This window comes from Zophobas morio, unplaced genomic scaffold, assembly GCF_036711695.1.
Source record: "Zophobas morio isolate AGI-343-1 ecotype UQ-CSIRO unplaced genomic scaffold, CSIRO_AGI_Zmor_V1 ptg000030l, whole genome shotgun sequence".
Lineage (NCBI taxonomy): Eukaryota > Metazoa > Arthropoda > Insecta > Coleoptera > Tenebrionidae > Zophobas > Zophobas morio.
This window is the reverse complement of record NW_026972135.1, coordinates 14,627,766-14,699,854: the sequence shown is the minus strand read 5'-3', so window position 1 is coordinate 14,699,854 and position 72,089 is coordinate 14,627,766. Positions and strand designations below refer to the sequence as shown.

Genomic DNA, 72,089 nt, shown 5'->3' with positions numbered 1-72,089 from the left:
TATAAAGGTTACATTGTCCGAGCATTGACTGTAATACTGTTACTTTAGACGAGCATTGATTTATTCTGTTTCATACCAAATTGTCAATTAAAAGAAAACTATTAGTTCGGTTTTTATGACGTTAGTTATGTTAAATTTCCAATACTGTTAAAGTTTTAATTTATGGTATCCGTTTCGTGATTAAACGGTTACTTTACGAGAGTGGCGATTAATTGAACTTTTTCTGAAGACATGAATTAGTAATTGGGGGTAATGATATAACATGTAATTTAAATGGGTCTTGTTTTTTTAAGTACAATGATAATTTAATTTTAGTTTGATCAAATTGACACCCCGTATGCTCGACTAATAAACAAATTACCGTTAGTTTGCGCGAGCATTGATCATATTAAGGTTACCTTGTGCGAGCATTGACTGTAATACTGTTACTTTAGATGAGCATTGATTTATTCTGTTTCATACCAAATTGTCAATTAAAAGAAAACTATTAGTTCGGTTTTTATGACGTTAGTTGTGTGAAATTTCCAATACTGTTAAAGTTTTCATTTATGGTATCCGTTTCGTGATTAAACGGTTACTTTACGAGAGTGCCGATTAATTGAACTTTTTCTGAAGACATGAATTAGTAATTGGGGGTAATGATATAACATGTAATTTAAATGGGTCTTTTTTTTTTTAAGTACAATGATAATTTAATTTTAGTTTGATCAAATTGACACCCCGTATGCTCGACTAATAAACAAATTACCGTTAGTTTGCGCGAGCATTGATCATATTAAGGTTACCTTGTGCGAGCATTGACTGTAATACTATTACTTTAGATGAGCATTGATTTATTCTGTTTCATACCAAATTGTCAATTAAAAGAAAACTATTAGTTCGGTTTTTGTGACGTTAGTTGTGTGAAATTTAATTTATGATATCCGTTTCGTGATTAAACGGTTACTTTACGTGAGTGCCGATTAACTAAACTTTTTCTGAAGACATGAATTAGTAATTGGGGGTAATGAATATAACATGTAATTTAAATGCGTCTTGTATTTTTAAGTAGAATGATAATTTAATTTTAGTCCGATCAAATTGACACCCACGTATGCTCACCTTAAAAACAAATTACCATTAGTTTCGCGAGCATTGACCATATCAAGGTTACCGTGTGCGAGCATTGACTGTAATACTGTTACTTTAGACGAGCATTGATTTATTCTGTTTCATACCAAATTGTCAATTAAAGAAAACTATTAGTTCGGTTTTTGTGACGTTAGTTGTGTGAAATTTAATTTATGATATCCGTTTCGTGATTAAACGGTTACTTTACGTGAGTGCCGATTAATTAAACTTTTTCTGAAGACATGAATTAGTAATTGGGGGTAATGATATAACATGTAATTTAAATGGGTCTTGTATTTTTAAGTAAAATGATAATTTAATTTTAGTCCGATCAAATTGACACCCACGTATGCTCACCTTATAAACAAATTACCGTTAGTTTCGCGAGCATTGACCATATTAAGGTTACCGTGTGCGAGCATTGACTGTAATACTATTACTTTGGACGAGCATTGATTTATTCTGTTTCATACCAAATTGTCAATTAAAAGAAAACTATTAGTTCGGTTTATGTGACGTTAGTTTTGTGAAATTTCCAATAATGTTAAAGTTTTAATTTATGATATCCGTTTCGTGATTAAACGGTTACTTTACTAGAGTGCCGATTAATTAAACTTTTTCTGAAGACATGAATTATTAATTGGGGGTAATGATATAACATGTAATTTAAATGGGTCTTGTTTTTTTAAGTAGAATGATAATTTAATTTTAGTTTGATCAAATTGACACCCCGTATGCTCGACTAATAAACAAATTACCGTTAGTTTGCGCGAGCATTGATCATATTAAGGTTACCTTGTGCGAGCATTGACTGTAATACTGTTACTTTAGAGGAGCATTGATTTATTCTGTTTCATACCAAATTGTCAATTAAAAGAAAACTATTAGTTCGGTTTTTATGACGTTAGTTATGTTAAATTTCCAATTCTGTTAAAGTTTTAATTCATGGTATCCGTTTCGTGATTAAAAGGTTACTTTACGAGAGTGCTGATTAATTGAACTTTTTCTGAAGACATGAATTAGTAATTGGGGGTAATGATATAACATGTAATTTAAATGGGTCTTGTTACTTCCCGAGCGTAAGCAAAGGAAGTATTGTAATCGAGTCCGTCGGCCGACTCTCTACTTTTACATTTTCTCGATCTTTCATGACCCCTAGAAGACGAAGAAATAGGTCTCCCATTTCCGTCTGTCTGTCCGTCCGTCTGTCCGTCTGCCCTCCCGGATTTTTATTAGACAGATAATCTCCGAAAGTACTCGACCGATTGTCGTGAAATTTTGTACTTATATTAAGAATATCATGTAGATGGTAAAACGCTAACCAAAATTTGTCTAATCATCCCCACCACTAATGCGATGACGTCACTTCAAAATTGTACATAGTAAATGGGTTTTCAATTGTATAAAATAACATAGTCCTACACATGTAGTTTACAACTCCGAATCGACTTTTCACCCGAAACGTCCAGATTTTTGGAAAAAAAATAAAAATTATAAAACAACATTTTGAAATTTAATTTTTAATCTGCTAACCAGAATGCTTTGAAATGTTGCAGATGTTTTAAGGCTATAAAGAGCATCATAAATCTTTAGTCAAAAAATATTTGCTTATCCCCTCCAAAAACTTGATGATGTCAGCTCAAAAATTTGTGTAATAAATCATATCTAAAATGTACAAAATATGATGAGTCTGTACTTGTGATCTATCACTCCATTCATATTTTTTGGATTTGCATATACAGGGTGACTCAAAAAAAATAATTAATGCGTAAATTTATTTTACTGATTTACTCAGAAACTACAAAACCGAATGCTTTGAAATCTTGGAGATGTTTTAAGGTTATAAAGAGCATAATAAATGTTTAGTCAAAATATATTTGCTTATCCCCTCTAAAAAATTGATGACGTCAGCTCAAAAGTTTGCCGAATAAATCCCCTCTAGAATATACAAAATATGATGAGTCTGTACTTGTAATTTGTCATTCCATTCATATTTTTTACATATACCGGGTGACTCAGAAAAAGTAATGAAATCTACTGCGAAAAAAAACATAATAGACATGCAGTCGTCACGTTTCCGACAGCGAGGGAAGTACTGTCTAAACTCTTTAGACCAATTTTTTTTTTAAGTAAAATGATAATTTAATTTTAATTTGATCAAATTGACACCCCGTATGCTCTCGACTAATAAACAAATTACCGTTAGTTTGCGCGAGCATTGATCATATTAAGGTTACATTGTGCGAGCATTGACTGCAATACTGTTACTTTAGACGAGCATTGCTTTATTCTGTTTCATACCAAATTGTCAATTAAAAGAAAACTATTACTATTACTAAAGTTTTAATTTATGGTATCCGTTTCGTGATTAAACGGTTACTTTACGAGAGTGCAGATTAATAAATCGTTTTGTTAAGACATGACCCCCTAACTGGCGGAATGAAAATAACATGTGATTTAAATGGGTGTTTTTTTTAAGCAGATGATATCGTCAGCGTGGTTAAATTCGAAATATTATCCATTTCAAATCACTAGAAACAACTATAAGTCTAGTCTCTATACTTTTTGAGCTACGTAATTATGGACATCATTTTTCCAATTTAAAATCGGCTTAGAAGGTCAAGCCGAATGATTAATTCTCCATAAAATGTCAGTAGTGTCAGTGTAAATAAATTAACCTAATTCGTCCACAAACTCAAATTCTGATTCATCCGAATCTGATTCCGCCAAATTTATAACCACGGGTGGAATATTGTTCACATGTGAGGTTCCCATTAACTTCTCCGAGTCCTCGTGAATTAGTTTTTCAGAGTGCAAAACATTTTTTATCGAAATGCTTCAAGTGCACGGCAGTATGGCCTCATGTAAAGCGAATCGGTTCATATCACTTAAACTTTAAATAATGTGACAAAAATTTTTGTTATTTTAAAAATTTCGCGCCACCTCTTAAAAGGCCGCTAACCGTTAAGTTTTAGTGATTACAAGATTGTATCTGCGTGACAAAAAATTACTGTTAGTCATTTCTAGTGATCTGAAATGGATAATACTGTAATAAGTTTTTTGGCCTCGATAACTTTAAAACTGAGATTGACGTATCGTAGATAGCCATGGTATTTTGAATTTTACACATTGAACTGTCATTTTTAGCAAATTAAGTGCGGTAATAGACACACAAATTTTCTGAACCCCTTAAAAAAATTGACACGTCATCATTAACAAAGCTTGTGTTCACCAAAATAAGATACCGCATAAATGCATCTGTTAAATGTTTTAAAATAATAACAATTGATTTTTTTTATTCAGTTTGGAGAGCCCTATCTGGTGGCATAGGCAGCAGTCATATCGTACTATCTGTCACGATTTTAATTTTATCTGACGTTTGACGCAGGCAAAGCCTACTTACAAATTCCACACAACTTTAAAAAATGTAAAAATTGATTTTTTTTATTCAGTTTGGAGAGCGCTATCTGGTGGCATAGGCAGCAGTCATATCGAACTATCTGTCACGATTTTAATTTTATCTGACGTTTGACGCAGGCAAAGCCTACTTACAAATTCCACGCATCTTTAAAAAATGTAAAAATTGACGAAAACAAGCACCACTAAGTCATCGGCCAAAAAGTTGCATACATTATACATTCGGTAGGCATTTTACAACGCTCAGATTTATTAAAACACTCGGCTTCGCCTCGTGTTTCAATATTAAATATTCGCGTTGTAAAATGTAACCTACCGCATTTATAATGTAAATAACTATTTTCTACTTTGCGTCGCTAAGGAACTCTTTTCGAAACCCATTTGGGTATCGAAACTGATCTCATTATGAAACGCGATTTTTTATTTTACTAGGTTGGTGTAGAGATCCTAAATAAGAGAGTCTGGATAAAGCCGCCATTTTATATCACAATCAAGCGCGCCTTTTTTAAAATTTGGCGTCACGTGTGTAATAACCAAAAAAGTAGCAGAAATTCGGTAACAAAACATTAAATAAATTGAAGGAAAAAATTACTGAATTACCAAAAATTTATTTAATTATCAAAAACAAAGGTGGTCATCAACGAACAAAATATGTAAATACAATTATATACAGCGTGTTATTGAAAGGTACGTACAAAATAAAATCGACAATTGGTCTCGAAGTATGGGTGCTAAAAGTAAAAAAAGTTCAGGTAAAAGTGTTCTCCTTTTAGAGTTAAAAATTATTAAAATTTATGTCCAAATTTGTTGTACGCTTCTGATAAAAAGATCATCTTTCGTTTCTATAGCAACATTTAGTCTTGACAAAAGTTTTATTGTTACAGTTACTAGGATTAACTAAAATAAATTAATCTTACCTATTTTTCCTTCAGTAGCGTCTAAAAAGTTTAGATACGGGTTAATTTTCCCCTTATAATTTTGATAACACAAAATAAGTTTTTCAGACTTCTTAGACTTCGCGAAGAACTGTCAATTTATAAATAACTATAAACTACTAGACGGCTTAAAAATTCGTACATGTTATGAAGCAATATAAAAAAATCTTCTTAAGCGGAAATAAGACAAAAAAGTCAATCAACATAAATTTATTCTAGTTTACACCATGATGCATTGCCATACTTTTGCCACAGTATTTTGCTGTCACGGTGTAATTTACACGGTGGCAGTTGTTTCGTATACAATATAAAATCACAACAACGCAATAAATGTCACCGTAGTCACAGCTGACAGTTTTAAGCGTATCTGCAACCAGACATACCGTTTTCAATACGTTTTCAAACAGAATGTGATATAAGATGGCCGCACCAATGAAAACCAAGCGACGCTTTGGCCAGACCACGGTGGTATAAGTAAGGTGTTTCAACTACATTCATAAATTTTCATAAAACGGGCGCTTAAAAACTGGTATCGTAGTAGGTTGTGGGAGCTTAAGATGACCGCCACCATGTGGTAGTTACTTGTACTATTTGCGCTATCGACTGACGTTTTACATGACACATTGATTAAATACATATAGATAGACCCATGCTATTGTTTGGAGCGAACAGGCCAACGGCCGGCGAACAAGAGATGGCGCACCAACGGTCGGCCGTCAAACGCCGGCGAAAAGCTTGGACACCAATCACGCGCATAGGTAACACAAATCACACTAATAATATATTTAATAAATCTACCACTCGATAGAGGGCGACGAAAAAGTGTGTAAAAATCTCATAGTTAGCATTTAAATAATTTGCAACGTTGCCAGATGAGCCTAACACAAATTTGCCGTTATTTCTAGCCAAGTAGGATTTATTTCGTTTAAAAGTTTCTGATAAAGAAATGGGATTATTATAATGAATAAAAATAAATAAAACAAACAAATTATTAAGTACTTGTTATTTTAAATACTTGTTAGTGCTAACATTATTATAAATACGGTCCGGTAACTCAAATTTTATAGAAAGAGTGAGATGTTTCAGGACGAGGCGACCGTAGGGAGCCGAGTTTTTAATTTCGAAACGAGTTCTGCGAAAAGAGTTATCGGAGGTATGTCATTATGGATTTTATTTCATACTGTCAACATATTTTTTTTGTTCGATAAAATAATTACTATTTTGGAAAAAGTTCAAATCAAGTCACTTTTTCTGACATCGTTAGCAACCGCTGTTTGGCTAATGTTTTAATTTGTTTATTCGTGCAAATCAGCATCAAATGTTTAAACTAAAATTTATTAGTCTAGAGACGGACAGATATATACTAAAGACAAAACATATCCATTCATATATGTCTTAAAAAACGGGTAACATATGCCGCATAAACTAAAAAATAAGACATTTTCTTTCACATTTTATATTGTAAATGCAATTAAGTATATCGATAACTCGCTACTGAAAATTTATTGAAATATAATTTCTGCAAAAAAAAGATTGTTGTGGTTTTATGGTTTATTGACATAGTTTACTTATTTAAAATGAATATTTTTCATACATAGCACAAGTTCTTGATATTATTTATTTTAATTTCAAATAATAATTGTGTTTCCTTTAATTTTAACCAAGAAAATTTTTCGGTTATTATCCAACATACTTTTGTACATTAAGAAACTCCATTCCACGTCGCGGGACGTTACAGAACAATATTTAAGTAAATAAGCTTCTCCAAAAAGAAGTCGTTTTTATGTGTTTTAAAACTCACTCTTTTATCTCCGGACTTTCGGCTTTTTAGTGTTTCACTTCGACACAAGAATATAAACAGTGGAAAAATGGAACAGTTTTAAAAACTATTCATCTATTTGTTCTGTCTTGCAGCGAGAAAGGAATATAGCATATTGTACCCACATTTCATAGTAAAAATATGGATCCGGTTTAAAATTTTACCTACCTACTTAATTACGTTAACAAACTAAAATTTTCATTGAAGAGACAGGCTGTTCTAGGAAACTTTATTACAAATCTCTTCATTTACGAGCTGCTGAAGGACCGCCGGTCTCATTGATAATTCTTACCTACTTCAGTTCTTACCTGGCTTGTACTTAAGAATGAAGCGAAAAATGTTCCAACAATAAAAACCAAAATGTACAGACTGGAAATATAGTAAATGGGGTAGTACCTACATACAAACGTATGCGTAATAGTTCGTTAGACATTAGGTATTTATCAAAATTAACCAAATCTCTTAGTTTACGCACTATTGGACGAGCACTCCTTAAAACGGTCAGAATACTTAATCGCATTATTCCATTCACACCTACCTTAAACTTTGCCAGATGAACCTAACACAAATTTGCGGATATTTCTCGTCAACCTGGTAATATTTGATTTTGAAGTTTCTAGAAGTATCTCAATGGGAATATTATAATGGACAAATAAAACAAACAAATTATTGTTATTATTATTTGTTGTTTTAATCCATTAGACGCTTATAGGCTATCGCATACTTTTCTTGAAAAATCGGTAATAAATTCAGTGAAGCATCTTTGCCCCTTAATTCCTATGGGTAAATTGGGATTTTGAATAGAGATCGCAGAAACATTTTTTATGGTTTTATGGTTTATTTACATAATTTACTTATTTACAATGAATGTTTTTAATATATAATACAAGTTCTTGATATTATTTATTTTTATTACAATTAATAATCTTGTGTTATTTTTCATTTTCAACAAGAAAATTTTGTCGCTTATTATCTAACATATTTTTATACAATGAGAAACACCATATGTTTCACATCACAGGACGTTGTAGGAAAATACTTAAGTAAATAAGCTTTTGTTATTTCACTTCGACGCAAGAACCGTTTCAAAGAAAACAAACAGTGAAAAAGCGGGACAGATTCACAAAGTTTTCTGTTCTTTTTTTCTTCGGTTTTGCAGTGGGTGGGAAATATGGTGTATTGTACATTTTACAATAAAAATATCGATTTCAGGCAAATTTCCGCACCACCAATGAGGTATTGCCACGGCGCGTTTTTTTTTTTTGTTTTAGCAGTGCTATCCCCAATAGGCCTAATGCACTACTTGCCGATATTGATTCAGATAATTATCCGCTGAATTAAGACATGATACTGGAAAACTGACACAAATAAACCACTCAATTTACAAAAACTGCAGCTTAAAATATCCTGATTTTTTTACATGCATTAGGCCTATTGGGGATAGCACTGCTAAAACAAAAAAAAAAACGCGCCGTGGCAATACCTCATTGGTGGTGCGGAAATTTGCCTGAAATCGATATTTTTATTGTAAAATGTACAATACACCATATTTCCCACCCACTGCAAAACCGAAGAAAAAAAGAACAGAAAACTTTGTGAATCTGTCCCGCTTTTTCACTGTTTGTTTTCTTTGAAACGGTTCTTGCGTCGAAGTGAAATAACAAAAGCTTATTTACTTAAGTATTTTCCTACAACGTCCTGTGATGTGAAACATATGGTGTTTCTCATTGTATAAAAATATGTTAGATAATAAGCGACAAAATTTTCTTGTTGAAAATGAAAAATAACACAAGATTATTAATTGTAATAAAAATAAATAATATCAAGAACTTGTATTATATATTAAAAACATTCATTGTAAATAGGTAAATTATGTAAATAAACCATAAAACCATAAAAAATGTTTCTGCGATCTCTATTCAAAATCCCAATTTACCCATAGGAATTAAGGGGCAAAGATGCTTCACTGAATTTATTACCGATTTTTCAAGAAAAGTATGCGATAGCCTATAAGCGTCTAATGGATTAAAACAACAAATAATAATAACAATAATTTGTTTGTTTTATTTGTCCATTATAATATTCCCATTGAGATACTTCTAGAAACTTCAAAATCAAATATTACCAGGTTGACGAGAAATATCCGCAAATTTGTGTTAGGTTCATCTGGCAAAGTTTAAGGTAGGTGTGAATGGAATAATGCGATTAAGTATTCTGACCGTTTTAAGGAGTGCTCGTCCAATAGTGCGTAAACTAAGAGATTTGGTTAATTTTGATAAATACCTAATGTCTAACGAACTATTACGCATACGTTTGTATGTAGGTACTACCCCATTTACTATATTTCCAGTCTGTACATTTTGGTTTTTATTGTTGGAACATTTTTCGCTTCATTCTTAAGTACAAGCCAGGTAAGAACTGAAGTAGGTAAGAATTATCAATGAGACCGGCGGTCCTTCAGCAGCTCGTAAATGAAGAGATTTGTAATAAAGTTTCCTAGAACAGCCTGTCTCTTCAATGAAAATTTTAGTTTGTTAACGTAATTAAGTAGGTAGGTAAAATTTTAAACCGGATCCATATTTTTACTATGAAATGTGGGTACAATATGCTATATTCCTTTCTCGCTGCAAGACAGAACAAATAGATGAATAGTTTTTAAAACTGTTCCATTTTTCCACTGTTTATATTCTTGTGTCGAAGTGAAACACTAAAAAGCCGAAAGTCCGGAGATAAAAGAGTGAGTTTTAAAACACATAAAAACGACTTCTTTTTGGAGAAGCTTATTTACTTAAATATTGTTCTGTAACGTCCCGCGACGTGGAATGGAGTTTCTTAATGTACAAAAGTATGTTGGATAATAACCGAAAAATTTTCTTGGTTAAAATTAAAGGAAACACAATTATTATTTGAAATTAAAATAAATAATATCAAGAACTTGTGCTATGTATGAAAAATATTCATTTTAAATAAGTAAACTATGTCAATAAACCATAAAACCACAACAATCTTTTTTTTGCAGAAATTATATTTCAATAAATTTTCAGTAGCGAGTTATCGATATACTTAATTGCATTTACAATATAAAATGTGAAAGAAAATGTCTTATTTTTTAGTTTATGCGGCATATGTTACCCGTTTTTTAAGACATATATGAATGGATATGTTTTGTCTTTAGTATATATCTGTCCGTCTCTAGACTAATAAATTTTAGTTTAAACATTTGATGCTGATTTGCACGAATAAACAAATTAAAACATTAGCCAAACAGCGGTTGCTAACGATGTCAGAAAAAGTGACTTGATTTGAACTTTTTCCAAAATAGTAATTATTTTATCGAACAAAAAAAATATGTTGACAGTATGAAATAAAATCCATAATGACATACCTCCGATAACTCTTTTCGCAGAACTCGTTTCGAAATTAAAAACTCGGCTCCCTACGGTCGCCTCGTCCTGAAACATCTCACTCTTTCTATAAAATTTGAGTTACCGGACCGTATTTATAATAATGTTAGCACTAACAAGTATTTAAAATAACAAGTACTTAATAATTTGTTTGTTTTATTTATTTTTATTCATTATAATAATCCCATTTCTTTATCAGAAACTTTTAAACGAAATAAATCCTACTTGGCTAGAAATAACGGCAAATTTGTGTTAGGCTCATCTGGCAACGTTGCAAATTATTTAAATGCTAACTATGAGATTTTTACACACTTTTTCGTCGCCCTCTATCGAGTGGTAGATTTATTAAATATATTATTAGTGTGATTTGTGTTACCTATGCGCGTGATTGGTGTCCAAGCTTTTCGCCGGCGTTTGACGGCCGACCGTTGGTGCGCCATCTCTTGTTCGCCGGCCGTTGGCCTGTTCGCTCCAAACAATAGCATGGGTCTATCTATATGTATTTAATCAATGCATGACATATGACGTATATTTCCCCTCATCTTTCAAAAAGATGTCACAAAACCTAACCTACACGGCTGTAGAATAAATAGGTTGAGTATCTTTCATTCATTCACGTTCCGGTAGGTGGAATAATTTCTCTCCGTACCAGTTGGCCATGACGCGCGTTATCGAATGGGTCCCTCTTACGGTATCTAGAGGCATTAACTTTTGCCACATCAAAAGGACACGATTATACCGACATAAATGACAACTTTGACATTTAATCAAAGCATTTAATAATAATTTTTATGTTAAACGTTCAATCTTTTGGAAGCGTCTTTGACCATTGTTTACACTAGCTACTATGCGACTTCTCTGAAACCGTTTTTGCAGAACCCTCATACAACGCCCCTGCCCTGATCGCGTTCCTACTCTTCAAATGTTATGAGAAATGTTTGTACAACATTTGAAGGTTAGGTAGGAACGTGATCAGGGGTGTTGTATGAGGTTTTTGTAGGGGCGGATTCGGCAAAATCGCGGTGGCTAATGTAATCAATTACCGAAAAGTTCTTAACCAGTACATTGTCAACTTGTTTTTCGAAGGAATCTGTGTTTATCTGGTCATCGCACATGCTTGTTTAATGATTGTTTACATGGAACAATAATGCTAGAAATATCGAAGAAACCTGCGGTTGCCGAGGTTTGTTATGTGTAAATGTACGTTCCTCTCTGAGTTGGCGATCTCGTTAAACGAATTTAAACAGTAATTTCTATCATAATACATCAACTAGAAGTAGAATGACAGTTTTGGAGTTTTGGCAGCCTGTCAGTTGTCAATTTGCCATTGCAGTAGTGGAAAATTTCATTCATAAAGATGTTAGTGTGTAATCGTAATTCACAGATGGCGAAACGATCTAAAGCGCGCCAAAGCCGCCTAGGACACCCAAATTTTATTCCACCAAATTTCCCTTAGTGTACCAACCTTATATTCTACAGCCGTGCTAACCTATAAAGCTGACATTTATGACAACTGGCATTCAAGGACATTTTTACGCAAATTTCATTCACTATTGTGGACAGTTTCATCATAGTATCCAGTAGACGGCGCTAGGAACTTTAAGCTCCCGTGGCCTTCTGGGATCTCTTCGAAAAAAGACCATTTTAAACTCGGAGTTCGCAGACCTGTTATATATGGCCGTGGGCCAGACTCTCTTATTTAGGGTCTCTAGGTTGGTGGTGCCCACGACGCTGGTTAAACGTCAAAACCACGGACTAACAAAACAAAACTGCATAACCTCACAACTGTCAAAACCTTTTTAATTGTTCAATGTGTGCCCAGATCCTTGGAATCATTGCAAACATTAATGGTAACATTACAAGAATCCTGAGAGGTAATGGTGATGCCTGGAAAATTTGACCGGGAACAAAGTTTTGTTGGATTGCTCGTCTATCTCTGATGTGCTGGCGCTTGTGCCTTGTGCTCGGATGCAATGAGAACATTTTCTACTATAATTTTCACATTATTGTCACTACACCACCGTTCAAAGTGCTCAAATTCTTTTGTATACAAGTGCCTAGGCTTCTTGGGCAATAGTTTTATAACACTATCCTCGGCAATTTCGCGAAATTCGGACGGGGTACAATTTCTCTCAACAAACCACTTTGTACCACCGACATGTGCCAACAACAATTATGGTGCATTTTCAAATTCAAAATTGTAAAACCAAATGCTCTGAAACCTTGCAAAGGTTTCAAGTTTATCACAATCATAAAAACTCGTTAATCAATTTTTATCGTTTATGGCCGCTAAAAAGTGGCGTCATTTCACAATTTTCTCAAAAATTGTTCCTTAAATTTTATAGAATTACATAATTCTGCCTGTGTGATGTAAGAATACGAGTTTCTACCCTAGATGTGCATATTTTTGGGAAAAAGTGTGTGGCGGCACAATAACACGCGGGTAAAGCAGAGTAAAGATAAGTTGTCTTGTGGTGTAGCGGTTAGCATACCAGCCCGGATTGCTTGGAGACGTGGGTTCGAATCCCACCGAGGCACAACATTTTTCTCTGCTTTCCCACATTGGTGACCTCCGACAGGCAACGCGCACGCAACATCCTTCTGCCACCGCCCTGTGCCCGCTGTGTTCGGGGTCCGCAGCACCGCCAGGGTTCGAACAACGACCGTAAGAGTGGTAGGAGCGACGCCAGCAACTATCTCCTTCGCACCCCAGCACGACCGCGCGCTGTGTCGCTGGGGGGGGAGTACTGTGGCGGCACAATAACACGCGGGTAAAGCAGAGTAAAGATAAGTTGTCTTGTGGTGTAGCGGTTAGCATACCAGCCCGGATTGCTTGGAGACGTGGGTTCGAATCCCACCGAGGCACAACATTTTTCTCTGCTTTCCCACAAGTGTATTACATTACAAAAACGACTGACCTGAAATCTCGCAAACGTTTTGAAGTTATAATACGCATGATAAATTGTTAATAAAATTTATTCATTTATAGCCTAACCAAAAAATGGATGACGTCATCTTACAATTGTGCCTAATTCTTTTAATTTGTGAGTGTTTTTGGGGAGAAAAACTGAGTGTGGTTAATCAGTTAATTAGTCCTTTCCCTGCCTTCACTGAAATTTGATAATGCGAATTTTATTTTAAATGAGAATCCCTATAAGCTAATATGTATGAGTTTTTCATTTACAATTTTTTTTTATGACGTCCTTAACAGTTTTGTAAGGACAGATACATCAGTTTGAACATCTGCAGTGTAACAACAATTCCCAAGTTTCCCAAAAAATGGAATGTATCGTTCCTGATTTCATCAATAAAATAATTTGACTCATTCACGAATTTTTGGGTTACTGTATAAGTATGGTGACCATATTTTTTTTGAAAAAAAGAAGTACACCCCACCCAATGAAAATTCCAAGTTACTTTATTGTATTGTTTTATTTAAAAGCGTAGATGTATTAGATATTAGATGTAGATGGCTTGTTCCAGTCATACTTCTCTGAACTTAATATTTGTTTCGATAACTGTGGATTAGATTTCAAGTAATGAAACATTTCATTACACGTTTCTTCAAAGTTCATGTACACCTGCATAACAGCGTCCAAGGTGGACAGGCCTAGGGCGTTCTTCTCACTAGTCCAGTATTTGTTGATGTTAGAAAATAATCTCTCAATACTTGCGCTTGTCCCTGTCAACAAATTTCATTATTATTTGAAACACTGAAATCAATCAGCTGGATTTGTACCTGGAAGGCAGAGGGCAAATTCGCATAACATTTTCAAGTTTATTGGTGTGACTTGATAAGGAATTGCTTCTATGCACTTGAAAAATTCCAGCCAACGAGTTTCAGTAGGAGTTTTTTGGTAATTCCAAGAAGTAATTTTTTCATCCGTAGCAAAATTCTTCAATAAGCTAAACTCATCAAAACAAGCATCAGCATTCACTTTATCGCCAATTTCCCCCTTACAAGCTTCGTATGAAAGAAGAATTTCGTTCCATTTTACTTCTTTTCGCAGGGCGATCCATTCGAACAACTTCAACTCGGATAGATTTCTTTTCCAATTTTCCAAATAATTTATACAACTTGAATAAAATTTCTTTGCAGTGGCTGAAAATTCTTGACGATAATTCATTATGTTATCGTTGTCCAGATTTTCAAGTTTACTAAGTGATTCTCTCACTTTAGCGGGCAGAAAAACTTCATTTAAACGATTTTCTAGTTTATCCTTCAGAGTGAAATATTCCAAAGCGGCTTCAGCTGCGCAAACTTTGTTTCCTTCAACACTTAAAATAGCTTGATGAAATAGTGAAGCAGCATTGTGAACAAACCACAGCCAAATTTCTCCAACAGGATTCTCGAAAAATTGTAAAGATTCAGAATAGTAGGGCAATTTTCCAAAGACAGAAAGTAGGTCTGCAGCGGTTTATACATTTTTAAAATTCTCTCAACAGCGGGCATTAAACTTAAAAATCTGGTTTTTGAGAAGGATAACATTTTTTTATATTCCATGTCAACTGCTTCACAAAAAGATTTCAAGTGTGCTACACGAACTGTATAAATGTAGAAGTGTTTGTATATTTTGACAACAATAACTTCAATATCTATTGGTAAAGAGTCAGTGGCATTTTGAATGCAGTTGTTGAAAATATGGGCCACGCAACCAATGCCAACAATAGATTTACCACATGAGTTTGTTAAATTAGAAAATAAATTGTTTTTGCCTTTTCTTTGGCTTCCACCAAAATTCGTATTGGTATTATCTGCTGATAAACCTACACACTTTTGTACAAGATCAAATTTTGACAAAGCATTGTAAACATAATCCTTCAGTTGGTCAGATGTTTCGCCAGATAGATCTTGTAATTGCAGTAGTTTAACTTGGATGCCTTTTTCTTCATCAAAATATCGGACAAGTAGTGGAACAACCTTAGTTTCATTATGATTTGAAGAATCAACAATAATACTAACAAAATGAGTTTTTTGTAAAGCGTTTTCAAGCCTTGATTTCGCTTCTTTTGCGAGAACGTTTTTTGTAATGGCTTCCGTTTTTGTTCTGGCTGACATAAATTTAGGTTCAAATAAACAGGCAATGAGTTTTGAAGTACAGTCCAAGGATCTAAAACTCTGCAGATGCTTAATTGTGTGGTAAGCAACCGTACCTTCTTTAGCTGCAATAAGCAAATTTTCAGAACTCACTTCATCTTTTTTAAAAAACGTTTGGAGTTTCTTGCTCGATTGTGACGCTATCTCAGCTAGCCGATGCTTTTTCTTGTTTAGATAAGACTTTAAATTGCTGCGGCCACTGTTTGAAATGTCCACTTCGCTTTTACAAATTTCACAATAAACAATGTGGGGAGAAGCACTGGACTTTAGTTTCAAGAATGGATATTCCCGTTGTAGTTCTGAATTAAAATGGCACTTTCTCCGGGGTGGAGACATTTTTGTCGCTATTTTCAAACAAAGCCCAGCACGCTCTCTGTACTAGCTCCGGAATAAGTAAGCAGGAATAGGAACGGAATAATCACGCACAATGGGATGTGACGACTGATGAAATATGACATGCGCATGACGCCCGACGATCGTATGCACAAGAACGCTGAGTACTTGATGGAGAGATGCTGCATTTGATAGAGTGGAATGGACATATGTAATATTAATAAATATTAGATATGACTTCGAAATCATATGATCATAAGTTAGTAAAAAAAAGTACATTTTAATGTACTTTGCTCTTCTGTGAAGACAAAAGGACATCGTTTCCAAAAAAAGTACTGTCCTATTAAAATAAGTACATATGGTCACCATATGTATAAGCAATTCTAAAAAGCGTTAATGCAATGACAAATCACGAAAATAGACTTTTCGTATTTTGCACATTTTCGATGGGATTTTGATTAAAAATTTACCATACTTAAGACAACATTAAAATGTCTGTCTGCAGTTTTGGAGTTTCAAAATAAAAAAATTGATCGAAGATTACTTTTACAAAACTTCCCTCGCCCATAAAATAAAGTAAGTATATCAAGTCCAGCTTTTTCAAAAAATTGGTCTAAAGAGTTGAGCCACCTCTTAAAAAAATCTAAAAAATATGAATGGAATGATAAATCACAAGTACAAACTCATCATCTTTTTTGCATTTTAGATAGGATTTATCCAGCAAAATTTAAGGGTGACGTCATCAATATTTTTAGGAGGGATGAACAAATACATTTCGAAGAAAAGTTTACCATGCTTATAATAACTTTAAAATATCTCCAAGATTTCAAAGCATTCGGTTTTGTAATTCCTGATTAAATCGATTAAATAAATTCACGCATTCATTAATTTTTTTGAGTCACCCTGCATATGCAAATCCAAAAACATGAATGGAATGATAAATCACAAGTACAGACTCATCATATTTTGTACATTTTAGATAGGATTTATTCAGCAAAATTTTGGGGTGACGTCATCAATTTTTTTAGGGGGAGGATGAGCAAATAAATTTTGATAAAACATTTACCATGCTTATGATAACTTTACAATATCTCCAAGATTTCACAGCATTCGGTTCTGTAATTCCTGATTAAATCAATAAAATAAATTGACGCATTCATTAATTTTTTTTGAGTCACCCTGTATATGCAAATCCAAAAAATATGATTGGAATGATAAATCACAAGTACAGACTCATCATATTTTGTACATTTTAGATAGGATTTATTCAGCAAAATTTTGGAGTGACGTCATCAATTTTTTAGGGGGGAAGAGCAAATACATTTTGATAAAAAATTTACCATGCATATGGTAATTTTAAAACATCTTCAAGATTTCAAAGCATTCGGTTTTGTAGTTCCTGAGTAAATCAGTAAAATAAATTTTGCGCATTCATTAATTTTTTTGAGTCAGCCTGTATATGCAAATCCAAGAAATATGAATGGAGTGATATATCACAAGTACAGACGCATCATATTTTGTATATTTTAGATTTATTCGGCAAACTTTTGTGGTGTGGTTATACATGAGATAATATTTAATCAAAATATTTAATTTATAATAGATTTTTCTGAGTCTCTGCTGTTACGCCACTGGACGTTTTAATCTGGTGGAAAGTCCCGCCTTATCTTAGAAACGCATTCCAAATATTCCTTATCGGTGTACTTTTAAAATGAAACAAGCTATAATAAGGGTTCTCATTAAAAAAATAAAATCGCATAATCCAATTTTATAATCTTTCGAAAAAGTTGGATTTATTTCATTATACTTCCGAGTCGAGGAAAGTTCTGTCGAAATAACCTTCGACCCGTTTTTAAATTCTCCAAATGTAAATAGTAATAAATATTTAATATATATTATATATTTCCTGCAAAAATATTTAAACTCGTATCTGAGTTTCAATAAAATACAGAAATGTGTTACGCAAGTTAAAAGGCAAATTATCTCAGTATGGTAAACGTTACATACATGGCGCATTCTATAGAAATATCTCATATTACAAAATACTAATTCCTTCATTAGCATTATTTCTGGAAGCTGCGTAACTGGTGATTGTGTGAAATAAAGTGACAATTTTATTGCACCGACGTGTACGAACCTGTCAACGGATTTCCGAAACTCATAAGTTGCCTCTGAACCGTCAAAACAATGAAACACAACACGCGTACATGTTCCTATTATTAAAACTTGTAAACATTTCACAACAAATAAGATCGACGAAATGTTGATAAAATAATCTTATATAATAAAATAATAACCCTTTTGGGTAAAAGCGATTTTATTTAATTTGTCCTGATTTGCCTGAGAGATAAACAAAAATATGCGCTTTGTGTTGTAACAACAAATTTTTAAATTTTTATATATAGGGTTTATGAAAAAATTCATAAACTTTACAATTTTCAAATTTCAATACCTCAGTTTTTTTCACACAAAATATCCTGGGCATACTTTATTAGGTACTGCATTTTATTGCATTTTTTGTTTTCTTTTTTTCAGAATCTCGGTGTGTGTCGTAAAAAAGTAAAAAATCGCAATAACTGTCAACTTTAAATATAGAAAAGACTTAACAAAAAAGGAAGAGAACAAAAAACAGAATGAGATGAAGTAATAAAATGCAGAGGTTTTTATTTAAAAAGCTGAAATATCTATGTTATTGGACAGAGAAAATAAAATATCGATATTTGAAAACTCCAATAATTTTCTTTTTTCTTTAATAAAGTCTGTATCTTGAGACTTATTTATACCACAACAATGCGTACACCTTCTTTTCTAAAAATATTTTAACACAGATTTTAAAAATAATCTTATTACATTTTTTTGTGAGCTCTTCCATTACTAAACATTTCAAAAAATTTGGAATGACGTAGTAACGTGGCATCGAAATTCCAAAACTAAACTATGGTTATAAGCTTTAAGAAGAGGTCAATCAGAATTTATAAAGACATGTGACATATTCTAAGTGAAACAAATAAGTTTTGTTACTCCATAAAAATAGAATAATTTGTATAGTTGAAAATAATTTAAGTGCATATACTTTAAAGAACAGCACAATTTTCGTCTTTGACTTCTTTTGTTTCTAATAATAATAATTAATAGTAATTGAGGAGCGCGCGCTTAGTGTATAAACATATATGAACCCATTCAGATCTGCATTTTTCCACCATCTAAACTTGTCTGTTATTTGAAAAATGACGTAATTAGTTTCCCTTACATTCATGGAAAAAAGTAACTTTGTGATGGTGTTGTATATAGATTTAAATTGGAACGAAAAATTATGAAATAAATTTTTATTGAGCTTCAACATCGAGAATTGCTAGATAACTCTAAGATAATTTTTACGCGTGATAAATGGACAAACTGTATCCTTTATAAATTCTGCACATTTTACTGTATAGACGACGGACGCTGTACTTCGCAAATTATTAACGTTACGCTTTTATTCAATATTAGAGCGAGGTGCGGTGCAACGCAGTGACTCGAGAAAATGAATAAACCACGCACATCATTTTTTGCTCAAATTAAGAACAGTTCACATCGTTTTCTCAAAAATTTGAGAATGCAATTCTGCTATTATCAAAAATACATTGTACATATACAAATTGATTTATGTGCCCTTTCTGAAAAGGTGAAGACGTTATCCCAACATTTTGTTATAAAAAAATCTTTTGAAACATACGCATAGTATGCTTGTTTGCCTGTAGTTGAACAGTCTACACATATATTTATTTTAGTTTGCAGGATTATCATAAGAAAAATAAAATTCAGAAAAACAAATTTTAGTTTTTTCTAGAAGCTAGATTTGTTGCATTGTAGGTACTTTAGAGACGAGGGAAGTTCTGTTTAACGCTTTAAGGCATTTTTAACAAACCACTGAAGGACTCGAAAAAAAAACAATCTAAAAACTCCTTGAACCAAAAGCAAAATATTAAACGTAAAATTTTAAAATAACTTCGTACATATTTGTGATATGATTTAATAGAACATCCTAAAGTGTTAAAAATGGCTTACAATCATATTTGACAACTGTAAAAATTGAATTGGTGGATTGAAGTTAAATTATCATGTATTTATTAATAAACTAAATATTTATTTGCATATTAAGACAGGAAAAAACGATCAGAATAACGAAGTTAATTCTTCAAACTAGAAGTTTAATATTTTTAAAACTTCTATTCACGGTTTTTTGTTGACGGTTTGCTCTTCAGTGATTTATCAACAACATACCTTCGAGCTTATGCGTGATTTTTTAGTCACTCTGTATAGTACAATATAAAAAATGTATTAATTATATCTTGAATATTTTTCTCCACTTCGTTTTTTAAAAATATTAAGTTTGGATCATTTCTTGCTAATCGGAATTATAGTGGCTCAGATACTACAAGGTTATATGGCCCCACTTAGCTTAATAATGGGATGTTATAAATCCTTCTGTGCGGCTGGTTACGGGTTCAATCCTAAAGACATAAATCAGGGATTTGCTTCAATATCTTGCCATCAAGTATCTACTGCTGATGAGTAATCCGCTTAAATATTTTTGGTACATTAAACCAACACTTACACAATTTACAACTGTGGGTTTGCATTACTCTATCTACTCCATCGTCGTCTTCACAATACCCTAATTTTACAACACCCATAAAACCTTGTAGTATCTGAGCCACTATACAAAAACAACTTAAATGGGATAAACAAGTTTTCTATACTGTACCATATACAGGCAGTCCCAAACTAATCTGCATGTCTTACATCTTAAATTGAGCACGGATATAAATATTGAAATTCTATGAACGCTGTTGTTTTTAATTTGAAAGGGGAAGCTTCAATTAGTACATTCCAGATATGACGCACACCACAAACCGATATTTTTTTAAATTGCATCGTATATTATATTTTTTTAAAGATTTTGATAGAGAGTTAAATAGTGATCACAGGGTTATAAGAAAAAAAAAAACACTTATATAAGTTCTATATGTTGTAATATGTAGTTTCATTTATATATTTAAATAACCCTTTTTGGAACATTTCGAAAGAGAGTAGGTAATACTTTATTTAACACAACTTCAATTGGTTCATATTTAAAAAATATTTTTTTGTAGACTATGAATAAAATAAACACCAAAGTGTTATACATCTAGATATATAATATATAATAAATGCGTCGTATTTTCATTGTGCTAAATTAAGGTTTCTTTTCCGACCCAAAATATCTGTATCCATTCTCAGAATATAAGGTCATAGAGTTTTATCTAGGACACTCTTATGGACACCTACTAAAAAAATTGGTCTAAAATTATTTCGATAGAACTCATGAAGTACAGGGGAACCAATACAGCTTCTTCTAAAAATTGTAAAATTTAATTTTGCGATTTTTTTTAAGGTACATAACCCTCATAATTTAAAACAAGCTGAACATTAAAAAACGAAATTATTTATTTTCGATCATCCACTTATTAGCAGTGTCGATATGAATTATTTTCAAAATTCAAGGAATTACCAACATGAAAACGCACTCATTTGGTCCACGAAAATGGGAAACGCTGGGTAAGTCTGCAATTCAACGAACGCCGCTGACTATGGGTGATAAAAAGGAAACACTTGTAATTTTAACCGAGACAAAAATCAGCACGGCTGCATATGTTATCTTTATTTCTGACAAGTGTTGTGCTAGACATAAGAATCGGTCCGTTCAATTTGCGTATTCTGTATACAGGATGACTCATTAAGTGGGCGGTCCTTGATATCGCGTTAATTATTTGACATAGAAAATACGTAAAAGCCAAAGTTATACGGTACTTTAGGAAGCATACATTAAAATTGATTTCGAATGTACACAGTAGGACATTTTTGAGGCATAGCACATTACTTGATTTTTTCAATAGAATAGGTACATATATACTTTTAAATATTCTCATTAGCCCGCGTCTAGGTTTTACAACCAATGTTTATTTTTGAAATTCTGACGCGACGTTGCGTTATTCCAACGCCATTGTTTGGCAAAGCAAGGTTTAAAAAAATCTCAATGTAATCTAATGTTACGAGTTACGTTGCAATATTTTATGCAGAGATAAACAAATGTACGCGCTTTATTATGGCATTTATTAGATACGATTTTAGTATGCGGAGTATTTATAAAACATATCTAAAACTTCATAATATTCAAATATCGATATCTAGATTTTTTTCAAATAGAATACCTGTATTTTATTATCGTATCTGACACTATTTTTTGTTCGTTCCTTCGATGTGTCAGTGTGTCTTTTAAAAAGTAAAACATCGCAAAAATTAGTTAATACAGAAAATATTTGAGAAAACAGAAACAGAATGATAATATGCAGTAATAAAATACGGGGTGTCCTGAGGAAACTCAAATATAAATATTTAAAGATCTAATAATTAAAAAATCTTTTACAAATACTCTATATGAGAAGATGTAATTTTAGTATATACCACAACAAAGAGTGTACCTTTTTTATGTCTCCACAAAATATTTAATCGCAGATTTTAGAAAGAACCCTATTGCGTTTTTGTCACGGCTAAAAAATTTCAAGAAAACTGAAACAACCTGCCAACGTAGCAATGGAATTTTAAATAGATTGTGGATATAAAGTCTAAAACGAGATAAATTAGAATATCTAAAAATATATAGGATGCACCATTTGAAAATACTAATTTGTCTGTTGCTCCTGAAAAATAGAACACTCTGTGTAGGTGAAAGTAATTTGCGTGTATGGTCCTCAAAAAACCGTACAACTTCCCTGTAGCTTCTGATAACTGATAACTAATGAGTAGAGTCCGAAATTTATGAGATTTGCATAATGATGACTGTTCATACTACACCTAAATGCTTTCGGATCTAGGCCAATTCGGTTAATAGGAATTGATTGACGCATATTAAATTTTGCATATTTTGCATGTATCAATATTTTTCACATATTTTCGTATCTTTTGCATATTTTCACATATTCTGCCAATTTTTAGATTTTCGAAGCATAACGCGAACTTTTTATTGCAAGTGTCGGCGCTTTTAACTTCTAAAGGTCGAAATCTATATACAAGATAATGTCTTTGGTTAAATCTCGAAAATTGTCAAAAACAATCGAAAATTTCAAAATGGGGTGTATTGAAAAATTGAGTTTTTAAAAAAGTTGCTTAAAAAATCCCAAACAATTCTCAGATATACATATATTTTAAAAGGAACTAGCCCCGCCCACCGACCCTTTCTTTTATTAGAGGGCATGTCATTTGCCAAAATCCGTCTTATTTTAGCAGGTACTAGCCCCGCTCACCCGCCCTCTCTGTTCTTAGAGGTATCTCATCTGCCAAAATCAGTTTTATCTTAGCAGGTATTAGCCACGGCCGCCCACCCTCTCTTTTTTAGAGGCTGTGTCATTTGCTATAATCGATCTTATTTTAGCCCGGCCACCTACCTTCTATTTTATTAGAAGGATCACGTTTGTCAAAATCAGTATTATCTTAGCAACTACTAAGTTTAACTTTTTCTTACAGCGTTCTGACTTAGCATTAAAAAAGTAAAGGGAAATGTAGGACAACTTATAAATAAAAAGTTTAAGGAAGTACTAGAAAAGAATCAAGGTTATATTTTGTTATCAAAGGTAGCTAAAATACATAATGGAGGTTCTAGTATTGAGGTTAACAGCACGAAATTTAATTAGCGCTCTTGTTTGCACCCATTACATCAGTGGATGTAGACAGGAGTTTCTTTACCTATAAACAAATTTTGTCTGATAGGTAACGTAATTTTTTAATTGAAAACATTGAATAACATATAGTTGCAAGTTATAATTTATAATATTAATGCCGACATTTAAGTGTTTTTTGATGTATCATTGTACCCGTTTTTTTTACAAATATTTTTTTTTTGTAAAATAAAGTTTTTAAAATATGGCACAATATTGTTTTAAATTAAACCTATAAGACTTATGGATACACTACCAGTTTATTGTATGCTCAATAAAAAAAAGTACAAAATGTATGTATATTTTTATAAAAAATTTTCATATTTTCGTAAAATTAAAACATATTTTCTTATTTTTTCTGCACATATATACACATATTTTGGCAAAATTTCGTGTATAAAATTCCGGACTCTACTAATGAGGTATCAAGGAGCGCAAGCTTAGTCACTTCCTGTGTAGAAACTTATATGTATGTATATTTTCAAACCTAAGATTTCAAAGCATTCGGCTTTGCAGTTTTTGATTTAATGTATCTAATATTTATTTTTTTGTATTTATTTTATTAATAACAAAATTTTGAGGAGATGGCGTGAACGTTCTTGATTTGACCAGTAAAATATATAAATTGCTTCATTCGTTAATTTTTTTGAGCCTTCGCTAATAAGTTATTATGCCATTGGCACGACGTTCACAAGTTACAAAGTTATGCGTCCGTCTTTTATAAGTACAATGTTCAGAATTTACAAACCATGGTGTTTCTTTTCACATTTAAGAGTTAAAATAAATGAATACTGAATAGAAAATCGTACATCATTTTAAAGTACAACGTTCGTCCACACTGCTAATGTATGGTATATGGTAAAAAATCCTAACGTTTGTGTAAAGTTACCTAGACAAACTTTCCCTTAGTTAAAAAGAAATAGGTATCGACTGTTAAAATACATGGAAAGGGGTATGCTATGCGTATCAATAAAATACATTGCCTAATTCATAATTTTTTTTGAGTTATCCTCTATAAGTAATCCTAAAAAATATTTATACATTTATAATATGATAAAATTTTAAGATGATGTCTTCATTCGTTTTGTTGGAGATATACGGATAAATTATGATTAACATGCTCGTGACAACCTTAAAAAGTTTGCAAGATTTCAAACCATTGGGTTTTGCAGTTTCAAAGTTAATTTGCAAAATGTTACTAAATTTTGATTTTTTTTTAATCTTTATGAATAGGCTGAAAACTTAACAGGGATTCATAAACCACAAGTGGATTTTATAAAATCTAACTTTCAGTATTGTAAATTTTGGAGATGACGTTATCGCATTGGTGGTGGAAATGGAGAGGCAAATTTTGGTTGGCGTTTTACTATCTAGAATCTACATGCTATTCCTAATATACATACAAAATTTGACAGCAATCGGTCGAGTAGTTTCAGAGATTATCTGTGGAACAAAAAACGACATAAACGACAGAGGGACAGACGGCAACGGGAGATCATTTTTTTCGGGTTCTCTGGATCATGAAACGTCGAGAAAACATGAAAGTAACAATTCGTCCAATGGATCCTCTTCCTTAGCTTACACCCGAGAAGTAGAAATCAAAGCTGATTCATAAACCTGAAGCACATATAGAAATGTGTTACTTTACAAAATTTAAATAATATTTAATTTGTAAAATTTTGAGATAACTAGACAAATTTTGTTAGTCATCTACACGAAATTCCAAAAATACATATAAAAGTTTATATCAAAATTTATTTAAATCAGTTCAGTAGTTTCGCAGATTATTTGTCATATATATATCGACATAGCTAGAGAGCAGACGGACAGACAAATTTTATAAAATAACCTACTTCTAAATTTGCGGTTTCTGAATCAGTCTTGAATTTTTATCCTTAACGTCTAGATTTTTGGAAAAAATTAAAATTTTCTCACAATTTACAACTTATCCATGAAACTGCAAAACACGAATTCTCGGAAATCTTGCAAATGTTTCAAAGGTATCGTAAGTAAAATTGATGACGTCATCGTCATTGCCGAATAAATCATAACTATCTAAAATATGCAAAACATTATGAGTCTATACTTGCAGTTTATCAATGCGTTTATATTTATTAGAATAGAGGTCACATGGCTAGAGTTTGTTATGAACAACTCCTCTGAAACATACGCAAAGCATGCGTATTTATTAGCACTTGAACACTCTATACAAATGATTATTTTAATTTGTAGGGTGTCTTCATAAGAAAATAATTTATTTTTTAAATTTTTCGAGAAGGCAGATAGGTTGGATTGTGCTTTAGGGGCGCGGGAAGCTCTGTCCAACGCCTTGTGTGCAGCTTTTTGTGCACCATTTTTTTATTATTCAGGATTAACCAAAGTCTCGGAATTGATAATGTGCATTAAAACTGATTAGAATATGAAGTTAATTCTTCAATATTGAAGTTTAGTATTGCTAAAATTTGTTCTTCAGTGGATTTCCAACAACGTGCCATCACGCTTATGTGTGATTTTTTTTAACACTCCGTGTAGTACAAAATAAAGAATTTATTAATGATATCTTGAATATTTTTCTCTACTTCGTTTTTTAAAAATTATTAATTTTGGGTTATTTCCCGGTAAACCGGAAGTGCAAAAAAATTGAAATGTCATAAATAAGTGTTTTACATTGTATCATGTACATTATGTCTCAGACGAAACTACGTGCCTTACATCTTTTCTTGACAACAAATATAAATAAATTCTGTGACCGCTGTTGTTTTTAACTTGAAAGGGGAAGCTTAATTTACTATACAAATCCCTATTTTTTTAAATTGCACGGTATATTATATTTTTTTACGGATTTTAATATACAGTAAAGTAGAGATTGCAGTGATATAAAACACTTATATGTGTTGTATTAGTTCCGATCATATGCGTAAATAACTCTTTTTCAAAACAGTTTGAAACAAAGTAGTACTTTATTTCACTCGTCTTGGATTTTTTCATATTTAGAAATATTTTTTTATCGATTAGAAATAAAATGATATATTTATATTATTGTATTCGCAATTGAATCATCTGTTAAAATCCTTTCAAAAATATATACCTTGCAATTTAAAAAAATTGAGATTTGCGTCACCCGCCAAAACCAATTATGTATGTGGTCTTATTTGTAATGTTCTGAATTAAACTTTCAAACTAAAAACAATAGCGTTTACCAAATTTCAATTTCTCTCCGTTCTGAGGATATGAGGCCCTGGATTTTATTTGGGACACCTCAGAGCACACCTACTAAAAAAAGTTGATACGAAAAAGATAACGGCGTTTCGGAAATTTTGACCAATCGTATATAGGTATGCCTTACTTCCTTTAAAAAATAAAAGCCAACGATGACACAGCAATTATGTTATGTTACACAATACTCAGGCGTTGGCATGAATGTATTTGTCTTATCATATTTATTTGAGTTTCCTTATTCAGCAAACAATGGAACAAAATTACTGCGTTGCAAGAGAAACGAGACATGTTGAAAATTGTGATATTGAAACGCTATAGTTACGAGTACAATAGTTCGTAAAAATTTACTTTTGCCCTAAAATGTTTTAGGAGGCGAGAGTGCAGTTACGAGCACCGACGCTCGTGAAATTTTTATCAGATGGGTAACCTTTATTTTAAACAATACATTTTTCTGCAGTGTTTCTATTTAAAATATTGCGTAACACTCCCAGCTGTGCAGCTGTGTTGCCACTATCAAGCACAGACAGCGCGGGAGGAATAACAAAAAATGCGATAGTGCGAAGGAGTGCGAACGAAGTCGATTTAGCGGGTGCTGCACCGACAATAATTTGCGATTGATGTCATTGGCAAATTAATTTGCGTTAAATTGAGTTGTGTTAAGTACAGTGGTGCAGTAAAGTTTTTCAACTTCTTATGTGTTGTGTGTGCAACGTGAATACGGAACAGGCACGTGTTATGTTGATTGAAAAAATGAAAATTATTCAAGAACAAAAAGAGCATTCAGGATTTATTCGCATTGAGCCTCTTCTGCATAAAAATTACCAGGAGCATCGGCGAGGACTGAAGAAAATGTTGGTATCAGAGGAGGCCAAGACCAGGTAAATTTATTTTTAATGTTTGCACGTAACGGTATGATCCAAAGTTTTCATCTAATTGTAAAAGGGAGGCTGTAAGTGGTGCATGTAGAATATGATAGAGGCAGAAAGACAATGTTTATTGGAAACGCTTATTAATCACTGCCTCCCTTTATGTAAAGACATTTAAGTCAGACGTTATTTTCATGGAACTTGTTGCAGAGTGGACGGTGAATTCATGTTCCAATTATTTTACATCGATAGATGCATTTCTGTTAATTTAAACATCATCAATTTTAAAGTTCGCAAAATAAATTCAGTAAAAGTTGCCAGTTCCTAATTTATCTTGTAAAGAAATCTTTCATTCTTTGAAATTACGATTAACACGGCAAAAAGCAATTCGTTACATGGTTTGCATGCGTAAATTTGAAAAAATAGTAAAAAATTATTTAGACAGAACTTTCCTCACCTATTATTATGAAATTGGATTCTGCGAATTTTATTTTTTCATGACAACGCCTATAAGTAAAAAGAAATGTATGCACTGTTGAAATTGCGAGTAAGGAAGGATACTTGGTGTATGTTTCAAGTGAGTTTTTCATAATAAAATTATGTGCTAACACTGCTAACGTCATGAAGTTTGTTGCAAAGTTGTATCAATTTGGATAGGTACCAGGGTTCAACAAAATCGGATTTTTTTCAATAAAATTAAATTCAATGTTCACTTTACGGTCACGATTTTTTTGGGCCATTTTACTTTTTCACTTATCTGGAATTAAAATTCAAAATTTAGAAGACATTGGTCTAAGGTTATTTAGTCAGAAATTTATCGGCCCAAGATGTACATTACAATATAATTCAGCTTTTTCCAAAAATTATAAAATTCCATTTTGCGAATTTTATTTTTGTGGCAGCGCCGAAAGTTATAATAAAGATCTTTGAAATTTTGCAATGTTTTAAGGCTATAAAGAGCATAAAAAATTTTGAGTCAAAATATATTTGCTTATCACCTCCAAAAAATTAATGACGTCACCCCAAAATTTTGCTGAATAAATCCTATCTAAAATGTACAAAATATGATGGGTCTCTTGCGATTTATTATTCCATTCATATTTTTTGGATTTGCATATACTGGGTGACCCAAAAAATTTATGAATGGGTAAATATATTTCATTGATTTAATCAGGAACTACACCGAATGCTTTGAAATATTGCAAATGTTTTAAGGTTCTAAAGAGCCTAATTAAATGTTTAGTAAAAATATTTTTGCTTATCACCTCCAAAAAATTGATGACGTCACCCCAAAATTTTGCTGAATAAATCCTATCTATCATGTACAAAATATGATGGGTCTCTTCTTGTGGTTTATCATTCCATTTATATTTTTTGGATTTGCGTATACAGGATGACCCAAAAAAATTAATGAATGCGTGAATTGATTTTATTGATTTAATCAGGAACTGCAGAACCGAATGCTTTGAAGTTTTGCAAATGTTTTAAGGTTATAAAGAGCATAAGAAATTTTTAGTCAAAATATATTTGCTTATCCCTTCCAAAAAATTGATGACGTCAGCTCAAAATTTTGCCGAATTATCCTATCTAAAATGTACAAAATACGATGAGTCTCTTCTTGTAATTTATCATTCCATTCATATTTTTTGGATCTGGTGATATACAGGGTAACTCAAAAAATTTTATGAATGCGCAAATTTATTTTGTTGAATTAATCAAGAACTACAAAACCGAATGCTTTGCAATCTAATGCAAAAAAAAACATAATAGGCATGCAGTCGTCACGTTTCCGACAGCGAGAGAAGTACTGTCTAAACTCTTTAGACCAATTTTTTTGTATTGTTTTAACTTTTTTTTTTTTCAAAAACCTATTCATAGCAAAATATAAGGATGGACTAACATGTCGTAGATGTAAAAGCATACTGTTTTGTACATTGTGAATAGGAAACACTCTTGAAATCATTAATTTTGTTGATAATATTTGTTAGTGTAAGTTAATCGGTTTTCTTAAAAAAATTACTGTTTCAGCTTCTAAATACACAATCCCGAATGGTGAACAAAGTGGTCCTTATGCCGATCGGAAGCTAAGTGAGGATGATTGTTATAATATACCCACGGACTACAGCAGGAGTAGCAGCGACGAGATTTCTGAAAGCCCACCCTTGACAAGAGTATCATTAAGATTTCAATTAAAACCTAGAAAACAAGGAAAGAAAGAATTCCTAAAAGATGTAAAGAGGTAAAATAAAATTTTTAAAATATGTAATCACATATTGCAATACTTTATAAAATGTTTATAAAAAATACGTAGTACAAATATATTTTGTAATTTCAGATGCGTGAATACCACCCCAAAGTACAAAAAGTTTGTCAAGAAAAAGATTCGGAATGGAAAGAAGATTATTGACGTTTCGTCGACAAGTAGATTATTTATCGAATGTACAGTTGACAATGTAGTCCAAAACGAAAGATAACTGTTAGGACCTCACATATACGGGAAACACACAATTTCGTAACTTGCCCTAACTGGAAGTACCTAATAGTGAAGCTGACGATTTGGAGAAATTTCGTGGAAAATTTTTAGAACTACAAGGGTATATTCAATCTGAGGATTATGATTTGAAAGATGTTACAGAATTTTGACGAAGACATATTAGCGAAAGAATTATTATGTAAGTATTGACTCAGAAGTTTAAGATCTAACAGATGATTTAAACATTTAGATAACATGTAAGGCTATAATTTTTTTTATTTTTTATGGTTGGGTTTTTGCATTTTTTATTGCAAGTTATTGAAATTGTATCGTTGTATCATGTAGGCACTGTTTTTATAACTTTATTTCGTTGTCGTCTCGCTGTAGGTTCCATTAGTTTAGTAACTCTAAAAATTTTGAATGTCATGTTTCAAAAATTAACGAATTAGGTCTACATTAATAATCAAACGATGTTATTATTTAGTGTCTTGATATTTCAAATAGTTAGGTAGTTAACAGCGCAAAAATGAGTCTCGTTAACATATTTCTTATATTCTATGAAGCAGTGATTTTGAATTAGGGCTCTTTAAATGTGCAGTTTGAAAAGTTTTTTTCATACAAACTTTTTACACCAAGTTAAAACAGATTTTACAATTTGAAATATTTCCTATTCGTAAATTTGTATTTGCATTAAAAAATATGCTTTTGATTTATATCTTTCAACGTGTTCATGTTTTCTCACTTGGTATTGATGCTGAGAAATCTGTAGAACATGGTGAATGCTTCAATTTTTTGCGACATAGTAAAAATGTTACGTGTCATTGTAATTTACTAAAAGTATTAGGGGAATAGGTAACAATAAATCTACGCAGTCAACGATATAAAAAAGTGTCTACATAATATGAGATGTTATTGTTATTGTTTCTAATAGAATCTTATTATTTAGCGGAGAAATCACCACTTCTTGATGTAGTAGTCGCAGGATCAAGGAAAACGGTACAAAAAAAAACAAGCATACAGAACACCAACAAAACAAGTAATGACAAGAAATTAAGTAAAGAAACAGAGTCTATTACAATGCTGATACTAGAACATTCCCAAGTAGAAACACCACATAAAAAGCCAAGAAATTCTCGAGGAAAACCAAGAATTCCGTCAACGGAACAACTTGAAGCAATAGTTTCTAATCCCTCTAAGAGGCAAAAATTAACGTAAGAAACTACTCTATTGCAAACAGTTTTTAAAACTTGATAGAAAACAAAAAAATATCTACTTTAAATTTCTGTATAACGAAACTAGTTCCTGTAAAGTATGATTAACCTCAATTCCTTTAACTTTTTTTTGGAATTCCTGGGTATGTTTTTTATTTTGTACCTTGATTATATATATTTTTAATATTCTTCAGTCGAGAACGTTTTTCAAACTGTTTTTAAAACTAAGTCGCCGTTTAATTGGATTCATTATCAAATTAAGGCCAGCTGCTAGGTCTTTTACATGTGATTTTCAGTACATATTCAGAAGGTAATATTTCCAATATTAATGGACGTATGGTCGTAAAATTTTAAATATAACATATCCACAACTTTCTCTACATAGCACAAGGTCAGTTTTTTTAAAAACAATTTAATCATCACCTTTTTTTAATGTAATTTATGCATTAACGTATCTTTCAAAATTAGTATCTCAATTATGTATGGAAATTGTAGAACACTGTGTTCAACACTGTTTTCAGTTGATAAAACTCCATCGTACCAAATACGTTGGAAATGAAACAGTCAAAATAAGCTTGTGTAGTAGAAGCTTTTAGATGCTTCTTTTTCTGTATCTCAGTTCCAACAAAAAAAGTGGACGATATGTCTGGTACGATTTCTAAAGTTTGGTAAGAAAAAAACGGTGAAAACCGGGTTCCAAAATTTCCATATATAATTGAGATATTGATTTTTTAAAACACGTGAAAGTTTCAACAAAATTTAAAAAATACATGAGATAACAAACTGTTTTAAAAAAATTCTCCTCGTATTATGTAGTGAAACTTGTGGACAGGTTACATTTAAATTTTTGTAACAGTAAATGTGTTAATAAGGGAGGTATTAAATTCTGAAAATATATTGACAATATCATAAGAACCAAACGTAGCGATTCATCATAATTGGAAGTATTTATGTACCTTTGGTTTTTTGGAATTCCTAGGTATATTTTATTTTCTACATTAATAGTTTTTTTTTAATATCTATTGTTCGTTCAGTTGAGAAAGTTTTTCAAGCTGTTCGTAAAAGTAGGTCATTGTATAGTTGCATTCAGTATCGAATTAACTGGAAATATTTATTTAGGTACCTTTAGTTTTTTGGAATTAAGTATATTTTTTTGTCTTCTACTTTAATTTTTTATAATAAAGTAGAAAAAGAATATTGTGCAATTGAATTCAGTAGAGATAGATATGTACGTAGTGTTGGTTTTTTTTTAATTTTATTTTTTACCTTAATCATTTTCTTAATATTCTTTAGTTGTAGGCCCATTTCGCCCTGGTTCACAAAAATTGTAGTTATATAGTAAAAACAAAAAAAATAAAAATAAAATGTTACGACAGTGATTGCTTTTTATTGCAGTATCAAACTTTGAAAATTGTAAATTTTCCCGAGTTAAATATTTGATATAGAGCTTATATCATAGTTACAAAATAGCATAGTGCCAAACTATGTGTATTGTGAGCTGCAGAAGTTTGTTCGGTTCTTTTTGAAATTCAGTATAGGGTACACTTATAAAGGCAACTTTTATTATAATATTTAAGTTATCTATTAAAAGTCAGGTACTTCTGTGAAAACTAATTCTTTGAACATGTTAAAAGTTCGTTTAATTTGAAAGACAATTCAACGCAGCCATAAACTAGCCGTAAGATGTGTGTAATTTAGTTAAAATTGTAACTGAACATTTTTGTGGCAAATGAAATTACCCAAACCGAACTCAAGAGAAATGGGTTTTATTAAGGCCAAAAAGTTGTAGTTGTTCAACGTTTGGTAGTAGAATATTAACAACAATTTTAGAACAGTCCTTACAAAAACATATTAAAGATTTACGAAGATAGAGTAATAAAAAAGTTTCAGTGTGTGCTTTTATTTATCTATTTAATTTTAAATAGTCGTTAAATATTGAAAAGTAATTCACTCTATTGGTGACTTTCATTTAAATTATGTTTAAAAGATATGGCTGTAAACATTGTAGTCGCTGTTTTCAATCTTCTTTAAGATCCTCCGAAAATTTCCTCGAATGTTGTCAGTGTTCGCGACTGTATTAATTTATTTAACTTTAAATGCAGTTTGTCAAAAGCTTCAGAACTCTCTTGATATATATCATATTGGATACAGTTTGTTAAATATTAAAATTACCCAAATCTGTGAAGTGAATGTCCTTTAACGTGTGTTTAAAAGATACAGTTGTGTAAAACTGCTTGCATAAAATATTAGCAGAAGTTCAAACCGTTGATAATACAGAGAGCAAACCAGTATGTCCACCTATCGGCACATAAGAGAAATGCAAACTCTAAAATCTTGCGAGAGCACACACCCGCAAGGGGTGAAGGGGGAACAAGCAGCATGCTCGTGTAAAGTAACCCACATCATTAATATTATTATTATTATTATTAATATCTTTCCCAACAGTAAGAAAAACCAATTAACAGGGAAAGATAATTAAATCAGGAAAATAATACATTGGATAACAATATTCACCAAAATTAAATACCATATTCATTTATTATGCAATCAACAATATTTGAAAATTTGTCTATTAAATCACACCTCATGGATATATTATTAAAGAAACGACACATACCAACTATAGGAGACATCATAAGCAAATTACTTCTGCAACTGGAGCAATAGAACATATTTTGTTGTCGAGTGGTGTATCTAGGTACCGAAAAGTTAATTGTACTAAGAAGCCATATGCAATCAATTTTGTTGTTAATCAAGTGTATTAAAAATCTAACATGAGAGATTATTATTCGCCTCGTATTGAGTGAAACAATATTAAACCTGCTCAATAGAAATGAATGGCAATAACCTCTTGAGGGATACACCCCACTCTCACGAAATGCCAAAAACTTTAGAAATCCTCTTTGGACACTCTCAATCTTCTGTATGTGGACTTTATACATGGAATGCCACACAACTGAACCATACTCCAATCTAGTTCTTACAAGTGAGAAAAACAGTATTTTTAAGGTTCTTATTTGGTGAAATTCTCTGGCATTTCTGTAAATAAAACCCAAAACTTTGTAAGCCTTAGTGACCATATTATCAATATGAGGGACAAATGTCAACTCAGAATCAAACAATACCCCAAGATCCATTACCGAGCCGACACGATTGATATTCACGTTATTAATGAGATAGTGAGATATAATAGGTGAGAGTTTACGAGAATAAGTAACAACCAAACATTTTCCGATATTCAAAAAAAGATGATTACTTAGACACCAATTTTGAATAGCATCTAGATCATTTTGAAGAGATTTACAATCCTCTATGGAATTTACAATTTTAAAGATTTTACAATCATCAGCATACAGCAATTTGTCACTTTTGATAACATCAGCAAGGTCATTTATAAACAATAAAAAGAGCAGAGGCCCTAAATTCGAGCCTTGGGGCACACCTGATGCGGGAAAAATTTTCTCCGACCTATGACAACGATACTCTACGTACTGAGATCTGCCAACCAAATATGATTCCAATAATGTAATCAGAGAATCCGAGAAACCAAAGTAATTTGATTTTTTTAGGAGCAAATAATAATCCAACTGGTCAAATGCTTTTTGGAAGTCCAGATAAATAGTATCAACTTAACGTTTGTTATCAACAGCCTCTATAGTAAATTGACTAAAACAGACCAAGTTCGTTACAGTCGAACGTTTCTCCATAAAACCGTGCTGATAAGGACTGATATATCTTTTAACCTCTCTATAAATGTATTTGTATAGAATACTTTCAAAAATTTTGGCAAAATTATTCAACAAAGAAATAGGTCGGTAGTTGGAAACATCTGCTAAATCCCCCTTTTTGAAGGAAGGACAGATTATTGCTGTTTCCAACTTAATGGAAAAGTGGATGTTTTTATAATTAAATTGAATATAAAAGCCAAGGGTTTGGCAAACACACAAGCACAGTCTTTTAGCAGGAAACTTGGGATTCCGTCAGGGCCCATAGTGAAACTATTCTTAGATTTTTTCAACGATGAAGAAACCTCATCTTCAGTGACAAGTGGCAGATTAATACATTCATTTGCATTAACATACTGATCGGTGAAATTAACAGGTTGTTTAGACGTGCAATACACTGAGTTAAAGTAATCCGCAAATGCGTTAACAATACAAACAGGACTATCAAGAGTACAATCATTATATTTCATTATGCCTGGAATTCTCGATAAACATTGATTGTAAAATATTGCAAGAATGTTGGAAAGAAATAAGAAAGGAACGGGGAAAACATGTTTGGAACGAAAGAGACAAGTATTTTGAACGAAAGGGATATGCATGTGAAGAAATAGAGAGAATGAGAGAAATGGGAAGGAGTATGAAAGAAGAACTGAGTGTGAGATAAGGATATAGATAAGCAAGAAGGCAGATCGAGAATATCGGAGTCTAAATACAATCTAGAGTCCTATAGAAAAATAGTAAAGGATGAAGTACCAAAGTACACACACAGAGAGAACGAACATTATTTAAAGTTTTAGGAAGAGCATGTCTAAGTTTCGAAGAACTTGAAACTCTCCCATGGGATTGTACAGCTTTGGTCAATTCAAGACCTCTCACATATGTCTCAGAGGACGTCCTAGATTTGGTTCCCTTAACACCAAAAATGTTTCTTTAAGATATTCAATAGTCTGGTGTAGTAGGTTTAGACAACAATGAAGCCGTACATCCTCGAAAAAGCTTCGGTACAAGAATAAATTAGAGATTAGAGATGGACTTACAGAAACGTTTCCGGAATGAATATCTTGGATAACTAATTTTGAGGTAATATAAAAGAAAATTTTCCCGACCAGTTAAAGTTAGAGATCTTGTCTTCATGGAACACGACCAGAAGAAACGAATAAATTGACCATTAGCACGAGTAGAAGAAACAATTCCTGGCAAAGCCGGAAATATTAGAGTTGTTAAGCTAAGAACCTCTTTAGGTCACTTAGTACGTCCTGTATAAAAGTTAGGTATATCTATTGGAAATAGAAAACGAAGACGAAAAATTGCTTCATGACGGTCGAAATTCATTATACGATCGATCAGAACCAACATCCGCAACGGACGATGACAAGACGATCCAGGTGACCAAATTGGGAAGAAAAGTAAGAAAACCTGACAGGTTAAATCTGTAACCCTACTCTACCAGAATAGCAATTCCCTTGGCGGCAGAATGAAAGAAATGCCGAGTTTACTGCATCTGTTGTTTATTTAATAGTTACTAGGAAATTTATGTGGAATATATTGATTCAGATTTGAACTTAGTTAACTGTATCTGCACCGCTTAAATATGTATTTACATACATCATGTTTCAATAAATGTTATAATACCATTATTATAAATTATTTGAAAGAAACGAATTATACACTTTTGCAGCAGTTAAAATTAATGCACGGTAATGTTTGTCTATTGGCATTAAATGAAAATAAGTGACATGATGCATTGAAGCAATGAAACTAAAACCCACAGTATGCTATTATTTTTGTCAAAAAGTAATTATGTCTCAGAAGACGACTTAGAATGTTAATACAGATGAATTAAATATTGTTTGTATATATTTATGTATTCATAAAATTTAAGACCCAAATTAAAAAGTGATTAATTAGATAGAGTCATTACCAAAATAGTTATTCATTAGACATGTATTGTACTGATATCGAATATCGATACAGTTACCTAATTGAAACAAACTGACTGTATTTGATATTCCGTGCAAACACAAAATGAGTCTCAGACTTTTGAAGCTTATTTTCAAATTTTATAGATTTTTGGGGATTACGCTTCCTTGTATTATTAACAAAATATCAATATGGCAAAAACTGTATTCTGTTTTTACTATAGTAGCAGTTTTTTCATGGGCAGTCGCTTCATTAGAACAAAGACAATTTTATCGCGGGGTTCTCCACATTAAAGCAGCTGTTTGCATTCTAATAGACATCGGTTTAATTATTTTTCAACTATATGTTGTTTTAAGTCCAATTTTTTTCAGAACTAGTCAATGGATCACTTTAATACGAAAACTACAACCGACAAAAGCTAATTCTACCCGAAACCAAGACACTAGGACCAAATTTCCCTTTTATTTGGGTTTTATCACGACACAATTGTACTATATATTTGTGATTGTTTATGCACTGTATAACTGGTCACAAGTTACTGTTTTTAATTATCTAACAGGATATGCAATCTTGTTGTTCCAATTTTACTACGTTTATTTGTATAATTTTCTACTAAGTTTAATTTTGAATATCATTTTGTCAAGGTACAAACATTTAAGTGCAATTCTCGATCAAAACTTGGAGCAAATGAAGAAAGGAAAATTTAAAGTTAAACAACTTCTAGACACGTTAAAAAAAATTCAGTGCTCCATATATGGCTTAAAGAAGACTGTCAATATTTTTAATGAAGTATTCGGCTGGGCTATGGTTCTAATAGTTGTGTTGTGGGGTTTACAATTATTAAATTATTTACATTATCTTTTTATGTCAAGCAAAGAGTTCGAATATCCTTTGGTATGGAAGGTTGTTTCGTCAGATATATTAATCGTGTCACTTAATGCGGTAAAAGTTCAATTAGGATCTGATAACATACTTAAATTTTTTTCAGATTGGTACAACGTCGATGATTCTAATGAGCGACTCGATTTCTAAAGAAGCAGAAAACATAATTAATGTGTCACTTCAAATGAGACGCTTTGCAGACGAAAAGGAACTTAAGACCACTCTGAAATATTTCACAAATTTTGTACTGAATAATTTTCCCACTGTATTAGCGGCAAAGTTTTTTGCTATAACTAGATCAACATTATTAGATGTATTAGGAATTGTTGTATCTTCATTTATTGTCATGATACAATTTGAAGCTAATAGATAAATGGAAAATGTGTCAAGAAATGAATCAATAATTAATTAATAAACTAAACTTACTTATTACAATTTGTTTAAGTCTGCTAGATGTTGGATCTCAGTTTGAGCTTGAGTTACTAGTTACTGCTCAAGCTAAAAACAAAAGTTGTCTTTGACCCACACTGAAATTGGCACCACCGTCTAACACTTCATTTGACAGACCAGTTGGGAAACTCGATACTAAATTTTTCAATTCAACTTCTTCCAAAGCGTCCCATAATAGAGAATATTGGTACTCATCGAAGAGGTTTACCTGATAGTACCGGAAAAAGTATTGCATCTTGAGGGATGGTGGTAATTCTTTGAATTGATGTCAGTCGGAATAAAACTGAAATTAAAGATTGTGTGTCCACAATGTTAATAAAGTTTAATTAAATAGTCTGATCTATTTTTATGTTTTTAGAAACGGATTGTTTGTATATATTTATGTATTCATCAAATTTCAGACCGAAATTAAAAACTAATTCATTAGATAGAGCCATTACCAAAACATTCATTAAATTCGTTAAATATGTACTCATATCGAATTTCGATACAATTGTCTAATTTAAGTAAGTATTTGCTTACCTGTAAATAAAAAATGAGTCTGAGACTTTTGAAGCTCATTTTCAAATATTATAAATTTTTGGGTATTACACTTCCTTGTGATATTAACAAAATATCAATATGGCAAAAACTGTATTCTATTTTTACTATAATAGCAGTATTTTTGGGGGCAGCCGCTTCATTAGAATAAAAAAACTTTTATCGTGGGGTTCTCCACATTAAAGCAGCTGTTTGCATTCTAATAGACATCGGTTTCATGATTTTTCAACTATATGTTGTTTTAAGTCCGATTTTTTTCAGAACTAGTCAGTGGATCACTTTAATACGAAAACTACAACCGACAAAAAATAATTTCAAACGAAACCAAGAGACTAGGACTAAATTTCCTTTTTATTTGGGTTTTCTCATGTCGCAGTTGTATTATATATTTGTCTCTGCATATGCAATTTATAACTTCTCACAAGTTACTATTTTGAATTATGTAGCAGGATATGGAATCTTACTGTTGCAATTCTACTACGTTTATTTGTATAATTTTTTACTATGTTTAATTTTAAACATCATTTTGTCAAGGTACAAACATTTAAGTGCAATTCTTGCTCAAAAATTGGATCAAATGAAGAAAGGAAATTTTAAAATTAAGCAAGTTTTAGACATATTAAAAAAGATTCAGAGCACCATATATGCCCTAAAGAAAACTGTCAATGTTTTTAATGAAATATTTGGCTGGGCTATGGTTCTAATAATAGTGTTATTGGGTCTACAGTTATTAAATTATCTACACTATTTGTTTATGTCAAGCAGAGAGTACGAATATCCTTTGGTGTGGAAAATTGTTTCGTCAGATATATTAATCGTTTCACTTAATGTGGTAAACGTTCAAATTATTGGTTAGGATAAATAACGTTCTTATTTTTTTTTAGATTAGTACAACGTCGATGATTCTAATGAGTGACGCAATTGCTAAAGAAGCAGAAAATATAATCAATGTATCCCTTTACATGAGACGTTTTGCAGAGGAAAAGGAACTCAAAAACTCCTTGCGACACTTCGCAAATTTTGTACTGAATAATTTTCCCACAGTATTAGCGGCAAAATTTTTTGCGATAACAAGATCAACGCTATTAGATGTGTTGGGAACCGTTATATCTTCATTTATTGTTATGATACAGTTTGAAACAAACAATTAATATGGAAAATGAACGTAGTATAGTTTGTATAAAAAAATTATAAATAAGCAATTTATATATCTATTAATAAATATGTCCTCGTACAATTTGTTTAAAACTGCTAGATGTCACTTCCAGCCTGTTTCACCAGTCTGTAGAAAACTCCATTCGTATTTTCGAGAAGTCTACGAGGTTCATCAAACTCAAAAACACAACCATCACTCATCACCAAAATTCTGTCGGAATCCATAACCGTATTTAACCGATGAGCAATTGTTAGTACAGTACATTCTCGAAATTTCGATCTAATTGTCTTTTGGATTAGTTCGTCAGTTCGAGGATCAACATTAGCTGTAGCCTCATCCAGAATTAAAATTTTATTCATTCTGACTACTGCTCGAGCTAAACACAAAAGTTGTCTTTGACCCACACTGAAATTGGCACCACCGTCTAACACTTTATTTGACAGACCAGCTGGGAAACCCGACACTAAATTTTTCAATTCAACTTCTTCCAAAGCGTCCCATAATTGAGAATCTTGGTACTCATCGAACGGGTCTAAGTTGTACCTGATAGTACCGGAAAAAAGTACTGGATCTTGAGGGATGATGGTAATTTTGGAACGTAAACTCTCCAAATGTATAGTTTTAGTGTTCATGTCGTCAATAAAAACATCGCCTTGATATGGTACCAGGTGGAATAAGACGGAAATTAACGAAGATTTTCCAGCACCTGTGCGTCCAACAATTCCTACTTTTTCTTTCGCGCGTATATCAAAGGTGAGTTTTCTAAGGACCCAGGGATCGTGAGGTGAATATCGTAACGAAACGCAGTTAAACTTGATTTTACCGTACGCTGGCCATTCTTTTGGTGTTTGTTTAGTAACTTCATCAGATTCAGGTTCTAATTTGGTGTATTCTACTACACGCTCTACTGAAGTCATTTGATTTTCTAGTTGTCCGGATTGTTTCATTCCCCACTGCAACAGACCTGTCATCATAATCGACTGGGTGATAGCTAATCCCATGTTAGCACCATAACTCTCTGCATAAAAGAAATCAATTTCAACTACTTAAATATATAAGCAAATTACCTACCTGAACCCATGAAAAGAATGCTGAACGTTACAATTCCAAGGAAGATAACACAACAAAGATCTAACCAAAAACCAAACGCGCCGTCACAAGCCAGAAACATGTAAAACGAAGAGCTGTGTGAATCTTGACGCTCGTCAAATTCGTCTTGTAACTTGGTTTGAGCCCTAAAAGCTCGGATTGTCGAAATGCCTTCTAAAGAGGAAGTCACATGGGAGTAAATTGGACTACGAGCTGCAATGTTCACGATTTTAATACTACGATTAGAAAATAATCATATACCCACCTCTCCCTTCGATGCGTTTTAAGTTACGACTACTAGCCAAAAAAATTTTTCTGTAAACATAAAACAGCGCAAACATTATAACTGTGGGTACTAAAATCCATGGATTAACAACGGCAATGATGACAGCTATCGCTAACACGTTAAGGGAGATTTGAAAAGTGTCCATCATTGACAAAGGTAGATTCTCGTCAATCAATCCTATATCTTTAGAAAATCTGTTAAGAATTCTTCCTGATTCATTTGTGTTAAAGAAATACATTGAACAGGAGACGATTTTGCGGAACATCTTGTTATGTAGATTTGTAGATGTTGTAAGGCAGAACCGGAAGAAGCAAAGAGAACAAACGAGCGCAATAATGACGAGAAGTAGTGTTAAACCACTGTAAATATATAGACAGTTATCTGTTGTTAAAAAATTGTGGCTGCTGGTGGCGTTATCTTGCTCCAAATTCACCCAAAATGATAAAAAGTAGTCTCCACCAACGGCGATAGTTTGGACCATAGTATGTAAAAGTATGACGATGAAGCCTATCAAGAACGGCCCACCAGCAAGAAAATAGTCGCGGTACACGCGATTAGAAACTGCTCCTGTCACTTGATTTTCTTTTACTTCCTGTGGATGTTCTTTTGATTCTTCAAAGTTAGTTTTACTTTCAATTTGCTGGTCATTCTGCACATCTGATGGTTTTTCCAATACATTTAGAAACCCAGTGTTTTTTTCTCTAAGTTCTAATAATGTCCCGCCTTCCATTATCTTCCCGTTTTCAATTAAATAGACAATGTCAGTATTGTCTAAATGCTGTATTTGGTGAGTAATTAAGATCGTCGTTTTATTCTTTAAATAATTCCTAATGCAATTCTCAAAGATTTGTTTTCCTACATGCGCATCAACTGCTGACAAAGGGTCATCCAAAAGGTATAAATCAGCGTCTTTATATATAGCCCTGGCTAAATTAATTCTGGATTTTTGTCCTCCGCTAAGCATAACTCCTCGTTCTCCTACAAGACTTCGATCGCCAAAAGGAAGAAGAGCAAAATCGTGCTCCAGAGAACAAACTTTAGTAACCTGATCGTATTTACTTTGATAAAATTTTTCTCCAAAAAGAATATTATCTCGAATGCTCGCCGAAAACAGCCATGGTTGTTGAGAGGCATACGAAATGGTGCCTCCTGTTTCAAGGGATCCTTCTAGTAAAGGAATTTCTTGTAAAATTACATGAAGAAGTGTAGTTTTACCACTACCAACTGCTCCAGTCACGGTCACTAGTTGATTAGACTTTATATCTAAGTTTATGTTAGTTAAAGTGTTCTTTGGGGATTTGTCCCATCTGACGCATACGTTATTTATTTTGATACCTTCGTGATTGGACTTTCTAATACTAGTTATTTCTGGTTGTTTCAAAAATTCTAATATTCTCTTCACAGATGTTACAGTTTCCCCCATTTCCATCATACCCATTGGGAGGAAAATTACACTTCCTAGACGTATAATTTCGTAGAATGAAGTCAAGACGTAGACGTACTGAGCTTCTAAGTTACCACCGGTTAAAATATAAACTAGAATACAAGAGAAAACTGCAATTCTTCCCAAAAATATCTGACAGGCCATATTAAAGCCACGTAGGTACGAACTAATTTTTATCTGGTCCACTTCTAACCTAGAAATCCAAAAATTATGTTTAACGTACAAACTGATTATTAATGAAGTGCTCACTTTCTTGCCATTACGACTAATTTAGCAAAGGGCTTTTCCCACGAGTACATCTTAATAACTTTTACACCTGTTATGATTTCGTTCATCAGTTTTACCCTTTGATCTGTCTTCAATGCCGTCCGCAATCTATAGACAGACACTCGTTTTGCCAAATAAACTACAAAAACAAGTTGTATTACAATATAACAACGTAATGCCACACTGCTAATGCACCTTGTATAGGAATAAATCCCAAGAGGATTGCTATTCCTATTATAGCAGTTGCTCCTAACATCCAGTAGGTAAGTGCACAAATGACTAGAGTTTCCAGAGGCCCCATCCACAAAAAGTGAACGTTTACAACATTGTACTCGAATCTGCCGACATCGTTTGCCAACAAATTAAGCAAATGACCTGCGGTATTGTCAGCTATAGTGCTCTGACTTAATCTGAGTGATTTTCGATAAACTAGAGAACTAACAGCTACCCGTATTTTCATCCCTAAATGGAATAAGCCAAGCGCGTAGGAATGACCGATCATTACGTATAAAAAGGATGCAAAAATTACGAATGACGCGTAAATACAAGCTTCATTTTTTGAAATAGAAGTTTGGTTCGGAGTGTAGTACGACATTAATTTTCCAATGAGTAGAGGCTGGCACATTCTTAAAAGCGATGAAAGATAGGATCATTGTGCAAAAAATAAGTTACCTACCTAACGATTAATTCTTCGACTACAAGAATAAGTCCATATAATAAAAATTCTAGACCAAATACTTTTCGTAAAGTTCTCCACAGGGACGGATTTTTTTGTGTTTTTAATTCTTTTAACCATGCCTCTTCGAGTTTGTCGCCTAGGAGCTTAGATTTGTGGTCCTTGAGAGGACCATACAGATCTTCTTCGGTGATTTGTTTCTTGTAGCCCTTGTAAAAGAATGGTAGTTCCCAGCTAAAATAATTTTGTCAGAAGTTCACTTAAATTATGATATTTACACACCAAAAAAACCAGTGCGATAAATAATTGGCTTTTTCTTTTGGATGGCGTTGTATTTTTGTTTTGGGGTCGGAATGTCCTTCCATATTGTCCCTATATATCAATTACTATTATTAAAAAAAACCTTAACTGACGATGTTATTATTCGATAAAAATAATTGATAAACTCGTTTTACATCTGTAAAGTTGTTTAGACAGAACTTCCTGTGTCTTTGAAGCGCAGTCGACAAATTCAGTTCTTGAATTATATGATTTGGATTATAATAAAACGCGGTCAATGTTTTGACGCTTTTCACTTTTTCTCAGTATTTTGTGATAAAATGGTAAAAAGCAACTTTTGCATGTTAGTAAAGTTGTGTTGTATGTGCCAAAACATTATTTATTATAATGAGTGCCAACTATTCCATGAAAGTATCTGTCATAATTGATGAAAAACTCACAGCATTAGTATATAGAGATATTTTAGAACACTCTACGTTGTTGTTGATAATTCTAGTTTTGGATTACAATAATTCTCGTTGATCCAAGTTCAAAACAACAAAACAGTCGTTTTCAACATTCTTGGTGCTTCCATATGAAAATTTTGTTTTTGTGCAAGGAAGCAAAGACCGTGAAAATGGTTTATTCTGTTGAACAAGACACCTTCATTATTTATTATTTATGTTTTATTATCGTAATGGGACATTCGTAGATAGAGAGTGGGTGTATTCTGCAACCGCTTGAAGCAAGAATATCTGGCTAAATACCCTGATTTCAAGAAACATTGTTAGACGCTCAGATTAGAGATGTAATCAACAGATTTGTTCGAACTGGCAGTGTCAACAAAAGGAAATCTTCTGGAAGACCTTCAGTTTCTGAGAAAATGGTTGATGATTTAGACAACTCGATCAGAATCAGCAAAAATTATTTCAGCAGTCAGGAGCTCCTGTTGCAACATGAAGTTGAACACTGGGTGCAAAGGATTGACGAAAGGATATTGAAAACATTTTTGAATATAATGTAAACTACGAAATGGTGAACATTTTCAACAGTTATTGTGCATATGAAGCATTTAGGTAGTCAGTTGTACAAATGCGTGTGGTATTTGTCGTGAGTCCTTGGGCATTTAGTAAAGTCCATATAAAGTGATAGGCGGCACGCTTCCACGAGCTACTTTGATCCTATAATCACTTATAGAAAGCTTGTATAACAAAGTAGACTCGTCCATGAAGAGAATCGGTATATATGAACCTTTTTCCAAAAAATATAAAGTAGCAAATGCTTTTGTTAGTTCCCAAATTAATTAACATGGTATTTGTAATAATATTCAATAGAAAATGCCAACTGTATCGTTCCTTTTTAAAAGTTTTAGCAATAAAATTAAAAACTCCCAAAATTATGGGGCAGGTGACTTCTTAAAAAATGACTGAATCTTTGGCAAAACTTTTTAAACAAAAAGTGAATTTTTATTGCGTTTATGTTGGCATAACGGAAGTAACTGTGTGACAGATACGTCAATCGTGACATGAGATAAATTTAGGTTATGTTTTAGATACATGTTGTAAATTAAAAATGTCAACAAGCTGTCAATCTTGACAGCTGACAACCATTTCAACATTGAGTCATTTCTGATCACGTGGTACTTCCTCTATGTGTGCTAAAAATTACGATAGGAAAGGGTATTGACGAAAAAATTCGTTCAATTGTTGTTAGAGTCTTTGATTCTGGGAAATCAAAATCGGAAATTTCAGATTTATTGCAATTATCGCGACATGAAGTAAAAAATATACCTAGTAACTTAATTAAACGATACAAAACTACAGGTTCAGTCGCCACAAAGCCTGGAAATGTTGGGAACGTAAATAACTGAAACCGATAGAAGGGGCACTGATTATTGAAAGAAATCGGCGAGCAAATTATGTGGAGTTAAATGTTTTGTGGAGTGAGAGTGTTAGAAGACAAATTTCCAGATCTACATGTCACAGAGAAGCCCATAAAATGGGAATGGTTCTTATTCGTGTTAGGGTGGGTTGCTTATAGTCCCGACTTATCCCCAATCGAAACTTTGTGGTACGACATGAAAAGATGGTTCGGAGACATCTTGTGAGAACTATTCCTGAACTGAAGCAAAGGCTTGAAGAAATATGGAATTCCCCTACACCAGAATTCTGTCAAGGCGTCGTTAAAACTATGCCTCAAAGAATTTTGGGCGCCATAAAGAAAAAAGGCGATGTTATCCAGTGGTAAATTCTGAATTTGTTTTTTAGGTCCATGTTGCCTTTTTCACAATTTTCTTATTTGTTGTTACTTTGTTCTTGTTATCAGTTCCAGTGTTTTACCAGATATTTCTTATGACTAAGAGTTTTTAAAAATGTGTAAATTCACGTAATGCTTGTCTTTTTCTTCACTAAAAAACGAATTAAAAAAAATCCGCTTTAGGCTTTAGTTGGGAAGGGGCTCGTACGTATCACTAGTGCTTTCTATAAAATAAATTATATGTGTAAATTGTCAAAAGGTAGTGTGGTGACCGAATTTAAATCAATGTTTTCGCGCTGAAATTAATTAACAGCGGCGCGAAATCACATTTGAATAATTTGAATTTGAAAGAAAAAAAAATTCAATCACAAAAAGGAAATCGTTAAACATAGGCAACCTGGTACACGGAGATGCTTGTTTGGTAGCGTGACAATTTAGCGCTAGGGAGTTTTTAGTTACAGGGTTGGTTGATGGGTAGAGAGAGAAACTGCATGGCGTAGATTCAGTCTGAATGTGCTGGTGTGAGTGTAACCACGTGGTAAGCGCTAGGTTTAAATTAGTTGGTTTGGTAGTTAATAAAACGGGAGGAAGCCTTTGTTTAACGACAATCAAACGTACTTTTCATAATGAAACAGTTGTCCCCAACCCGCGCGGTCAATTCTTGCGGCCTTTTAATCGGAAAACGCCAACTTCCGGTCCACACGAAACACGTGGTGTAAATTTGTTTCATTATTCGTAAATTTACCAATCAAGTTAGTTTTTCTTAACAGTCAGCTAGTGCAAACACAATTTAATAATCAGGATTATTTAGATAAACCATTTGCTAGAAGATTTCATGAAATTCACTTAGTCAGGAAAAACACCTTGTTTAATTACGAATAGGGTTCTGGATGCATATACGTAACTGTTACCTTATAACACTTCTTAATTCTTCACACAAGTTTGCTAATAGTTCATTTACGGCAGTTAAACAAGTTCATTATACTCCGAACTGGCGGGAGGGGTTTAAAATGTTTTCTTCCCTTAGGCGGTTATCATCGTTATCATGATTAATTCATCGGGGCATGCCTTACAACGCCACGGGTTGATTAATTTATCAAGGCATGCCGTCACGACTCTACAGACTGATTAATTTATCAAGGCATGCCCTCACAACGCTACAGATTGATTACATCACCGAGACGCTTTTTCCTCGCAACGATTTTAAAATTTATATCACCGAGACGCTTTTCCTAGCAACGATTTTAAAATTTGCATCACCGAGACGCTTTTTCCCTCGGAGAGATGATTGGATATTTCTGTGTTTGTTTATTATGTGTTTTGTTGGGGTAACCAGTTCGTGGTATTTTAAACTCTCAAAGTAATTTGTTTTTTTTTTTAAGTAAGCAATCACTTAGATCATGATATAATTTGACATAATGTAAACTCTTTGTTTGAATCATTGAAAAAGTATGGCAATTATTAATCTCCTGTAAATTTTGTAAACTCTGCAATTTTCCACCTCATACAATATTTCTTTAATCTCACAATTTTAACCTTAGTAATTTTCCTTTGTTTTAATTGAACGTAAATTTCATGTTCTACAGTTTTAACCTCACATAATATTTCTATTTGTACAAGTTCATTTCACACCAGATCTTTTGTTTCATAAATCCTTGCTAAGTTTTGTTTTGTACATATTTTGTTGATGAATGTTTCTATCATAAATTGTTCGATGTCCAATTTTTATCTCACATAAGATTTATTTGTTGTTTAGAATTTCATAAGATTGTATGGCGAATTTAAATGTTGTTTATTGCTCGTTGAAACTTTAACACTTGTTCAGTTGTTGTTAACATCAGAGTTATGGGAGACTGAATATTTTAAAATGGAATTGAGGTTAAATGACACAGACAACGTGACAGAAGCGAAGTTCGGTTCCTAGTCGAGCTGGCGAGATTTATCGTGTCACCTGTACAAGTCCACAGGTTTGGATAGATTCAGGGGCGGCCGCCGATGTTGTAAATTTCTCGGTTTCTGCCCATAGCCGAGATCTCTTGCGGGTCGGACGACCGTAATGGCCTAGTTCCGCAAGGCACGTTCGTAATGGAGATATGCGTGTGGGGTAGGCTTTGTGATAGATAAAATCACCGTCGTGGGGGGAGAACAGCTCCAGACCGGTAGCCCCAAACTCCGCTTATGCTACAACACCCCAGGGGTACTTTTGTTGTGCTCCTGTTAACTGCCGTAACTTTAAAAATCAGCCGCCACACGCCCGTAATAACTTGTGTATTTGCATTTAGTTACTTAATTCAGATTTTGCTTTGTTTTTATTAAATTTGTGATATTCAAATATTTGCATTGATTCCAAACAGATGTATAGAATTTCCGTTTGTTCGTTTTTCATATGTGTATGTCTGTCAATTTGCGTGTGTTTTCTTTCATATATCTTAAGGTGTTTTAAATGTAATATTTCGGTGAATAAAACCCCAGGGGGTTTTTGGGAATGAAGACCGACGACACCTTGGCCCTGCGGCGTCACCAGAAGGGCACGCTGAGTCACTTCCGCTCTTCGTTTCTTTTCCTCCTAAGGAAGGATTTCGACCTCCCTTAATTTTGTCTATTATTTTTTGCGCTCTCAACTCACATACAGTATTGCTCACTTGTATGAAAGGGGGTCTTCCCGCCATTTTTCAAAAACAAAAAAAAACACACACAGAACGTAGGTTCTCATTTGTTAGACGATCACAGCCAAGGCAAAACTTTGAATTTTTGAATTTTTCGCGGGCCTTTCAAACTTTTTCATGGTCAATTTAAAGGCGGGAAGTTTGGGTTATTACAGTGGTGTTGATAATGGGACTCTCAGGAGCATGCAGGCGTGAAGAGTTGGTAAAAATGATTCTCTATCACATCAGATAAGCGACAAGTATTTCAGAGCTAATTATGGATGTTGGTGACACGAAAAATTATGTAGACAGAACAATCTTGGTTAGTGGAGAGAAAGAAAATCTTCATTTACATTTTAATCGAAAATAGGTACTTCGACCGTTCGACCAGGCATCACATCCTTCACAATCGACTCTTCATTTAAAAAAAAAAAGGGAGATTGTAAAACCCTACCTATTCGAATTCACACTGTAGTTAAAATGGAAAACAAAATAGCGGTATGTTTCAAATTACAAAGTCCGGTAGGTTGACAATATTTTTAGCAGAAATTTCTATTTAGAATAAATTAACATCGCGAAAAATGTACAAGACCAGGAAGAGAATTCTAAGTTCGGAAATGGTACTCGCTCATTGATAAGAACCGTCTTGCTGAAAATATTGCAATACCTAATTGTTCATTTATAACAGCGTGCAATTGTATGGCTATTTAATGTAAATAATAAATAAATCTAAAACTTCAAGTTCAATTTTTTGTTTTTATAGGATTATTCGGTAAAAAAAACATTCAGCGGATTAGTTTACTAAAATGGTACTTTCCAGGTTAAACATTACTGTAGTAAAATGTTGTTTTCCCAGTCCGCTAATACCTAATAGTCATGGGAACCAGATTTCATCGTAAAAAGACTATTATTTAAAATGAACAAAAATTCTGCGTGTTGTTTTATTGCAGGCATAATTATTTTAAAATATAAATACAGAATTTCAGATTATGTAGTATTCGATATTTTGAATAAAACGTCCACGGAACATATGATCGTCGTTCATGATAATTAACCATCGGAACTGTAGCTTAGGCAAAAAGCAAAACTTCTCACCTGGAAATTATCGATTGAAGCAGCTAACTTCCACTAAAACACATACAACAATTTCGTTACCAAAGTATTTATATAGATCCACCTGATTATCATGTGGTTATCTCAACTCTCAACGTAAACATGTTGAATCATATTGCACAATATAACGTAAAATTCACAGTTTCTAGTGTCCATCTGAACAATAAACAAACGCTGTTGTAGTTGGTGCATGATTTATTAAAAAAGCTGCAGTGTGAAGAACTGAATTTGCTTCTTGATAGTATGAAATTGACATAAATATGCTGGGAGAGATAAATCATGGAGTAATATGCTGATGAAAACTGTCTTTAGGTAAATATTGTATTCGTTGATTAAATCATTGACTATACTTCATTTAACTGATAAAACTCTTGAAGAATGAGGAATGTGTCCATACTTGACTTGTATAACCTCAAAGCAAAGTCAATCTCTAATTTGTATCTTTTTTAATAATAAAATAAAAGTTTATAATCATATGCTGGATGATTTACCTTAAATGTCCCCAAAAGTTGTTTTTTTCTAACCGAGATAACAAATAATGTGTTTGTACATATTTTGAAAGTCAATAAAAAACGCTACACACAATCATGAGTGCTCTCATTACTTTCAGTGTCAATGTCACGTGGTAATGTTGGTTGCGTTTAGCCAACGGAGCATCTTAATTTTTTTCAGTCAATAAAGAAAATCCATATTTATGTAACTGTACGCATGACGGAAACATGTCTGAAGCGACAAAATCCATGGAGGCGGCGAAATTTGCTTTTTCGACGTACAAATGTTCACGATGACCCACATTGATGTTCAACTCCAGGGGGTAGTGAAAAGCTTCTTAGTAAATCTCCATTCGGAGAAGTCAAATTGTTTAAAACTAAAATTAAAATATACTTAATTAGATCGAGTCATAAGTTATTCTTCCATTTACAGAATTTATTTCTATACAGCTGCGTAGTTTAAACAAATCGTGTGTATTCGATTACTCGCAAACGCTAAATGAGTGTCAGCCTTTTGGAGCTTATTTTCAAATTTTACAGATTACACAGGGAAACATGTAAATATGTATATACAGGGTGTTCATCTTAGCTGTTCACGCCTGACAATTTTTGCATAGGCAATATATTATACACCCCATAGACGACTTCGTCCAATTTATTTTTTTTTTAATAAGCAATCATAGCAATCATAGAAAAAAAAATAACAAAGATGTCAGTGCCAAATAATGACAAAATTGAAAAAAATAATACTCAATTTATTAATTGATCAGATTACAACGAAAACGAATTTATAATAATTGTTCAAAATACATGCCTCCACTATCTTCACAAAGTCCTATCCTACGTTCAAAATTTCTACGAACTTTATCTAACATGTCGGGAGTTATAGATCTGCATGACGCTATTATCCTTTCACGTAAGTGGTTTTGTTTTCATTTTCGATTGGGACACTATAAACGTCATTTTTCACTTTCCCCCAAAGAAAAAAAATCTAATAGCGTTAGATCAGGGCTCCGTGCAGGCCAAACGTACTCTTCTTCTCTAGCACTAAAATCATTATCTGTCTTCTCATCATTTGAATAGATACCTATACATTTAGCACAAATTGTAATAAACTTTTAATTTCCCAAAAAGTGACAATGACAATGATTCATGACCATCGTGGATTCAAACTATGACTTTTAAAAGAAATATAGTGAAGTAAGCTCTGGTTGCATCGAAAATTTTTTCAGGCTCATTATTACTCGTGCATTAATAACTTCACTAAGACCCGATTTATAGAAAGCGAAGTTAAAGTTAATTCGCGATTAACTTTTAACTGAGGTCCGTTGCGAGGCAACGCGCATATTTCAACCAATCACGGGCTCATATCCCACATTTTAATTCTCTGTTAAACTAATCGAGGATTAAATATTTAACTCGCTGTTCTGTAAACCGGCCCTTAATGTTGTAAATTTTTAAATTTTCAGTAATCCGATAGCGTACTAAATCTGTTTCAGATCGGTACAACTTCGATGATTCTAATGAGCGACTCGATTTCTAGAGAAGCAAAAAATATTTGGTATAAATGTACCGCTTTATATGACACGCATTGTTGAAGAAAAGGAACATAAAACCACCCTGAAACATTTTATAAATTTTGTACTAAACAATTTTCCTGCCGTACTAGTGCCAAAATTGTTGCCGTATCTAGATCAACATTATTAGATGTGCTGGAAACAGTTGTATCTTCATTTATCGTCATGATACAATTTGAAATAAATAGGGAGTAGTTAACTAGGAAAAAGCACTTTTTGTACAAAAATAAATACTCTTTATTAATATTGAACATTTCTTTCTTACATTTCGTTTAAGTCTGTTAGTTTTTGAATCTCACTTCCTGCCTGTTTTATCAGCCTGTAGAAAACTCCATTCGTATTTTCAAGAAGCCTACGAGGTTCATCAAACTCAACAACGCATCCATCACTCATCACCAAAATTCTGTCGGAGTCCATAACCGTATTTAGCCGATGAGCAATTGTTAGTACAGTACATTCTCGAAATTTCGACCTAATTGTCTTTTGGATTAGTTCGTCAGTGCGAGGATCAACATTAGCTGTAGCCTCATCCAGAATTAAAATTTTATTCATTCTGACTACTGCTCGAGCTAAACACAAAAGTTGTCTTTGACCCACACTGAAATTGGCACCAGCGTCTAACACTTTATTTAACAGACCAGCTGGGAAACCAGACACTAAATTTTTCAATTCAACTTCTTCCAAAGCGTCCCATAATTGAGAATCTTGGTACTCATCAAACGGGTCTAAGTTGTACCTGATAGTACCGGAAAAGAGTACTGGATCTTGAGGGATGATGGTAATTTTGGAACGTAAACTCTCCAAGTTTATAGTTTTAATGTTCACGTCGTCAATAAAAACATCGCCTTCAGTTGGTGCCAGACGGAATAACACTGAAATTAACGAAGATTTTCCAGCACCTGTGCGTCCAACAATTCCTACTTTTTCTGTCGCGCGTATATCAAAGGTGAGTTTTCTGAGTACCCAGGGATCTTGAGATGAATATCGGAACGAAACGCAGTTAAACTTGATTTTACCGTTCTTTGGCCATTCTTTTCGTGTTTGTTTAGTACCTTCATCAGACTCAGGTTTTAATTTGGTGTATTCAACTACACGTTCTACTGAAGTCATTTGATTTTCTAGTTGTCCGGATTGTTTCATTCCCCACTGCAACAGGCCAGTCATCATAATCGATTGGGTGATAGCTAATCCCATATTAGCACCATAATTCTCTGCATAAAAAAAAATCAATTTCACGTAAAAATATAAGCGAATTACTTACCAGAACCCATGAAAAGAATGCTGAACGTAACAATTCCAAGGAAGACAACACAACAAAGATCTAACCAAAAACCAAACGCGCCGTTACAAGCCAGGAACATGTAAAACGAAGAGCTGTGTGAATCTTGACGCTCGTCAAATTCGTCTTGTAACTTGGTTTGAGCCCTAAAAGCTCGGATTGTTGAAATACCTTCTAAAGACGAAGTCACATGGGAGTAAATTGGACTACGAGCTGCAATGTTCACGATGTTAATACTACGATTAGAAAATAATCATATACCCACCTCTGCCTTCGATGCGTTTTAAGTTACGACTACTAGCCAAAAAAATTTTTCTGCAAAAATAAAACAGCGCAAACATTATAACTGTGGGTATTAAAATCCATGGATTAACCACGGCAATGATGACAGCTATCGCTAAAACGTTGAGGGAGCTTTGAAAAGTGTCCTTCATTGACAAAGGTAGACTCTCGTCAATCAATCCAATATCTTTAGAAAATCTGTTAAGAATTCTTCCTGATTCATTTGTGTTAAAGAATCTCATTGAACAGTAGACGATTTTGCGAAACATCTTGTTATGTAGATTTGTAGATGTTGAAATGCAGAACCGGAAGAAGCAAAGGGAACAAACGACCGCAATAATGACGAGAAGTAGTGTTAAACCACTGTAAATATATAGACAGTTATGTGTTGTTAAAAAATTGTGGCTGGTGGTGGCGTTGTCTTGCTCTAAGTTCACCCAAACTGATAAAAAGTAGTCTCCACCAACGGCGATTGTTTGAACCATAGCATGTAAAAGTATGACTATGAAACCTATCAAGAAAGGCCCACCAGCACGAAAATAGTCGCGGTATACTCGATTAGAAACTGATCCTGTTACTTGAATTTCTTTTACTTCCAGTGGACTTTCTTTTGATTCTTCAAGGTTATATTTACTTTCAATTTGCTGGTCATTCTGCACATCTGATGGTTTTTCCAATACATTTAGAAATCCAGTGTTTTTCTCTGTATATTCTAGTAATGTCCCGGCCTCCGTTATCTTTCCGTTTTCAATTAAATAGACAATGTCAGTATTGTCTAAATACTGTATTTGGTGAGTAATTAAGATCGTCGTTTTATTCTTTAAATAATTCCTAATACAATTCTCAAAGAGTTGTTTTCCTACATGCACATCAACTGCTGACAAAGGGTCATCTAAAAGGTATAAATCAGCGTCTTTATATATAGCCCTGGCCAAATTAATTCTGGATTTTTGTCCTCCGCTTAGCATAACTCCTCGTTCTCCTACAAGACTTCGATCGCCAAAAGGAAGAAGGGCAAAATCGTGCTCCAGAGAACAAACTTTAGTGACCTGATCATATTTACTTTGATAAAATTTTTCTCCGAAAAGAATATTATCTCGAATGCTTGCCGAAAACAGCCATGGTTGTTGAGAGGCATACGAAATGGTACCTCCTGTTTCAACGGATCCTTCCAGTAAAGGAATTTCTTGTAAAATTACATGCAGAAGGGTGGTTTTACCACTACCAACTGCTCCAATCAAGGTCACTAGTTGATTACACTTAATATCCAAGTTTATATTAGATAAAGTGTTCTTTGGGGATTTGTCCCATTTGACGCATACGTTATTTATTTTGATACCTTCGTGATTGGAATTTCTAATACTAGTTATTTCTGGTTGTTTCAAAAATTCCAATATTCTCTTCACAGATGTTATAGTTTCCCCCATTTGCATCATACCCATTGGGAGGAAAATTACACTTCCTAGACGTATAATTTCGTAGAATGAAGTCAAGACGTAGACGTACTGAGGTTCTAAGTTACCACTAGTTAAAATATAAACTAGAATACAGAAGAAAATTGCAATTCTTCCTAAAAATATCTGGCAGGCCATATTAAAGCCACGTAGGTACGAACTAATTTTTATCTGGTCTACTTCTAACCTACAAATCCACAAATTATGTTTAACGTACAAACTGATTATTATTAATGAAGTGCTCACTTTCTTGCCAGTTCCACTAACTTAGCAAAAGGTTTTTCCCACGAGTACATTTTAATAACTTTTACACCTGTTATGATTTCATTCATCAGTTTTACCCTTTGATCTGTTTTCAGTGCCGTCCGCAATCTATAGACAGACACTCTTTTTGCTAAGTATACTACAAAAACAAGTTGTATTAAAATATAACATCGCAATGTCACACTGCTAAGGCACCTTGTACAGGAATAAATCCCAAGAGGATTGCTATTCCTATTATAGCAGTTGCTCCTAACATCCAGTAGGTCAGTGCACAAACGACTAGAGTTTCCAGAGGCCCCATCCACAGAAAGTGAACGTTTACAACGTTGTACTCGAATCTGCCGACATCGTTTGCCAACAAATTGAGCAAATGACCTGCGGTATTGTCAGCTATAGTGCTCTGACTTAATTTGAGAGATTTTCTATAGACTAGAGAACTAACAGCTACCCGTATTTTCATCCCTAGGTGGAATAAGCCAAGCGCGTAGGAATGACCTATCATTACGTACAAAAAGGATGCAAAAACTACGAATGACGCGTAAATACAAGCTTCATTTTTTGAAATGGAAGTTTGGTTCGGAGTGTAGTACGACATTAATTTTCCAATGAGTAAAGGCTGGCACATTCTTAAAATTAAAAGCGATGAAAGATAGGATCATTGTGTAAAAAATAAGTTACCTACCTAACGATTAATTCTTCGACTACAAGAATAAGTCCATATAATAAAAATTCTAGACCAAATACTTTTCGTAAAGTTCTCCACAGGGACGGATTTTTTTGTGTTTTTAATTCTGTTAACCATGCCTCTTCGAGTTTGTCGCCTAGGACCTTAGATTTGTGGTCCTTTAGAGGACCATACAGATCTTCTTCAGTGATTTGTTTCTTGTAGCCCTTGTAAAAGAATGGTAGTTCCCAGCTAAAATAATTTTGTCAAAAGTTCACTTAAATTATGAAATTTACACACCAAAAAAACCAATGTGATAAATAATTGGCTCTTTCTTTTGGATGGCTTCGTATTTTTGTTTTGGAGTCGGGATGTCCTTCCATATTGTTCCTAAAAGATATAACAACGACTATTATTAAAAAAAACTAAAATGATTATTTAGCTGATATGAAAACAATGTTATATTCCATAAAAATAATTGAAAAACTGGAAAATTGGAATTCACACTATAATCAAAATGCCAAACAAAATAGCATATTGGTTGACATCATAAAATCCGGAAGAATTCACTGGTCACTGCCTTCGGTGTAGGTTGACAACATTTTTGGCAGACGCTGGTGCTAATTTGTCTAACATTAAAAGACACGGGGGACGGAAGTCTACATCAGTGGCGGAGAAGTGTATAGAAAATTCCATTCAGAATAAAATTAACGTCGCGAAAAATATACAAAACCAGGACGAGAATGCTAAGTCCGGAAATGGCAAACTCGCTCATTCATAAGAAGCCTCTTGTTGAAAATACTGCAATACCTAATTGTTCATTTATAACAGCATACAGCGTTGTTGAAAAGTATGGCAGCATTTGAATATAATAATATTAATAATAATAATAATAATATATTGAATCCAACAGACCGATGGTCCACAAAGGATTAAACAACACTTTACAGTTAACATGTGTTCAGATACATATAATTACAAACTAATAATAACAATAATACACAAGGTGCGTACAGTTGATACCTATATATTACACAGGGACATTATTAATTAATCTTTTACAGTTCTTACGGAACATTTTAAAGTTACCTCTAAATATATCAATAAGGCCCGATAATTCATTACACTTTCTACAGATGTTAAATATTGGGGAATAAAAATGATAATTTGTACGGGAATGCGGAATTGAAAATACTAAAGAATGACGACTGTTCAACCGAGGTACAATGAAATTCAAATATGATAGTAAATGACTGCAATTTATCATGTGATGGATTAACTTAAACATAAAAATATTGCAAGAAAATTTTCTTCTGTCCTCTAATGATTCCATACTGAAACGGTTGTATAAGACCCTTCTATCAAAATGTTTCGGAGGATAGGCTCCACTTTCTACAAGTACTTGCAGTATTTAATTTGGATACGCTCAAGAGACTGTACATGGACAAAATAAAATGGTGACCATACCACACTGGCATATTCAAGTCTACACCTTACCAATACATAGTACAACGATAACAAGCAGTTGACATCTTTAAAATCAGATACATTTCGCTTTATAAAACCCGAAGTTTTTATAGCTTGAGTGCAGATATGATTAATATGTGGAACAAACGATAAAGTGTGGTCTATCATAACACCAAGATCTTTAATTTCAGAAACTCTAACAAGTGGCTTATCATTTGCAACATAATTGTAATTTAGAATATTATGTGTTTTTCGAGATAAACTTATCACTTTACATTTAGAGTCATTTACAATTAATTTATTTTCTATACAACACCTATAGAATCTATTGACATCATTTTGCAGAGTTCTACAATCCTCTAGTGATATTATAGGTTTAACAATCTTGACATCATCAGCATATGCATAAATTTGACAGTGAAATAAATTAAGAGTTCTATTTAGAAAAGCTAGGAATAAAATAGGACCCAAGTTAGATCCTTGAGTGACACCGCTGGGAACTTATACGAACAGCAACTAGCATATTCCACATATTGAGATCTATTAAATAAAATGGATTGAAATAAATTAATTAGTTCATTACACAAACCAAACTCAGACAATCTGTGCAAAAGAATTTTATGATCAACTATGTCAAAAGCTTTAGAAAGGTCTGTGTATACTACGTCTACTTGATGGAAGCTATCAAATTCATTAAGTACATATTGTGTAAATTCAAGAAGATTCGTTACAGTAGATTTTTTTCGCACAAAACCATGTTGATTTTCATTGATAGAAGGCTCAATATGATTATACAAATGCTCTGCTAAGATAGATTCAAAAATTTTTCCGAAGTTTGACAAGATCGCTATCGGCCTATAATTCGTAACATCATCTCTAACACCACTCTTAAATACAGGAATTACTTTCGCAGTTTTCCAGACATCCAGAAAGACTGCAGTACTAAACTTAATATTAAATTAAAGATATAACAAAGAGGATGACTTAAAACCTGAATGCAATCTTTGACGAGAAATGATGGTACTTCATCAGGACCAGCTGTGCATTTATTTTTTAATTTTTTCACATTCTTTACGATATCTTCAGGAGTCAGATGAAATTTATGAAGAATATTTACATTATCACAACTGGGTGCAACACAACATTTACAACCTAATCTGTATTTCATCTCCATTTTATCACCAACACTATCACAGATCGTTGTAGTATTAGAGTGGCCATTCTCAAAAACACTACTGAAGTAGGATGCAAAAGCCTCAACTATGTCTTGAGCCGTGTTCAGTTCAGATTCTTTGTACTTCATATTGCCTGGAATCCTGGAACTATTTTTTTTCATATCTATGAAAGACCAAAGTTTGGATGGATCAGCTCGCAAGTTATCCTCAGCAGATTTGATAAATTTTTTGTACTCGCTCCGAATTTCATATTTAATTTGCTTTCGTAACTGGCGGATTTGGTCAAGATACATATCCAGTTTATACCTTTTGTACTTTCTCCATAAAGCAGACTTGTGTTTAATCATTGAGATCAACTCTTTGGTGTACCAGACTGGATATCTAGATCCCCTTATAAGCGTTTTTGGAACACAGCAATCAAAAATTTGATATAAAATGTTATAAAATAACTGACATGCTTGATTAACCGATCCAGAGACAAACACCGGCGTCCAATCAGTACAGAGTAAAGAATCATATAAGTGAACAAAATTTGCCTTACGAAAATTATATTTAAAACTTGCACATTTTGGACTGAATTTTCGGACACTAATATCAGGAGTTTTCTCAGTATTTACGATCAACGACGGATGGTGGTTATCTTCCTTAACTAATGGGCTGTCACAGCTGCTAATTTGACAAGAGATATCACTAGACGATAAAACTAAGTCTAAGAGACGATTATTTCTATTAAGAATCTTATTATGTTGAGTAAGATTGTTGAAACTTATGAAGTCATATAAAGGCAAAGACGAACCGGACATGTTATCATTATGTATAAAGTGCTCTACATACTGTGGTATGTTAAAATCACCAATAATAATGACATTTTTATCTAATGTACACTGACTCTCTATATACCCAAATAACTCGTGGTAAATGTCAACATTTGCAGCAGGTGTTATATATACTGCAATAATGTATAACGTAAATGACGCTGTCATAACTTTTACACCAAGAAGGTCAGCATTTAATACTGGCGATAAGAGCTGCATATTTCTAGATTGATATTCACTTTTAACGGCTATAATTATACCACGACCTCTGCCAGTACTATTTACTCGATAGATTTGATAGTTAGAATTGAAGTATTCACTAGAGGCAACATCTTCTTTCAGCCATGTTTCCGTCAACACAATCACATCAAAGTCACATGAGCACATATTCAGGTAAAATTCAGTAACTTTAGTGTTTAATCCTCTGACATTTTGGTAATTAATCAGGCAAAAATCATTATGGGTTACAGTTTGTTGGAATTCAATTACTTTTTTCTTACAGTGATGTTATCTTTATTTTGAACAACTATTTTAGGAATACCATGAAGATATGCAAGCTTAAGATTACTTTCACCATTTTCTTTACGTTGTCGTAATTCCTTTCTAACTAAGGTAAATAACAAACATTACGTTGATACGGCGTCAAATCTCGGTTCAAATAATGTCCATCGGTTTGTTTATATTTTTTTAACACCTCCAGTGCTTGGCTTTGCGTAGCAAGTGTAATTTTTAATGGACGAGACTTATTTACAACAAATTTTCCTAATCTGTAGCAGGACATTATTTCATACGTTACATCACCTTGGATATTATGGGTCAGAATTTCTTTACATCGTGTTAGATCATCATCTCTGCGTAGAATAGATGTTTCCTTATCAGATTCTGGGATGTTAAGAATCAGGTTGTTTGAACGTCGTTGCCGATCTTCAAGTTCATTGATTAAATCCAATTGCGATAAATCGTTTTTAACTTGCACGGGGTCATTGTTATTAGTGTTTTTTAACTCATTCATGTCGGCTTTGAGAGTGTCAATTTCTCCTTTTAGGTGAGCGATGATCGATAATATGTCGCATTTATCACAAAAAAAATTTATTTTTCTGTTCTTACTCTGTAGACATCCCTTTTCAGCCTTCGATATACCGGCACAGTTAATGTGGATCGGAAGATGACACATATCACAAATGATTTTATCATTATCTGGGCACTCATTTGCACATTTACTACATTTAGTATTAGCAGACATTGTTAACGACAATGTAAATTAATATTAATTGAGATATTTACGGAAATACGTATATACAGAGAGCGAAAATCAACCTGTACGCGCCGAGACTCTCTCGAGCGAGTTTTTATAATATCTCGGGAACGGTTAGTTGGATCTTCTTGAAATTTGGACTATACTTAAAAATGCTCAAGTTCTATTTTCTGTAATTTTTTAAACTTCAAAAAATACTCAAACGGGAAAAATATCATCCATACAAAATTCATTTAGTACAAGAATCGAGTGGAGATGACTTTGACCGCAGAATCGAATTTTGCGAAATACTGATAGACATACTAGATCAGCATGGCAACTTCATAAACGAATTATTACTTTGTGATAAGTTTACTTTTTGTTTGAATGGGCATGTTAATCGCCGTAACTGTAGGTACTGGTCCAATACAAATCCACACTGGATGCATGGAGGAGGTTCATACACAGTATCCTCAAAAAATTAATGTTTGGTGCGGCCCCTTCTTCATTAACGGAAATTTAACGTCTGACAAATACATTCAACTTTTGCAACAAAGTATTAAGTATTCCTTGACTTAGAGAAATATTGCACAATGCTGTTAGAATGAAAAAGGCAGTGAGTGATTGATTTTACTAACGCATTTGTTACATATTTACATCAGTAAATAAAATAAAACAAATAAATATTTCATGCAAGATGACTCTATTCATAATTTAAATTCAATAATAACTGACATTCAAAATTTTCGTCAGCTAAGCCATGATGTTTATCTTAAAAACTGCGGCGTTAGATGGAATTGTTGTGTTATATTTTACAAAAATGTGTCTAAAACATGGAGCACTTTGATTCAGTAGATCTAATTGTCTCCTTTTATTCTTTAAAAAATTGTCAAAATGTGTTTTCATCAAATTTTCCATCTGAGGGTGTGGACACTTTCATAAAGTTTTATTGGTGTATTATGAGGAGTTTAAAAGAACGGGCTCTACCGGTGACCTGTTATATGTAGATTTGAGTGAACCAGAAAAATGGCCAAAGTTTGTTTGACCACAAACTTTAAATATTGTGCCCCTGTTTACTCAATTATTTATTAAGATATTTTATTTTTGTAAAGCGCAATGGATTTATTAATACAATTTCTGCTAATGTACCTTTTTGAAAATTCAAAATTGATCCATAAATAGCGAAAGGGTTTTAACGCTCATTTCAACGGTGTGAAGTTTATTACAATCGGGCGTATACTTTTGGCCAAAACTTGGGCAGAAGTTTATATGTATTTCCCTATGTTGGAATATGCTTTAGCTTATACTCTTAAAATGATGAAGGGCTTATGTATACGAGTATTATGGTTACCTAGTTTCTTAACAAATTTTGTGGCAGACTTGGTTTAGATTTTAACTCCCTACTGGGTTAATCTTCTTTTTGTGGGGACGAAACCGTTATAATAATTCCAGCAGGTCAGGTAAACAATTCGCAAAAAAAACAAAACAATATTTTTGAGTATTTCAGTTAAAAGTAATTGCAAAAAGTAATTGTAGAAGTGAGTGAATTATTCAAAAAAAGTAATTCGTTACAATTACTCATTACATTTTTTGGGAACTAATGCATTACAATTACTCATTACTTGGAAAGGAATCGAATTACAGCAATGAATTACTTGTAATTATTGAATTGCTTCCAACCATTGTTTAGTTATGTGTTGGGGAATTCGATTCAAGATGTTGTGATGGGTTTGGGAGATTTTCAAAATTAACTTTTGTTAATTTATTATATATAAAATTGTAAAACTCTTGTCGTGGACCTTGTGCCCGACATATACTGAAAATATTATTTATTTGTTCGTAGGCTGGTTCGTGATGATGGTAACACATTCTAGTGACTGGACAAAGGGACTAAACTTCAAGTATATGCATTTTGCTTAAATGAATAATTATATTTAATTTAGAAATGAGTATGTACAAAAGAGATTTAGTCATATGAGAATAATTTGGTATAACAATAAATTGTAGTGTAGTTTAATATGCAAATATAATTAACAGAAAATGAACTACAGTATTAAAACATTTTTAAATAAATTCAAGAAAACCTTATAACTTTGAAACTAAATCTTTGAAAGCATAATAAAACAAATATTTAAAAAAATCTAAAACAAAAATATATCAAAACTTAAAATTGGTACCATAACTCAAAATTTGGTAACATAACTCAAAATTTGGTAACAACTCAAACATTTGGTAAGGAACATTATAGTAGTTTCGTGGTCAGCGTTCATCAAACAATATAACTGTTTAACTAATAATTTCAATGCAAATTAATCTTTAAAAATAGATCTAAATCTCAAAACGTTATCCAATCGAGAATACAAAGGGTGATTTATCATCAAATTTTAACTGAACTTTAAAAATATTAATAAAAACAAAACTTTGAACTTTTTATGAAATCGTGCACATTTTTGGATATATTAACACTTACCCCCTTGTGTCACAACACAAACACACACTAAACAGGCAACTGGCTAGAGGAGTCTGGTCTTTTTTGGATCTTTCAATCTTTTATAAGTAAAGACCCCTCCAAAGGAGTTGTTTTCGCAAAATTGTTTACAAGTTACTAGTTTATTTGGGGAGTCGTAAAAGCATTTGTGTTTCCACCAAATTAGGCTTAATTAACTGTAATATGAAGATTTTTAGTGGCAAAATGTGCTTTTTGTTAAAATTAACAAATTTAAACCATGAAATTATAAAACTGGACAAAGACATCGTGTCCAGCCAAACGGCGCCAGTATTTAACTGTGAAATTATAAACCTTGATTAGAATGGTGCGAAATCATAAAATCCAAGTTTCACAAGGACAACCTTGATTTTTACGACAATGACGATTGTTCTGATTCCTACCAACATCTCCAAAAATAAGTAAATTTATCGCCCGTTACAATGTGTAATTTTGCTTCATTAATTTTGCTTGATAGAATTCGATTGCCGAGGTTGGACCAAGTTTAGATTAACAAATTTTTCCTGTCATTCATATGACTGTTTAGTTGCATGCCGGATTCCACCAACGCGAGACATGCGGAGGTGTTCTGCTGGTCAAGGAAACTTTACTAGGGGTAGAGTGTCGTGTGTCACGCGGTGGATGGAGTATAGTTGCGGAATAATTCTTGAAGCAGCTGCCTCAGGCGCCAGCGGATACAGCATGGAGATAGCGTGGCGTTTGTGAGGGCACCGCGGCTTGGTTGTACGTAACAGTGATTGAGGCAAAGAAACAGTTCGATGAGAGTTAAATCGTTTTTTTTTGTCGACAGTCAAAATATAAAAGTCTGTCATCACGTCACCATAATAATTTGAGCATTGCCTTTCGTTTCCCCTAGATAAGAAATTGCAAACTGAAGCATTGTGTACTTTTAACAACAAGCTGTGTTTATGTGATCAAAATTTATAATCTTGAAATGATGGAGGGTATCTGGGAAAATATGCTCGTTAAGTTTATTTCATAGTTTTTGTTCTCTCTCAAAAGAGGAACCACCTTTGCGGCCATTTGTTTTGTTACATGTAAAACTCAATATTTCTCTTCAGTTCTAATAATTTTTTTTTTTTCAAAATTACCCTCAGTTTTATCATTTTCATAACGATTGGGCACTGAATAAAGTGCTCTACGTCAGGACTATAACAAATTATAATATTGTCAAGGCTAGCTACTATTTTCTGATTTTCAGTATTTTTACTTTGACAATTTATTTTACAATGTTGGGAAAAAATAAAATAATTATTAGTATTTAAAAACGGAACATTTGAGTACTAGTGTTATTAAAAAAAAATGAAGTATAACATTTGAAAAAATAGCAGAAAATAGAACTTGAGTATTCCTAGGGACAGCCCAAATTGCAGAAAGATTCAGCAAACCGTTATCGCCATATTTAGCTGATTCCATACTTTAGCGACCCTAAAGACTTGACAACAACTGGGTTAACATAAATTCATCGTAAAAAAGTGTTATTTAAAATGAACAATAACTACGCATGTTGTTTGATTACAGGAGATAATTATTTTAGAATACTTATATAACACAAGATATCAGATTATGTAGTATGTACCAATATTTCGAATAAAACATCCACGAAGCGTACGATTGTTTGTCATTCATCATAATATTCATAATAATTAACCATCGGAACTGTGGCTTAGGCAAAAAGGAAACCTTCTCACCTGGAAATTATCGATTGAAGCAGCTAACTTTCACTAAAACACCTACAACAATTATGTTACCAAAGTATTTATATAGATGTGCCTGATTATCGTGCAGTAATCTCAACTCTCAACGTAAACGTGTTGAATCATATTGCACAATGTAACGTAAACTCCAGTTTCTAATGTCCACTTGAACAATACACAAACGCTGTTGTAGTTGGTGCATAATTTACTAAAAAACCTGAAGTGTGAGGAACTGAATTTTTTTCTTGATAGTTTGAAATAGACATAAACATGGGACACTTAAATCATCATGAAAATTGTCTTTAGGTAAGTACTGTATTCGTTGATTAAACCATTGATGATTAATTTATTTAACTGATAAAACTCTTGAGAATGAAGAATACGTCCACACTTGCCTTGTATAACGGCAAAGCAAAGTCAGTATCTAATTAATGTTATATTCGGTGTAGAATTTTTGATACTATAATAACAATTTATAATCATAAGTAGGATGTTTTACGTTAAATGTACCTAAAAGTAGGTTTTTTCTAACCGAGATAACAAACAACAATGTGTTTGTACAATAAAGATCAATAAAAAACGCGACACACAATCATGGATGTTCTCATTATTTTTAGTGTCAATGTCACGTGGTAATGTTGGTTGCGTTCAGTTAACGGAGCATCTTATTTTTTTTCAGTCAATAAAGAAAAATCATATTTATGTAACTGTAAGCACAGCGGAGACATGTTTGAAGCGACAAAATCCATGTAAAGTTTTGGTAATTATTAATTTATTTACATTATTTGTTTATGTCAAGTAGAGTTCGAACAGCTTACGTCGTCGGATGTATTAATAATTTCACTTAACGTGGTCAATTTTTTAATTTTCAGTAAGCTGATAGCATACTTAATCTGTTTCAGATCGGTACAACGTCGATGATTCCAATGAGCGACTCGATTTCTAGAGAAGTACAAAATATTATAAGTGTATCGCTTTATATGAGATACTTTATTGAAGAAAGGGATCATGAAAGCACCCTGAAATATTTTACAAACTTTGTAATAATTAATTTTCCCACCGTATTAGAGGCAAAATTATTTGCCGTTACTAGATCAACATTATGAGATGTGTCGGGATAGATAACTTGCAAAAAGTACTTTTTGTACAAAAATAAATACTCTTTATTAATATTGAACATTTCTTTCTTACATTTCGTTTAAGTCTGTTAGTTTTTGAATCTCACTTCCAGCCTGTTTTATCAGCCTATAGAAAACTCCATTCGTATTTTCAAGAAGTCTACGAGGTTCATCAAACTCAACAACGCATCCATCACTCATCACCAAAATTCTGTCGGAGTCCATAACCGTATTTAGCCGATGAGCAATTGTTAGTACAGTACATTCTCGAAATTCCGATCTAATTGTCTTTTGGATTAGTTCGTCAGTTCGAGGATCAACATTAGCTGTAGCCTCATCCAGAATTAAAATTTTATTCATTCTGACTACTGCTCGAGCTAAACACAAAAGTTGTCTTTGACCCACACTGAAATTGGCACCGCCGTCTAATACTTTATTTGACAGACCAGCTGGGAAACCCGACACTAAATTTTTCAATTCAACTTCTTCCAAAGCGTCCCATAATTGAGAATCTTGGTATTCATCGAACGGGTCTAAGTTGTACCTGATAGTACCGGAAAAGAGTACTGGATCTTGAGGGATGATGGTAATTTTGGAACGTAAACTCTCCAAGTTTATAGTTTTAATGTTCACGTCGTCAATAAAAACCTCGCCTTGAGTTGGTGCCAGACGGAATAACACTGAAATTAACGAAGATTTTCCAGCACCTGTGCGCCCAACAATTCCCACTTTTTCTTTCGCGCGTATATCAAAAGTGAGTTTTTTAAGTACCCACGGATCTTGAGATGAATAACGTAACGAAACGGTGTTAAACTCGATTTTACCGGTTGCTGGCCATTCTTTTGATATTTGTTTTGTACCTTGATCAGACTCAGGTTCTAATTTTGTGTATTCTACTACGCGTTCTACTGAAGTCATTTGATTTTCTAATTGTGCGGATTGCTTCATTCCCCACTGCAATAAACCTGTCATCATAATTGATTGTGTGATAGCTAATCCCATATTAGCACCATAATTCCCTGCATAAAAGAAATCAATTTCAACTAAACAGATAAGCGAATTACTTACCAGAACCCATGAGAAGGATGCTGAACGTAACAATTCCAAGGAAGACAACACAACAAAGATCTAACCAAAAACCAAATGCGCTGTCACAAGCCAGAAACATGTAAAACGAAGAGCTGTGTGAATCTTGACGTTGGTCAAACTCATTTTGTAAATTGTTTTGAGCACTAAAAGCTCGGATGGTTGAAATGCCTTCTAAAGAGGAAGTCACATGTGAGTAAATTGGACTGCGTGCTGTAATGTTCACAGTCGTTATATTATTATGAGGAAAACAACTATGAACTCACCTGTCCCTTCGATACGTTTTAGGTTACGGGTACTAGCTAAACAGATTTTTCTGTAAAAATAAAATATCGTGAACATTACAACTGTAGGTATTACAATCCATGGATTAACAATAGCAATTATGATAGCTATCGCTAAAACGTTGAAGGAGATTTGAATAGTATCCATCATTGATAAGGGTAGATTTTCATCAATCAGTCCAATGTCTTTCGAAAATCTGTTAAGAATTCTTCCTGATTCGTTTGTATTGAAGAATCTCATTGAAGAGTAGACGATTTTGCGGAACATCTTGTTATGTAGATTTGTAGACGTTGTAATACAAAACCAGAAAAAGCGGAAAGAACAAACGAGGGCAATAATAATCACAAGTAGTGTTAAACAACCGTAAATATATAGACAGTTATCTGTTGTTAAGAAGTCGTGGGTGCTGGTGGCGTTGTCTTGCTCCAAGTTCACCCAAAATGATAAAAAGTAGTCTCCACCAACGGCGATTGTTTGAACCATACCATGTAAAAGTATGACTATGAAGCCTATCAAGAAAGGCCCACCAGCAAGAAAATAGTCGCGATACACTCGATTAGAAACTGCTCCTGTTCCTTGACTTTCTTTTACTTCCAGTGGACGTTCTGTTGATTCTTCAAGATTATATTTACTTTCGATTTGCTGGTCATCCTGCACATCTGTTCGTTTTTCCAATACATTTAGAAACCCTGTGTTTTTCTCTGTAAGTTCTAATAATGTCCCGCTTTCCATTATCTTTCCGTTTTCAATTAAATAGACAATGTCAGTATTGTCTAAATACTGTATTTGGTGAGTAATTAAGATCGTCGTTTTATTCTTTAAATAATTCCTAATACATTTCTCAAAGATTTGTTTTCCTACATGCACATCAACTGCTGACAAAGGGTCATCTAAAAGGTACAAATCAGCGTCTTTATATATAGCCCTGGCTAAATTAATTCTGGATTTTTGTCCTCCGCTAAGCATAACACCTCGTTCTCCTACAAGACTTCGATCGCCAAAAGGAAGAAGAGCAAAATCGTGCTCCAGAGAACAAACTTTAGTGACCTCATCATATTTACTTTTATCAAATTTTTCTCCAAAAAGAATATTATCTCGAATGCTTGCCGAAAACAGCCATGGTTGTTGAGAGGCATACGAAATGGTGCCTCCTGCTTCAAAGGATCCTTCCAGTAAAGGAATTTCTTGTAAAATTACATGAAGAAGAGTAGTTTTACCGCTACCAACTGCTCCAATCAAGGTTACTAGTTGATTAGACTTAATATCTAAGTTTATGTTAGTTAAAGTGTTCTTTGGGGATTTGTCCCATTTGACGCATACGTTATTCATTTTGATACTTTCATGATTATACTTTCTAATACTAGTCACTTCTGGTTGTTTTAGAAATTCTAAAATTCGTTTCATAGATGTCATAATTTCCCCCACTTCCATCATACTCAGTGGAAGAAAAATTACAGCTCCTAGACGGATGATTTCGTAGAATGAAGTCAAGACGTAGACGTACTGAGGTTCTAAGGTACCACCGGTTAAAATATAAATTAGAATACAGAAAAATACTGCAATTCTCCCTAAAAATAACTGGGAGGCCATATTGAAAGCACGCAAGTACGAACTAATTTTGATCTGGTCCACTTCCAACCTAGAAACCAAAAAATTATGTTTAATGTAAACCGATTATTATTATTAATTAAGTGCTCACTTTCTTGCCAGTTCCACTAACTTAGCAAAAGGTTTTTCCCACGAGTACATTTTAATAACTTTTACACCTGTTATGATTTCGTTCATCAGTTTTACTCTTTGATCTGTTTTTATCGCCGTTCGCAGTCTATAGACCGACATTCTTTTTGCTAAGTATACTACAAAAATAAGTTGTAATATGATATAAGAACACAGTATATTGTTTCACCTTGTACAGGAATAAATGCCAGGAGGATCACAATCCCTATTATAGCAGTTGCCCCTAACATCCAGTAGATAAGCCCACAAACGAGTAGAGTTTCCACAGGACCCATCCACAAATAGTGAACTTTCACAACGTAGTAGTCGAATCTGGTGATATCGTTTGCCAATAAATTGAGCAAATGTCCTGCAGTATTTTCAGCTATAGCGCTCTGGCTTAATTTTAGCGATTTTCTATAGACTAGAGAACTAATAGCAATTCGCATTTTCATGCCCAAGTGGAGTAGACCAAGCAGGTAAGAATGACCCATCATGACGTACAAAAATGATGCAAAAACTATGCATGACGCGTAAATATAAGCTTCGTTTTTTGAAATGGAGGTTTGATTCGGAGTGTAATACGACATCAATTTTCCAATGAGTATAGGTGGACACATTCTTAAAATTAATTAAATATATACCAATTCGTTAAAAAGGAGTTCCTTACCTAACGATTAATTCTTGGACGATAAGAGTAAGTCCATAAAATAAAAATTCTGGACCAAACACTTTCCGTAAAGTTCTCCACAGCGATGGATTTTTTTGTGTTTTTAGTTCTGTTAACCACGTCTTTTCGAGTTTATCTCCGAGGAGTTTGGATTTGTGGTCTTTGAGAGGACCATAGAGATCTTCTTCGGTGATTTGTTTTTTGTAGCCCTTGTAAAAGAAAGGTAATTGCCAGCTAAAATCATTTGGTCAAAATTTCCGTTAAATTTTTAAATCTACACACCAAAAAAACCAGTGCGATAAATAATTGGCTTTTTCTCTTGGATGACTTCGTATTTGTGTTTTGGGGTTGTGCTTGCCTTCCATCTTGTTGCTAAGTGATACCAATAACGACAATATTAAAAAAAATCTTTAAATATGAAAACATTATTTTGTTGTTAATATTATTGAATAAAAACAGGTAACTAATTTTTATATCCCAAAAGTGCACAGAACTTTCCTCGCCTCTAAAGTACACCCAAAACGAATCCAGTTTCATAAATTTGTGTTTACTTTCGTAGTTTATACCTTGACGAAGTGAAACCTATTGTTTTTATTTTCGATTACTTCATCAAGGAACAAATTTTATAAAGTTGTTTATCGCTGTTTCATTTTTAAATCAAAAACTGTAATAAATTTATAAATGTTTTGTGATTTGTTGGAGTACTTTGAGACAGGTTTAGTTATTGTCCTTTTTGTACAATAAAGGAGGAAAAATATCAGTAAAACAGCCGATATTCATTATTGTACTGACATTGACCTTTGTCTCCCCACTCCGCAAATAGCATAGCTCCCTGTGAAGCATAGTCAATAGTCACGGAAACCGTTGTCGACAACATGTGGGTTAACCTAAATTCATTGTAAAAAAGTATTATTTAAAGTGGAACCGTGTTTGTTGTATAATTGAACGAATAATTATTTGAAAAAATTGTGGGATGCCAGACTATACATACGGTAATCAATATTTCGAAGGATTTAATATTAGACATCTACAGCACGTGTGATCAAGATCGTAATTAACCTTTATTAATCGCTACCAAATTGTGGTTTAGATAAACAAAAAACTTCTCACCTGAGGATTAACGACTGAAGTGACTTAACTTTTACTAATAATTGAAACAATTGTTACTGAATTTTATACAGGTGTCTGATCATGATGCGGTAATCTCAACTAACAACGACAACGTAAACATGTGGAATTATATTACACAATATAACGTAAAATTCACAGTTCCTAATGTCGACCCAAACAATAAAGAGACCTGCCTGAGTGATGTAGTTTGTTCAAAATGTACCTACTTACTAAAAATTTGAAGCACCTAAATCATTATTCATTAGTCATGTCCCTAGATATTAAACTTAAGTAGTAATTAAGTTGATGAATGTTATCTCTATTTTAATTAGGCTATCCCTTGATTAAATCACTGAGTATAATTTAATTGATAAATCAGTTGGAGCATGAGCAATGTGTCCATACTCAACTGGAAGTATTTTTTTTATAACCGAGATAACAATGTTGTGACTATGCAGTGAAAAATCAATAAAAATACTACACGTAGTTATCTCTATCATTATTAGTGTCAATGCCACGCTGTAATGTTGGTTGCGTTTTTCTAACGCAGCATTTCGTTGTTATTAAATTATTACTGAAAGCCTATTATAATTCATGGAAATGACCTGACCTGACCTGACCTGACCTGAGGGTGATTTTTTCTTTATTCCCCCAAATGACCCGAAGCAATTAATTAACTGTCTACATTACTGGAGTAATTTTTTATTATTGCGTTTTTTTTTTCTCACCGCGACATTTAATTTTTCAAATTGATAAACCACAGTATCTTTTCTAAAATGTTTTCCTTACTTATTTATTTTAAAGATTACTTAAATATTTGAAACCTTCACTAAAATATTCTAAATGCTCGTATGTATTTCCATTTATTTTA

General features: G+C 33.1%; 4 protein-coding genes and 1 long non-coding RNA gene across 7 annotated transcripts; 1 reads left to right on the top strand and 4 right to left on the bottom strand.

Moving 5' to 3' along the window:
• The first annotated feature begins 27,553 nt into the window (after window positions 1-27,553).
• Window positions 27,554-32,404, top strand: LOC135139040 (uncharacterized). Its single transcript, XR_010282106.1, has 4 exons — window positions 27,554-27,949; window positions 29,966-30,176; window positions 30,273-30,609; window positions 31,357-32,404. It is a non-coding gene; the product is annotated as an uncharacterized LOC135139040 (long non-coding RNA).
• A 7,824-nt stretch (window positions 32,405-40,228) lies between these two features.
• Window positions 40,229-65,539, bottom strand: LOC135139039 (probable multidrug resistance-associated protein lethal(2)03659). Of its 2 annotated transcripts, XM_064069118.1 has the most exons (9): window positions 65,504-65,539; window positions 50,311-50,591; window positions 44,339-44,428; window positions 44,057-44,290; window positions 43,576-44,006; window positions 43,363-43,519; window positions 41,649-43,306; window positions 41,366-41,596; window positions 40,229-41,312 (listed from the first exon to the last, which is right to left on the bottom strand). In XM_064069118.1, exons 3-9 carry the CDS (start codon window positions 44,419-44,421, stop codon window positions 40,390-40,392), a joined length of 3,717 nt encoding a protein of 1,238 aa, XP_063925188.1. In that variant the 5' UTR covers window positions 44,422-44,428; window positions 50,311-50,591; window positions 65,504-65,539; the 3' UTR covers window positions 40,229-40,389. The 2 variants fall into 2 exon arrangements, with proteins under 2 accessions (XP_063925188.1, XP_063925189.1); XM_064069119.1 differs by lacking the exons at window positions 50,311-50,591; window positions 65,504-65,539 and adding an exon at window positions 50,820-50,907.
• LOC135139037 (probable multidrug resistance-associated protein lethal(2)03659) lies at window positions 52,616-65,319 on the bottom strand. Its single transcript, XM_064069114.1, has 8 exons — window positions 65,228-65,319; window positions 56,640-56,729; window positions 56,358-56,591; window positions 55,871-56,301; window positions 55,658-55,814; window positions 53,941-55,598; window positions 53,658-53,888; window positions 52,616-53,607 (listed from the first exon to the last, which is right to left on the bottom strand). Exons 2-8 carry the CDS (start codon window positions 56,720-56,722, stop codon window positions 52,658-52,660), a joined length of 3,744 nt encoding a protein of 1,247 aa, XP_063925184.1. The 5' UTR covers window positions 56,723-56,729; window positions 65,228-65,319; the 3' UTR covers window positions 52,616-52,657.
• Window positions 57,701-60,183, bottom strand: LOC135138647 (uncharacterized). Its single transcript, XM_064068624.1, has 3 exons — window positions 58,712-60,183; window positions 58,396-58,661; window positions 57,701-57,825 (listed from the first exon to the last, which is right to left on the bottom strand). Exons 1-3 carry the CDS (start codon window positions 60,181-60,183, stop codon window positions 57,701-57,703), a joined length of 1,863 nt encoding a protein of 620 aa, XP_063924694.1.
• An 833-nt stretch (window positions 65,540-66,372) lies between the features above and the next one.
• LOC135139038 (probable multidrug resistance-associated protein lethal(2)03659) lies at window positions 66,373-71,475 on the bottom strand. Of its 2 annotated transcripts, XM_064069117.1 has the most exons (9): window positions 71,219-71,475; window positions 70,391-70,480; window positions 70,109-70,342; window positions 69,629-70,059; window positions 69,422-69,578; window positions 68,784-69,361; window positions 67,704-68,612; window positions 67,420-67,650; window positions 66,373-67,370 (listed from the first exon to the last, which is right to left on the bottom strand). In XM_064069117.1, the coding sequence occupies exons 2-9, from the start codon at window positions 70,471-70,473 to the stop codon at window positions 66,421-66,423; spliced, it is 3,573 nt and encodes a 1,190-aa protein (XP_063925187.1). In that variant the 5' UTR covers window positions 70,474-70,480; window positions 71,219-71,475; the 3' UTR covers window positions 66,373-66,420. The 2 variants fall into 2 exon arrangements, with proteins under 2 accessions (XP_063925187.1, XP_063925186.1); XM_064069116.1 differs by having other exon boundaries at window positions 67,704-69,361.
• Window positions 71,476-72,089: the final 614 nt, after the last annotated feature.

Coding starts and splice junctions, on each gene's coding strand:
- LOC135139038 (XM_064069116.1), bottom strand. CDS start 70,473: ATGGAAGGCAAGCACAACCCCAAAACACAAATACGAAGTCATCCAAGA. Junction 69,362..69,421: donor TTAGTGGAACTGGCAAGAAA/GTGAGCACTTAA, acceptor TTTGGTTTCTAG/GTTGGAAGTGGACCAGATCA. Junction 67,651..67,703: donor AAAACGTATCGAAGGGACAG/GTGAGTTCATAG, acceptor TGAACATTACAG/CACGCAGTCCAATTTACTCA.
- LOC135139037 (XM_064069114.1), bottom strand. CDS start 56,722: ATGGAAGGACATCCCGACTCCAAAACAAAAATACGAAGCCATCCAAAA. Junction 56,592..56,639: donor TTATCACATTGGTTTTTTTG/GTGTGTAAATTT, acceptor AAATTATTTTAG/CTGGGAACTACCATTCTTTT. Junction 53,889..53,940: donor AAAACGCATCGAAGGCAGAG/GTGGGTATATGA, acceptor TGAACATTGCAG/CTCGTAGTCCAATTTACTCC.
- LOC135139039 (XM_064069118.1), bottom strand. CDS start 44,421: ATGGAAGGACATTCCGACCCCAAAACAAAAATACAACGCCATCCAAAA. Junction 44,291..44,338: donor TTATCGCACTGGTTTTTTTG/GTGTGTAAATAT, acceptor AAATTATTTTAG/CTGGGAACTACCATTCTTTT. Junction 41,313..41,365: donor CATTCTTTTCATGGGTTCAG/GTAGGTAATTTG, acceptor TCTTTTATGCAG/AGAGTTATGGTGCTAACATG.
- LOC135138647 (XM_064068624.1), bottom strand. CDS start 60,183: ATGTGCTCATGTGACTTTGATGTGATTGTGTTGACGGAAACATGGCTG. Junction 58,662..58,711: donor ATGTCTGGAAAACTGCGAAA/GTAATTCCTGTA, acceptor TACGAATTATAG/GCCGATAGCGATCTTGTCAA. Junction 57,826..58,395: donor GCACAGATTGTCTGAGTTTG/GTTTGTGTAATG, acceptor GGTAAGGTGTAG/ACTTGAATATGCCAGTGTGG.